Below are 72,089 nucleotides of genomic sequence, written 5' to 3' on the forward strand. Positions count from 1 at the left end.
CTGCACTTCTATCTTTCAGCCCCAGCAGCACAGAGAAAATGTAATAGAGAAGAACAAACCTGACTCCATATCAGATCTATTCCTTTAGCTCTAACCCTTGCGCTCTGCTGCCTGTGCTGAGTAGTGCAGGCTCTGCACCTTTTGCAAAAGAATGTTGCCTGTAGCCTGAAATATACAGGATAGTCCATTCTATCCTAATGACCTAATGTTCCAAGAGAGACAGCACCTGTCTCTGACCTTTAAAGGTAAAACACCTTTGCATTCATACAGAGGTAAAAAGTTGCAGAAGAGACAGTTGTCCTGTTGGAGATTTACTGGAACATCGTGGCTTGACCTGTGGACAGCTGCAAAAACAAAGGATTCCGGCACCAAGAAGTTTGCAACAAGCAGCCACACCCCTTCCCCTTTTAGTATAAAACAAGCCTGAATTCTAACTCAGGTGATTTTGGGACACTAGTCCACCATCTCTCAGTCTGCTAGCTTTCTGGATAAGGTTGCTATTCCTTCCCCAACAACTTGTCTCTCGATTTATTGGCCTGTTGTGTGGTGAGCAGTATGCTTTTGGACTTGGTAACAAAAACACACATCTGACCAGTTAGTGCAATGATGCAAGTCTTTCACCAACTGAAAGATCCTTCTGCAGCCCATGGCCTGGACCCGGGAAGGTGAGCAGAGGGGGTCCCAGGCTTTGCTGCCGTCACGGCCTCGCCTTTCGGATGCTACCATACCAGGGTGCGCTCAGACTCCCTGGGGCTACTGACCATTCTCAGCAAAGAAAATTTTCTGTTTAACATTTTCTACTTCCCAGAGACTTAAATATTTTTAAGGGACCTGGGTAAGAAGAGCCCAGATAAAATGATGCTCTAGTGATAAGGTGTCAGGTCCCGAGAACACAGCTGGGAGGGAGATTTTAAGCCAAGGAGCCCTCTGACCGCTCATGCTGTACCTGGCACTCTCCACAGTGGGCGCTTTGTGCTGGATACCTCTTTGCTTCTGGGGGGAGGATGTTGTGATCACCTCCTGGTCACCCCTGGTAGAGGCGGGACCCCTGCCCTGAACGGTATAGGATGGTTGAACTCACAACACCCAACCTGACAGATGAGCTCAATACCAGTTTATTAGTCACACCCACAGCTGGGGAGGGGAAGACACCCCCCCCTCCAAATTGGGAGCAGGGTGAACTGTCAGGGGTTTCACAGTGACGAGAGGGTAGGTAACCCCTGCTCCTGGGGGAGGATGGGATTGGTTATTTTTGAATGATTTCACAGCTGGCAGAGTTTGAGGACCAGGCGGGTGCAGTTGGTCTGGCAGGTGGGATACTTTCCTGCTGGGTGGGGGGCATATCAGGCAAGAGCAAGGGCATCGAGGTTAGGCCTTGGGGGCCCTGTGAGGCTCAGAGCGGTCAAGGCCAAACATGAAACTTTAGGTCTCACATCACAGGGTGGCTGTTCATTGCAGGATGCTTACCAGACTCCTGGCCCCTACCCACCAGGTTCCAGCAACATCTCCCTTCCCTGCCCCTTGTCCAGTTATGGCGACCAATAAAGTCTCCAGATATCGCCAAATGACCCCAGGGGAGGAGGGGGCAAAATTGCCCTCAGTTGAGAATCATGAGTATATGTTGACTGTTTTCTGAGTTGATCTTAGTTATAGGGCACTTAAAGTTTTTTAAATTTTATTTTATGTTTCTTTTATATTTTAAGGTAAAGTTTACATGCAGTGAAATGCACAAAGCCTAGTACCATTCAGCAACTTTCGACAAATGCAAACATCCATTGAACCCACACCCCTATCAAAATATAAACTATGTCCATCACCCCAGAATATCTCCTCATGTTCATGCCCAGTGCATTCTGATCCCAACACCAACCGCTGGAGGACACTTTCAGTGGCTCTCGGCTTCCTGCAGGAGGAAATAAAAGCTCCTTCCCAACTTCATCCCCCATGAACCTTGCATGTGTCTTGGCCTCACCCAACGATCTGTTATGGTATTAAACACATCACAGCTTTTCTGGTTTCAGACCCCTTGCTTCTGTCAGCCCTCCTATCCATCTCCATCCCCATCTCTCCCAGTTCTACCCTTCCCCAAGGTCCTGGTGACCTTCATGGGGGCTGGCTGACCCCCACCAACCCCATGATAACCCCTCCCCACTTTGAATTCACAGAGCTTGCTGTCCCTTTAGCCATAGGACATTCTGTCTTAGTGGAAATCTCCTGTACACCTGCAGGGTCCTCAGAGACCTCATTATGGGGTTACCATTCATTCCACAAATGTTTATGGAGCCCCATGGACCGTCAAACCTTGTCTTAGACACCAGAGTCATGGAGTGTTATAATGACTGTTTACTGTCTCTGTCAGCGGACAGGCCACCAAGTGCTGGAATTCAGGGGCCTGGGCATTTTAATCTCTGTATTCCCAGGGCTGTAGTAGTTGCCCAATAAATACTAATTGAATGAGTTTTCAACCAAGAAAATAATGCGGAGGGGTGCAAAGAAGAAAAGAGTTTATGGGGGTCTCAAGAATTGCAGTTCGGGAGACACAGAGTCAAGTAACCCCAAAGGAGCATTCCAAGGAAGAGAAAGAGTCAGAGGTTTAAGAAAACAAAAAGGCATGACTGACTCCAGTCATAGAATATTTGTCCTCAAGGAATCATGCACTGTCTCAGGGTGTGGGTCTGACAAGTAGATAAACTGTCACGAGTTTCTGGCGTATGTTCTGGATGACTGCATGAGGTCAACAAGTCAGACTCCATCCCTGCTGAGCCCCTTCCTTAGTGGCTGCCTTTGGGAGTGTTCGCTTAGCAATACTGGCCTCATTTTGATTTTCTGTTCGCAGAGTGAATGGTCCACCTTCTGCAGACCTTGGTTGTGTGTCCCCAGACCTCTTGGCCTTCCTCTGGCTGTCCTTCTGGTCTGAAGAGCCCTTTGAAAGTCTCACCTTCTTCCGAAGCCCATCACAGATGCCATGTTTACTGTGGTATTTTTGAACACCGCGGTGCTGCCTTTACTGTAGATAATTGCACAAGTGACTTTTCCCTGCTGAGCTGAAAACTCCTCCTGGGGAGTGCGACCCTGCACATCTTTTCACTCCTGCAGTGTAGAGCCTCCGGCCAGCCGGGCCAGCTGAGGTGGCTGCAGGCTGTCCTGGCTTAGCTGCTCTCTGGTCCTGGGGCCTCATCAGGCCCCCGCCCACTACTGACCCTCACTCTCCCTTCTCTGTTCAGCATCAGGGGGACAGCTTGGGCTCTGAAGTCTCCTGAATTGGGTCCTGCTGCACGAAGGTCTTTAGGGAACCTGTTCTGTTATCACACAGCCCTTCCTGTGGATTTTGGTGTCACATTGACTATTTTTAAGGCAAGATCCCACTGGGGTTGGGGTGGCCTGGGTGCGTTCCCAAGTGGATTTCTGCCTGACCCTTTTGGAGGCGGTAGCTTTCCATGAGCTTCCTGGCCACACTGTAATTGCCTTGGGGCAGCCCTGCCATGCACGCCTATAAACGCAGCTAAGTTGCCTTTTAGGCTGACTGCAGATACCGCATCTGAGCCACGAATCTTCCATTGACTATTCTCGGTTATGGCAATGCAGGGCTCTCCTTCTTGTTTTCTCCCCGTGATTAAGGAGGAGAGTTGCAGGGAACTAAAGGAAGATTTAGTGCTTGTTCCCTAAATCAGTATTGTTGCTTCATATAAAACCAAAGGGGGAAAAAACCCAGTCCTGTAAACACTTTTATTTGCCAAGTTAAGCCGCCCCCTACCCACCAGGGACACAGGCATCCCAGCACTTAGAAGTCGGGCTCTCTCTCAAACTTGTTTGCAAGAAGTTTCTGGGGAAAACTTTTTAATTAAGGGCTCGCCAAACAAGACCCATTCAATTTTATCCAATTATACATGGAAAGTAACTTTTGCTCACTCTGTAGTTTTCTTCTTTGCCTCGGGTCTTTTGAGGGCTGGATTTAAATCCAAGCCTGTACAAGGCAGAAGAAAAGCTTTGTGATCTCCTTGCTGAGGGTGGCTTACAACAAATTAGAAAGAAATGCAATATTCCCACAATAGTCAAGTGCCTTTATTGGGTCTTCCACATTAACAATTATATTTTTATATTTCATATTGCAGGGGTGGGTGAACCGTCTTCCAGAGCTGAATCATAGGTTTAGTTTGTTTACTTTTGATGGAGATTCGAGTTGCGATCTGATGCAGGTCTTAGAAAAAGCCGGAACCAGCTCCTAGTCCTGTAACTACTAGCAGCGGGATAAGGACCAGACAAGGCAAACGAGGCAGCTTGGGGGCAGAATTTAAGGAGATGCTTTTCTCCGGTCTGAGCCGGTGGCAGCCCTGCACATACTCAGCCCTTGGAAAGAAGGCCTCTAGACAGTGTGGTGCCTCCTGCCTCACCCCATCCCGCCCTGACATCAGTCTGACTGATTGACAACTCAAATATGTACTCATCTTATTCTTGGAATGTATTCCTGGGGAGTTTGATTGACTCATTAATTCAAGCCAATAGCTGATTCGATTTTCCTTAACCCCATGCAAATCACTTGGAATGTGGGGAGACAAAGGGCTTTCTCCTAATGGATTGTGTAGAGCCTGGGGTGAGATTGAAAACAACTCCTCCACCTGTGTTATAGGTTGAATCGTGTCCCTCCCAAATTGGTTTGTTGAAGGCCTAACCCCCAGGACCACAGATGTGACATTGTTACTGAACTGAGCTTGGGTCTGTTCACCCAGTGCAATGCAAAGCCAATCTACTGACCCCAGGTGTGGTGAAGGAAAGTGCAACACTTATTGCAAGGCGCCCATCATGGGGCCAAGCAAGAACGGGCAGCTCAAGCTCAAAACACACAAATTCCTCCTCCATGGCTTTCAGGGAAAGGTTTTTAAAGGCAGGGTGAGGGAGAGGGTCTCAGCGTACATGATCAGCTCCTGGACCTTCTTCTGATTGGTTGGTGGTGAGGTAATCAGAAATCAACATCATCCACCTTCTGGTTCCAACACGTCTGAGATCTTCGTGCTGGTGGTCAGCATACAGTTAACTTCTTCTACCCAGTGGAGGTTTCAGTATCTGCAAAGCAGCTCAAAGGACACGGCTCAGAATATGATCTATAGCCCTTGAGGAGAAACTAAAAGTCCTTGACTTTGTTGAGTGGCTAAACCATTATTATTTTGTCTTGCTTGACTGTTTTCCTTTCTTTCCATATTTTCTCACTTCTCGGATTAAATTTGTTCTTTAGAACTCGGAGAAAGCCTCGGTGGTTAAAGCTTTTCTACAAACAGGAAGCAGGGGACGCCGCAGGGTTCTGCTTACTTTCAATCTTATTTGGAAATAGGGAGGTCATACTGGAGAAGGATGAGCCGTAATGACTGGTGTCCTTATCAGTAGGGGAAATTTTGGACACAGACAGACAGACAAACAGACACACAGACACACACACACACACAAGGCAAAGTCAGGATTGGGATGATGCTGTCACAAGCCAGGAAATTACCAGAAGCTAGGAGAGAGGCCTGGGACAGCTCCCTAGCAGCTTCAGAAGGAGCGTGGCAGGCTGCTCCCTGCTGACACCTTGATTCTGTACTTCCAGCCTCCGGAACTGAGAGACAATGAATTTCTGGTGTTTAAATCACCCCATTTGTGTCCCTTTGTTACGGCAGCCCTGGCGAACGAACACAACCTATTAATCCAGAGGTATCTCTGTGCTCCTACCCTGTAGATTCTGCTGCAGTGTCTCTTTTTAATGGGTTACCTGTGTGCAATTTTATTTACTCTCTTTTGATTGCACCTGCTTTAGCGTCTTTGAGGTGTCAGATTCAAGCCTGTCCTTTTAAGATGAGTAATTCCAGCAGTGAGTCTCTGCTGCTTGGCTTGGGGTAGGGAAGGAGGTCCAGTTGGAAAACATTACATCAAGGCCCGTTTGCAGCTGTTCCGGTCTGAGTCCACAGGTCATGCCTGGCCGGTTCTCCTTCAGAGGTAAAGGAGTTTAATCTTCTCGGCCAATTGCTGGATATTTTTCTCCCAGTGGTTGTTTGGAAATGCCACATCGAAGGCAAGGCACTGCACAGAGGGAGCCGTAGCCTTGTGCTAATTAAAAGCTAGCGTGTTTACAGGGAGCCCGTGTTGGGGAGAATTCTCTAAGCCCGTGGTGGCGTTTACGGTGCTCAGAAAGCATAATGAGAACACTCAGCAGTGGAAATACCGTCCATTTGCATATTTCTCGGGATGCGATCACATAATGCAGGAAACCTAGTTGCTGATGAATGCCATTTAAAGTTCATGCCTGCGTTTGTCGCTCTGTCATACTTTAAATTGAAAACGGTGCGTGGATACAAGGGTTGGGGTTCAGAGTCCATAGAAACTGCTTTGTGTTCTGGTCGGCTTCACTTAAGGAGCTTAAGCTTCACTTAAGGAGCTCGCGATACTACACAGACTGTTTTCTGTGCTGTTACTCCAGACCCTTGAGCCATGACGAGGACTCAGCAGCTGAGCACCTGCCCCTCCACGTGACAAAGACCCACACCCCGGGTCTGTGTCTCTGGATCTGGTTAAATCACACCTGACGTGTTCATGTGAAGATGCCAGAGGCCCTTCTGTGCTGAGAACATCACGCTCAGGTCTCACACTGGAAGTGACCTCAGGATGCCTTGCAGTGTTTCAAATTCTTTTTTTTAATTTTTATTTTATATTGGAGTGTAGTTTATTTTATACTGGAGTGTAGTTGTGTTAGTTTCAGGTGTACCGCAAAGTGAATGTTATACATAGACATCTATCTCTTCTTTTTCAGATTCTTTTCCCTTATAAGTTATTACAGAATATTGATGCATCCCCAATCCTCCATCGGCACAGGGCGTTCTCCCTGTGTGTCTCTGCATTCATGTGTCTGTCTTCCTATAAGGACACCAGTCATGTGGGATTATGGCCCATCTGACTCCAGTATGACTGCATCTTAACTAATTCCATCTGCAATGACCCTATTTCCACCTAAGGTAATATCCTGAAGCCCTGAAGGCGAGGACTCAGTACATCTTTTTGGGGGGACGCGATCCTACCTGTAACAGACACCTTGGGCAAGTTACTCAACCTCTCTGGGCCCCCATTTGCTCCTGTAAAATGGAAATATAGTGGCAGCACCTGCATCAGGGCTGTTTTGAGGACAAAAATAGTAGATCGATGCACATCTTAGGTAGTGAGTGCTATGTAGGGGTTCACTGTTACCAGACATGCCACACCTGGAGTCCCGGGACCCTCAGCATCAAGGACAGTGAGAATGGAGGCTGTGCTAGGTGCACTTCTCGCTTGTGAAAAGGGCAGAGACCATGTGGATGCAGGATGGTAACCCGGTCTCAGGCTGATCAGGGGCCTTGCTTATCCATCCACACCACTGGTGAGCAAAACGTGGAGAAATGTGCTGATAGTTTCAATATGTACAATTTTTTTTTTTGGTGGATTATCTTTCAACACCTGGAGTCAGTGGAGGAGAATAAAAGATGCAAATTTCCTGAGAGCTTAAAGGGTTGGGAATTCTGCCTCAGAGGCTCCTGTACTGAGTTCCAAATTTAGCGATCCTACAAACTACCCGGATGGGTTGTGGACAGATGTCCTCCAAGGAGAGCCGGGGCCCAGCTGCCGTCCTTGTCTGCATAACCATGTGACAGTCCTAAAGATGAATTGGGTGTAAGGTGGCTCCAACTTCACCCACACATAGGACTCATCAAGGTGCCTTTGAGAGGGATGCCCAAGGATTTGTTTATTTTGCAGGTAACAAAGGACACAGACTACTGGTTTTTTTCAGGATACTCCAATGTGTTAGTAAAAAATATTAAAGTCCCCTTTCTATCTCCATGATGCCTAGAAAAGAGCCTTAGTTTTATTTTCCTAATTCATTGGTGTTATTGCTCCGGAAGAAACCAAGCAGGTGCCCGACCTGTGATTTGAGCCTCCCATCCAAGTCAGGCCCTCGAGAATGAGCCTGCTGGGCATTTGTACCGTTCACCACATTCTGCTTCTCTTCTATTTCCTCCCGTGTGGGGAGATTTCACTTCCTGGCCTCTGTAGTTTAGGGGTGGCCGTGTGACTTGCTCTGGCCAAGGAAATGTGAGTGGAAGTGATGCTTGGGGAGAAGCACTTAATTGCTGGCTCCTAACGCTCCAGCCCCCACTGCCCACCGTGGCAATCTGCAAAGCATCTCTGGACATGGATATTGCCGTGCCAATCTGGGAGGATGGCAGCCCTGGAGAGGCGCAGATGACTTTGCAGGAGTGAGAAATGAATGTGTGTTACATCAGTGACATTTTGGGTGGTGGTTATTGCAGATATCCTAGCTTATCTGAATGAATGCACTGGTTTTATATATTTTCCAGAAAAGGCATATAAGCGAAGAGGCACAGAAGAATTTAGGAAACCTGAAGTCTAGTTCTGATTTCAGGAGGTGAGGGTAGCCACCTAACCTTCTGTGGTGGGCTGAATAATGACCTTGCTCTCCCAAAGATGTCCCTGTCCTAATCTCTGGAACCTGTGGATATGCGACCATGGTAAAAGGGACTTTGCAGATGGGATTAAGTTAAGGATCTCGGGATGAGGGGATTATACTGGATTATTGGGGTGGTCCAATACCATCACAGGGGTGCCTGTAGGAGGGAAGCAAGAGGGTCAGAGTCAGAGGAGATGTGACAGCAGAAGCAGACTTTGGACGGATACATTTTGAAGATGGAGGCGTGGCCACAAGCCAAGGAGTGCAGGCGGCCTCTAGAATCTAGAAGAGGCAACGGAAGGGATCCTCTCCTGAGATCTCCAGAAGGAACGCAGCCCTGCAGACACTTTGGTTTCATCCCTGTAAGACCCATTTCAGACTTCCGATTTCCAGAATCGTCAGATAATTCATGTGTGCTGTGTTAAGCCACTCAGATGGCGGTAATTTGTTTCAGCAGTGATAAGAAATGAATATGACCTGCCTGTCCTTGTTCTCAAGACTTGGACAGTGAGATGAACCCAACGAGGTCAGAGTCAATGCATTCCAATGTGCAGATGTATCTTCTGGGAAGCGGGGGAGAGTGGAACCATGGCTGAGACCTCTCGAAAATGAAAGTTCAGCTAATTGAGCACTTTCACATATTAGCACATTCAGTCTGCTGATGAACAAAGCCGAGTGGCCACAAAATCATGCTGAGATTATTTCCCGGAGGTTATGGGCCCTGGGGGGGTTTGAAATATAATATATATGTATATATATATTGGGGGAGACTATATGTAGTGACTAATTTGGGAATTAATCCGGTGGCACATAATCACCAGGGTACCTAGTGTCAAAGACTGCTTTAGAATTAGACATCATTTGAATGCTTTTCTCCCGTAATGAACACTGGTGGTGCCACCAGGAGCAGAGACCTCAGTTCTAATAATGACCGCCAAGAGGGCCGGGTCAGAAAACACTCCAGGGAGTGTTTTTAATTTCAACTCTGCCATCCATCCATCCACAGAGCCCCCTCCTCCGACTGTCCTTGCCATGACATTCTGTGTCTTCAGCCCCCTACACACGGAAACATAAAGGACAACCCTGAGAACTGAGGGCAGAAACGCCTTGAGGTTGGGAGTTAGGGATGAAGGTGAGCAGGCCCCTGGAGGATGGGGCCAGGGCGGGGGAATCACGGTGTCACCATCAGGGCTTCTGCACAGCTCACGGTTCTGTGGGGCCTGTAGGATTATCGAGGCTGCCGGGTAGCTGCTGCCCTGAATTTTGGCATCTTTGTCCCTAGTTGTGTAATTGCAAGTTGCAAGTGTAGCAATAAAGTGTGTGCACAGATACACTCTCTGGGATTACTTGGTGGGTATTAAACTGGACTCACGGGGAGGTGATGAGATGCCCCAGGTGGGTAAGCAGAGGGGAGTGGTGGCCAATGGACGTCAGGGCCACCGGAAGGCCGGTGAGGATACCGTGTAGGGAGAAAGAGGGCTCAACTGGTAAATCTGCCACTTGCTTCAGAAAGCGGGGTCTTCAGGGTCCAGCCCAGCCTTCCTCACTGCACGTGAGACCCCCTGAGCGTTCATGCTGATCAACGACAGTGCTTCGCTGACGACCAAGATGACAGGCGAACGGTGCTGGCCCCGCTGGTCTCTCCTGGCCAAGTTGCCCCCAGGGATCGTGCTGGGAGATGGGTCTGCAGCAGTGCTAACAGATGCAAGATGTAACTCGATACAGAATTTTAGGTCCTTCCATTGAATTCCCGTGAAACAGAGGCACTTGTTACTGACAACTGACAAATAAGAAAGACACGCAGGGTCTCAGCCCCTGGCCAGAGTTGGTCTGAGACATCGATCACCAGACTGGGCCCTCACTCCCTGCCATTTTAAGAAAATTTTCAAGGGCTTATTCAGTCCAGCTACTTATTTTTTTAAAAAATTAAAGTACAGTTGATTTACAATGTTTCAGGTGTACAGCAAAGTGATTCAGTCATACAGCGTTGGCCAAAACATTCGTTCAGTGTCCTCCGTAAGATGGCTCTAGTAGCGCTTAGCTGTCTTTAACCTCATTCAGAACAATTTTGTTAGACTGTATTGTGGCAGCTGTCATATCAGCATGCATTTAAAAAAAAACTTATCAAAATTGGTGAATTTTTGTGTAGCAATTTTAATACTGAAGAGGGAAGAAAAAATTAACATTTTTGGCATACTATGCTTTATTATTTCAAGAAAGGTAAAAATGCAACTGAAACGCAAAAAAAAGATTTGTGCAGTGTATGGAGAAGGTGCTGTGACTGATCGAATGTGTCAAAAGTGGTTTGCGAGGTTTAGTGCTGGAGATTTCTCGCTAGACGATGCTACACTGTCTGGTAGACCAGTTGAAGTTGATAATGATTAAATCGAGACTTTAACTGAGAACAATCAACGTTATACCACACGGGAGATAGCCGACATACTCAAAATATCCAAATCAGTGTTGAAAATCATTTGCACCAGTTTGGTTATGTTAATCGCTTTGATGTTTGGGTTCCACATAAGTTAAGCTAAAAAAAACCTTCTTGACCGTATTTCCACATGCGATTCTCTACTTAATTGTAATGAAAACGTTCCATTTTTAAAACAAATTGTGTCGGGCAATGAAAAGTGGATACTGTACAATAATATGGAATGGAAGAGATTGTGGGGCAAGCAAAATGAACAACCACTGACCACACCAAAGGCAGGTCTTCGTCCAAAGAAGGTGATGTTGTGTATATGGTGGGATTGGAAGGGAGTCCTCTATTATGAGCTCCTTCTGGAAAACCAAATGATTAATTCCAACAAATACTGCTCCCAATTAGACCAACTGAAAGCAGCACTCAACGAATAGCTTCCGAAATTAGTCAACAGAAAATGCATAATCCTCCATCAGAATAACGCAAGACTGCATGTTTCTTTGATGACAAGGCAAAAACTGTTACATCTTGGCTGGGAAGTTCTGATTCATCTGCCATATTCACCAGACATTGCACCTTCAGATTTCCATTTATTTAGGTCTTTACAAAATTCTCTTAATGGAAAAAATTTCAGTTCCCTGGAAGACTGTAAAAGGCACCTGTAACAGTTCTTTGCTCAAAAAGATTAAAAGTTTTGGGAAGATGGAATTATGAAGTTGCCTGGAAAATGGCAGAAGGTAGTGTAACAAAACAGTGAATACGTTGTTCAATAACGATCTTGGTGAAAATGAAAAATGTGTCTTTTATTTTTACTTAAAAACCAAAGGAACTTTTTGGTCAACCTTATATATATTCTTTTTCAGATTCCTCTCTATTATAGGTTATTATAAGATATTCAATATAGTTCCCTGTGCTATATAGTAGGGCCTTGTTGTTTATCTATTTTGTGTATAGTAGTTTATATGTGTTAATCCCAAATTCCTAATTTATCCCTCCCCCCACTGCCTTGGTGACCATAAGTTTGTTTGCTATGTCTGTGAGTCTGTTTCTGTTTTGTAAATAAGTCCATTTGTATCATTTTTTTAGATTCCACATATAAGCAATATCATATGATATTTGTCTTTCTCTGTCTGACTTACTTCACTTAGTATGACAATCTCTGGGTCCATCCATGTTGCTGCAAATGGAATGATTTCATTCTTTTTTTATGGCTGAGTAATATTCCATTGTACATACGTACCACATCTTCTTTATCCATTCATTTGTCAATGGACATTTAGGTTGTTTCCATGTCTTAGCTATTGTGAATATGCTGCTATGAACATAGGGGTGCATGCATCTTTTTGAATTAGAGTTTTCTCTGGATATATGCCCAGGAGTGGGATTGCTAGATCATCTGGTAGCTCTATTTTTAGTTTTTTAAGGAACCTCCATAGTGCTCTCCATAGTGGCTGCACAGATTTACATTCCCACCAACAGTATAGGAGGGCATGTTAACCATTCTTTTTTTAAAAAATTTTATTGAAGTATAGTTGATTTGCAATGTTGTGTTAATTTCTGCTGTACAGCAGAGTCACTCAGCTATACATATATATATTCTTTTTTGGTTAACCACTCTTAAGCGTACAGTGCAGTGGCAGTGATTACCTTCACATTGTTGTGCAACTGTCACCACCAACCATCCCCGGAACCCATTTCTCCTGCAAAACTGAAACTCTGTCCCCCACTATAAAATATCTTAAACACACATATGAGTGTAGAGAACAGATTTTAACATCCAGCTGCAGGATTTAGCAGGCTGGACCTATGCTTACCAACTGATTATCGTACTTTCTAATTTTGCATACATTAAATATAAATGATTTTTGGGTGTCTTAATATTTAACAAAATGATATCATTTATCACCCTAAAACTTAATTTTTAATCTCAACATTAGGTTTTTAAAGATTTGTTCCATGTTGATACATCTCAGGTTTTGTTCATTTGTATCAGCTACAACAAAACACATCGTTTTATAAAAATTTCACAATTTATTTATAATTTTTGCTAATCTGAGGAGTGAGAGAAATTACAATTTTGTGTTAAGGTGTTTTCCTGATTATCAGTGAGGTTGAGTGTGTACCTCAACTGAGATGCTCATATGTTCTTTCTTCTTTACTTGTCAATATTATTGGAATTAAGGGATTTTTGGATGTTGAAACATTCTTACCTTCCAGGGACATCCTCTTTTGTCATGAAATACAATCTTTTTACAACGATACAGCACTACACTCTATTAGCTAATGTATTTTAAAATATTTTACATGTATCCTTATAGTTAAAATTGATGTATTGTTTTATCATTTTTGGAAGTTTTGTCACCAATATTACACTACTTTTATACAGTGAATTGGGTAGTTTTCCCTTCTCTTACAGTCTCTGAAAATTTTTATTATTATTTTTCAAATCAGCATAATTCATTCTTTGGTTTATTAAAAATTGCCTACAAACCATCTCTTCTTTGTGCCTTTCGAGGGAGGAAGAGAGGTTTCTGATAATTGGTTTGTTTCTTTAATGGAGATGGACTTACCCAGATTTTTATCACTCTCTAGTCAGTTTTCTTAATTTTTCTATTGAAATTATCTAGTTTTTCAAATTTATTGGAAAATCAATGAAACTTTTAGAAGACAATAAGAGAAAATATTTTTATGACTTCAGGGTAGGGAAGAATTTCTTAAACAAGGTTTAAAAATTAAAAGTAGCTATAAAGGAGAATATTGATAAATGTGGCTACATTAAAATTCAGAATGCCTGTTTAACAGAGAATGCCAAAATGTGAAAATCAAGACACAGGAAGTGTCTGTGCCTGGAGGAAAATACTTGTAATGCAAAAAGGGACAAATAAATCCCACTCCTGAGCATCTATCTGGAGAAAACTCTAATTCAAAATGATACATGCATTCTAATATTCATAGCTGCAATATTTACAGTAGCCAAGACATGGAAGCAACCCAAATGTCCATCAACAGATGAATGGATAAAGAAGATGTGGTACATACACACAATTGAATACTATTCAACCATAAAAAAGAATGAAATAATGCCATTTGCAGCAATATGGATGGACCCAGAGATTATCATACTAAGTGAGGTAAGCCAGACAGGGAAAGACAAATATCATATGATATCGCTTATATGTGGAATCTAAAAAATATGATACAAATGAACTTATCTACAAAACAGAAACAGACTCACAGACATGGAAAACAAACTTATGGTTACCAAAGGAGAAAGGGAGGGGGAGGGATAAATTAGGAGTTTGGGATTAGCAGATACAAAGTACTATACATAAAATAGACAAACAACAAGGTCCTACTGTATAGTACAGGGAACTCTACTTAAGATCTTGTATAAACTATAATGGGGAAAAAAAAGAATGTATGAAGAGCTCCTGAAGACCTGAGCTGGAATTTTCTAGAAGAGGACTACACAGTCCACTCATCTGAACAGGCACCCCGTCTCACTGGGGGTTAGGAAAATGCAAATTCAGACGTGGGAGAGATGCCTTCCTCCCTGGCAAAGCTTCATGCTTTGGACCACAGCATAGATTGGTGTAGAGCAAAAGACCCTTGGATAAATTGCTCATAAGAGAGTTATTGCTACAAAAGCTTTGGAAACCCACCTGGAACCTTCTGGTGAGTGAGAAGACAAGCCGCTCATATCCTGGGGCCCGTATCTCCCTGGAAATATGCCAGGAGACAGGAGAAGTGTCTCGTCCACACCAGGGAACAGCACTGTCCACCCTCAACGGTCCCCCAGTGGGAGAGGGCGTGGGTCAGTTGTGGCACCTGCACATGGAGAAAAGTTGATGCAAGAATCAAGACCATCACGTCCGCGGTGGGGGTCCACTGCATCCACCACCCTCTCACGCTTCCCTGTGGGTGTCGGCCACTGTGATTGGGCAGGAGAAGTAGGAGTTGCAGAAGAAGTAAAGGGAGTAGAATGATCTCAATTATCAGACATGGTGATAGTCTCTCCAGAACACTGTAGAGAACTGTGATAGAGGTAAGTCAGAACCATGGAAGATCTCAGGAAGTGTACTCTTAAGTTTCCTTGGGCTGCCGTAATGAGTACCACAGTCTGGGCCACTTAAACAAGAAAAATTTAACCTCACATAGTTCTGGAAGCTGGAAGTCCAAGATCAAGGTGTCAGCAGAGCTGGTGCCTTCTGAGGCCACGAGGGAAAGTCTGTTCCACAATCTTCCTTAGATTCTGGTGGTTTGCTTCAATATTTGGCAAAGATTCCATGACTTTTAAGCAAGCATCACCCTGACATCTGACTTCATGTCCACGTGGAGCCTCCATGTGCTTGGGTCTGTGTCCAAGTTTCCCCTTTTTATAAGGATCACAGTCATTTTGAATGGGCCACCTTTCTCCAGTGTGAGCTCATCTTAACTGCAAAGACCCTATTTCCCAAAAGGGTCATATTTTGAGGTCTTGGGAGTTAGAACTTCCACATACAAATTTGGGATGGACACAATTCAACCCATAACAGGAAGGCAGCAGGACATAAAATTAACAAGCAAAAATCAACAAAGATGATCACCAGCCCTAAGATGATCACCACCCCGCCATCACAAAAAGAAGCAACTGAACCCAAGTGTATTTCAACTGAGTAATATAACCAGGTTGAAGGGAAAAAGACTAAAATCAAAAACTACCTACAGGACTTTGACGATATACCTTCAGTGCAGGGGAAGAACAGCAGACCAACCTAGACCTCGTTTCGGGAGGTTTGGTTTTGGGTGGGAAGGGTGTAGCGATGTTGGAACTATTTTATGTGGACCATAGGACTGAGCGGGTGATAATATATATCAAGAGTCTGGGAGGCAGGGCTCTCTCTGCAAATGAAGGAAAAAAGAAGCAGAGTGAGGAAGGCAGGGAAACCCTGAAGGGGTGGACTGGAATTGGAGCTTTCTGTATGAACTCCTGGGATATATACGAAAAAAATGATGGGGCATGTTGAAAGGACATGGGGATTCCCATTTGCCAAATCTGGGATAATAAGATCATCAAAGGCAATCAGAACGGCAGTGGACTATAAGTCCATGCTGATAATAAACAGGCAAACAAATAGTTCAGGAAATACGTAGGTCAAGGAGGAAGAAGGAGGGGACTTCCTCATGCTAGAATGCTGGCTGATAAATACGGAAGGTGTTGGAGAACACAGCCACGATTTCACATCAATCGTGGTCGAGATTGGCTTGGGGGAGAGTCATCAATGGATGCTAAATAGGGATGGAGGTGCTGGTGAGGGTCAGGGCATGTGTGTCGTCTCAAAGTGCTCCACAGATTGGAGAAACAGTCTCCACGCAGTTGAGAAGGCAGACAACACCTGGGAAATAATCCAAGCTGGCATCACCTGGAGGGAGGCAGGTAGATACCACACACCTCCGGAAGTGAAGTTGGAGAGGGTCACAGCGTCATGTGGGTGAGATCCTGGCCAGCCTGAATAACCTGAATCTGAGCACGGGGAAACACCAGACAAACCCAATGTGGTCCGTCCATTGGGATCTCTGGCTCATCTTCTTAAACACTGTAAGTGTCATGAAAAACCAAGTAAGACCCAGCGGCTGTTCCAGAGACGGAGACTAAGGAGGCCCAGACCCGGACCATGTACTGGGAAGGGGGCAGGAAGTGCTATAAAGCACATCACTGGGAAAACCGGCAGAACTGGAATAGAGACTGTAGGTTTGATAAAAGTATTGTACCCATATTAAATTCTCTGGACTGTGGTTATGTAAGAGAATATCCTTTTCTGTAGGAAATGCACCTCGAAGTATTAAAGGGCAGAGGGGCATGATGTGTGCAACTTACTTTCAAATAATTCAGAAAAAATGAATATATATACATATGGAGGATGAGAAAAAGTGATGGTGGCAACATGTTAAAAATTGGGGCAACTGGGTAAATTGCCTATGGGAGTTATCTGTACTGCTCTTGCAACTATTCTGTGAGTTTGCAACTATTTCAAAATAAAAAGTTTAGAAGATCATCATGTTCAACAAAAAAAGGACAAATTACAGAATATGATGAGTCCATTACATAAGGGGCTTCCCTGGTGGCTCAGTGGTTAAGAATCCGCCTGCCAATGCAGGGGACACGGGTTCGAGCCCTGGTCCAGGAAGATCCCACATGCTGCAGGGCAACTAAGGCCGAGCGCCACAACCACTGAGTCTGCGTGCCACAACTATTGAAGCCCAAGCGCCCTAGAGCCCGTGCACCACAACAAAGAGTAGCCCCTGCTCGCCACAACTAGAGAAAGCCTGTGCACAGCAACAAAGAACCAATGCAGCCAAAAATAAATTAAAAAATTAAAAAAAAAGAGTCTGTTACATAAGATTCAAAAACCTGCAAAGCTAAAATTGCTTAGGGATTCATACATATGTATTAGAGTATAAAGAAAAGACAGTCCAGGAGGCGCACGGAATTCAGGGAGGTGTGGGCTTCAGGGGGTACAGAGGTGACAGAAGACGGCAGGGCCACACTGTTATACATGATGCTCCTTCAGGTGGGTGGTGAGTAGACAGTGCTTATGGTATTACCGTTCTTTAAGCTCTGTAGATATGTTATATGTACTCTTTTGGATGTACGATATTTCATAATACATTTTTAAAAACCAAGAATGAAAGTAAAGCTATTATTACCCACTCTCCCATTTTTTGTTTAACAGATGAGGAAAACAAAGCTCAGTGACGTTTAGAGATTTGGCAGGGCTGGGATTTGAACCCAAGCCCGTGCTGTCTCCTCTGCCTGAAGAAAGAACACTAGTTAAGACAGAGGAAAGGAAGGGAATGAAACCCATTGGGCTGTTTGGAAAGGTATGGCACTCTTTCCTCTTCTACCACGTCTTCCCTGGTGGGATGGCAATGCCTGTGGCCAGGCCTCTTTGATGGATTAGGGGGAGAGTGGTACCTAATCCTGTGTTCTCTGGCACCTTTCCCAAACCAACAAAAGGGATTTTAGAATCAATTTCCCTCCAAATTAATTTAAATTAAAACGTAGCCACTGTCGAGAAGGGTGAAGTTAGAAGATCTGGCCAACACTGCCGGCTGTTTATAATGTCTGTGCTGGACTTTGCCAACTGATTCGTCCAATGATGCTGGAATGAGCCCTAAAGAAGCACCATGTTCACCTGGAAAGAGGGAATCATTGTGGTTCCCCTGTTGGGACTTTCAGTCAGATGGCCAGATGGACCCACAGTTGTCATTATTTGCCCTGTGTCCTCTTGTCCTCTCAGCAACGTAGGTCAGCTGACGATCACCAATGTCTTCCCACTTTTCTGGACCTGCATTGAGTCCCCACGTTTCTGCAGTCTTTCTCCTGTTGACAATCAAATTTTGATCTGATAATTAGTTTCTAATTGGTATTTGCTTTCCGTGTTTGGTGTGGTGGGCAACTGTCAAACAATTTGATTCAAGTTCCCTGCAAGTCAGCTCTGCCTGATGTGTTTTCCTCTGTTCCCTTCTTCCCCAGCAAAAACATATATGCATTTAAAAATAAACACAGGTGTTGAAGGAGATGTTTTGAAATGTTCTCTTGTACCTGACAGCTGTGCTTTCCATGGAAATTGTAGCAATTGTTTTCACTGTAATGGCACAGGTTTTCCTTGAAGCTTCCAAAATATTAGCACTTGAGTGTATTATTATAGAAACTTAGCACGGAGGGAATGTATTATGGACTTACGGAACTGTAATAGTATTACAAGGGCTTATGGAATTGTGTAATAGTATTCTTGAAAGTCTCCTGGAATAAAAACAGATGATCTTTCTCATCAAAATGTTATCCTTGTTGGGTTGAGCAACTTGGTGAAAAATGCTCATCTCTAAGATACTCAGACATCTTCACACCAGCCTCCTACACCAGGGAGTGAATTAAATCCTTCTGTCCAGTCCTGGTGTCACGGACCAGACTGTGTACCGGGTGGGTCAGACACACGATAGGTTTCAGCTACTTCAGAATTTTTGTTTGTTTTGTTTGAGAACAGCCACAGGAAAGGAAGATGCTGTTTTCCCGTTCAGCTGCATTCACTGGCAGGAAGAGAGAAAACGTAAGTCAGAAGCTGGGGGGGGAGGTCTGAGAGTAACAGCAGAGTTCAGACCAGCCCAGCCCCTGTCACGGTGTCCCCTTGGGCCTGTCTCCTGGAGACTAAAAGCGTTTCTCTGGCTGTATTTTCAAAACGTGGGGGCCTTGGAGAAGTGCCTTTGGCTCTTGAGCAGAAAGATAAAATAGAAATCTAATAACAGTGCACAAGCCTGGACCCCTCATGTGGAACCAGCAGCCAGGAGCTGCCACCAGGGTCCATGGCTTCCAGATAAATGGGTTTAAAAAAAAATTGTTCTGTTTTGTTTTATGCATACAATTCAAGTGCAAGTCATCTGAAGGGCATGCAGAGCAGGGTCCGTCTTCCCTCTGGGTCCCAGGAGCCCTGCAATTCTCTTCCCAGGTTTTTGGGTGTGAACTTCAGGAAGTTGGGGTGGCCAGGCATGCAGCTATACCGACTTTGAATCTCTCTCTTTCACACAGCTCATATACACCATGCCTTCTGTCCCACCTTGCTCTTCATTCACCGTGGTCTTGGAGATCTTTCAGAAAGACAAATACCATATCACTTATATGTGGAACTTAAAAAAAATGATATAAATGAACTTATTTAGAAAACAGAAGTAGACTCACAGACATAGAAAACAAACTTATGGTTACCAAAGGGGATAGTGGATGGGGGGGGGGGTGGAGAGATTAATTAGGAGTTTGGGATCAACATATACACACTAGTATATATAAAATAGATAAACAACAAGGACCTACTATATAGCACAGGGACCTATACTCAATATCTTGTAATAACCTATAATGGAAAAGAATCTGAAAAAGAATATATGTATATGTATAGCTGAATCACTTTGCTGTACATCTGAAACTAACATAACATTGTAAATTAACTACACTTCAATTTAAAAAATGGTTAAAAAATAATTTTTGTGTATATGAAACCTTTGGATGTCCACTGTACTCTAAGTTTTTTGAAATCAATCAATCAAATCAATCAATGTGTCTGAATTCCTCTATCACAGAGCCTGGTACATAGCAGAAACTCAATAAATATCTGTTAAATGTGTGACAGAGACTATGTAGCAGTTGAATGAGACTGGAGATTAAATATACACAGGAAAAAAAAAAAAAAAGAAAGAACCGCTTGTGCTGCCTTGTCCATGAATGGTCATTTCTTATTCTTGCCCATTTCTCTGGGCAGTTGGTTGTTCTGTTACAGATTTTTAGGTGCTCTTCATACATTAAAGAAATTAGCTTTAATCTGTAATATGAAGTATGTCTTTTTCCTTCCTTCTTTCCTTCCTCCCTTCCTTCCTTTTTCTCCCTCCTTCCTTTATTTCTTTTGTAATATTGATATTTGCTGTTGACATTTGTCTTTTTTGATTGTGTTTTTGGTGCTTTTTTTGCCTGCAGAAAATTTTTATTTTTATATAACCAAATATGAATGTTTTCTTTTGTAGCTTTGGGTTTTATAATATACCTGGTAAAATCTTTCCTGCCAGAAGATTATACAAACAGTTATTATTTCCTGTTTTGATTTTTTATATTTACGTTTTTGATTCATCTGAAATTACTTTAGTGAAATATATGAGGTAGAGATAGAATTTTTTTTTCTCCAAACGGCTGTCCACTTGTCTCCAGCCCCCATTTTCTCTAGCACTTGAGTTGGGACCAGTGACTGAGTGGTCAGTGGTCTGTGGGCAGAGCCTGGCACTTGAGAACTTTCTGCCCACTTCCTCACCCCTCTCTTTGCTCAGGCAACCCCGCAGACCACGTGTCCCAGATAACATAGCTACAAGACATAGTAGGGCTGCCTGACCCACATGGAACACGGGATGGGGTGAGGGAGCTGGAACTCCTATGCAGTGGAGACAGATCACCTTTTCCAGAGTACCTGTCCAATCCCCATCCCAGCAGAAGTGAATCGGAGTTGTAGGTGCTCCACCCACAGTCAGTATGTTCTATTCTATTTCATTTTATTTTATGTTAGTCATTCTGGTAGACAAGTAGTAGTATCTCAGTGTAGTTTTAATTTGGATTTCCCTGATGACGAATCAGTTTGAGCACCTTTAATATATTTATTGCCACATGTGCATCCCTCATTCTGAAGTGCTTGTTCAAAGCTTTTGTCCATTTTTCTATGGGTTTGCCTTTTTCTTATTCATTTGTGAGAGTTCTTTATATATTCTGGAAATGAGTCCTTGTTGGATGCGTGTGTAGAAAATATTTTCCTCCTACTCTGTGATTTGGATTTTCAATCTCTGATGGTCTTTTGATAACAGAAGTTCTTAATGATGTCTAATTTATCTTTTTTTTTCTTTTTAGTTACCATATTTGTTTTAAGAAATCTTTATCTGTCTTAAGGTCTTGAATTTGTTCTCCTATGTTTTCTTATTTTTGTTTGTTTTTTGATAATAAATTAATATTTATTTGAATAGATTTACCTTAATCATAAATATTTCTCTGCTTTGAATAGCGAACATCTGAGGCTTTTAGTCATCCTTGTATTAGATAAAAATATAATGTTTTCTTTTAGATGCTTTATTGTTTTACCTTTAATATTTAGAGCTATAATACATATGGAGTTGATTATTGTATCTGGTGTGAGGTAAGTGTCAAGATATTTGTTTTCCTAAATGGACAGTCAGTTGACTCAATACCATTTGCTGGCTACACCATTATTCTCTGAAGCACTGTCACCTTTGTCCTAAATCAAAGAGGGTGTGTGGGGGTCACTTCTGGACTTTCTAGTCTGTTCTATTGGCCCATTTGTCTATCCTTGACCCTGCACCCATTGTTTTAATTACTGTAGCTTTAGAATAAACATTGATATCTGGTGGAGAAGTATTCCAGTTTTATTTTTCTTCAAGTTTATCCTGGTTAGTCTTGCCCAATTTCATACAAATTTTAGAATCAGGTTGTTAATTTTCACAAATATTTCTGGTATTTTGATTACTATTACAGTAAATTTACAGGTCATTTGAGAATTATCATCTTTACAATATTTAGTGTTCTTAATCATAGACTTGGTTTGTCTCTATTTATTTAGACCCTCAAACCACAATAAAAATGCCACCACGTGTTTACATTTCTTTCAGTAATGTTCTGTAGATTTTATTATAGAGATCTTTGCACATCATTTGTTAGGTTAATTTCTAGTATTTTTTTATTCCATTATAAATTATGTCATTTAAATATTTATTTTCTGTTTGTTTCTTGCTCTTGTATAGCCATCCTTTGGATTTTTTTTTATTTTGGCTTTCTATACAGGAACTTGCTAAATTCACTTTTAATTCCACTAGGTTGTATACTCGTTTGGATTTGTTACATACCCATTTATACCATATATGAATAATGGGATAATATTTTGAATATTAATAAAAATGATAATAATGTTAATAAAGGAATAATGTTTCTACCTTTCCAATCTTTTGACCTTTTATTTAATTTTCCTGCCTGATTACAGTGGTGTGGACATTTAGTACAAAGTTGAATAGAAATGGTATTGGCCATTGTACTGGGTAGTGCCTCATTTCTAATATCAAGGGGAAAATTTTGAATATTTCACCATTAAATATGAAGTTTGCTATAGTACTTTTTTCTTGTGCATAGTCTTTATCAGATCAAAGAAGTTTTTTGTTTTATTTCTAATTTTCTAAGAGTTTGAATTTTATTAAATGCTTTTTTTTTGCATCCATTGAAATAATCCTGCATTTAAAAAAATTCCCTTAAAGTGGAGAAGCAGGCTTCCCTGGTGGCGCAGTGGTTAAAAATCCACCTGCCAATGCAGGGGACACGGGTTCGAGCCCTGGTCCAGGAAGATCCCACATGTCTCAGAGCAACTAAGCCTGTGTGCCACAACTACGGAGCCTGCACTCAGATCCCGTGAGCCACAACTACTGAGCCCACATGCCTAGAGCCGTGTTCTGAAACAAGAGAAGCCACCACAATGGGAAGCCCGCACACCACAGTGAAGAGTAACCCCCACTCGCCACAACTAGAGAAAAGCCCACGAGCAGCAGCGAAGACCCAATGCAGCCAAAAATAAATAAATTAAATAAATAAATTAAAAAAAAAACCAGGAAAAAAAATAGTAGAGACTCACACTGAATGATTTTTGAACGTTAGTACATTTTTGCTTTCTTGGGATAGATTCCACTTGGTCATGGTGAATTACCTTTTTTATATATTTCTGATTTCAATTTGCTAATATTATGGTTAGGATTTTTATATCTTAGCCCTTGAGAGACCTTGACTGATAATTTTCTTTCTCGCACGCTCCATGTGGGCTATCAAGCTCATGCTAGCCTTAAAAAATAAGTTGGGAAGTTTTTCTTCCTAAATTCTTCTCGTTTCTGCAAGAGTTGTGCAAAACTGGTATTATTCCTTCCTTAAATACTGGAATTATTTATCAGTGAAGCTGCTTGAATATTATTTGTGAAGAATTTTATTTTTTAATATTATGTTGAAATATAATACATGTACAATAAAATTAACTCAGTTTATATGTACACTTAGGTAATTTTGACAAATGTATACACACAGATAACCACAATGAAGATATAGAACATTTCTTTATGCCCATGGAGTCAGTCGACTGCCTCTAGGCTCGGGCAACATTGATATGCTTCTGTCAGGAGAGATTAGTTTTGCATCTTCTGACATATTGCATAAATGGACTCACACAATGTAATTTTTAGTGTCTAGCTATTTTTCCTTTACCCAGTACCGCATTTTAAGGTTCATCTGTGTTGTTGAGTTTATTAATAGTTTGTTCCATTTTACTGCAGAGTTGTATCCCACTGTATAACTATTACCGTGTATATATTTACTCACTGACCTGTTGGTAGATATTTGGGTTGTTTTCAGTTCTTGGCCGTTGTGAACAAGGATGTTGTAAACATTCATGTCAAATCATTTTGTGGGCATTGACTTTTATTTCTCTTGGGTAAATACCTAGGAGTAGAATTTTGGGTTATACTGTAAGTGTATAGTCAAATTTTCAAGAACCTAGTGAGCACTGTACAAATGTGCTTGTATCATTTCACATTCGTGTTAGCTTGGATATCTGTCTGAGTTGCTACACGTTCTTGCCAATACTTGGTATTGAAACTCTTTTTACGTTTAGCCATTGTAAATATGTGGTGGCGTTTTTGTTGTGGTTTTAATTTGCATTTTCTTGATGACTAACAAAGTTGATCTTTTTATGTACTTATATGACACCTGTGTATATATTTTTAAAGTGTCTGTTCAAATTTTAGCCCAATTTTTTAAAAGTTGGTTGTCTTATATTAAGTTGTAAAAATTTGTAAAAATATATAGATTCTGGATTCAAATCCTTTTCTAGATAAAAGTACTGTGATCCCCCCTCCACCAAAATACAGTTGTGTTTTCATGCTCTTAATAGTATTTTTTGAAGAGCATAAGTCTGAATTGGAAGAAATCCAGTGTATCATTTTTATCATCTATGGTTTGTTTTTGCATCTTATGTAAGAAATTTTTGCCTATCCTAAGTTGATGAAGATTTTCTCCTATGATGTCTTGTCCTATAACTTTTATAATTTCAGCTAATACTGAGTTTTGGACCCCTATGAAATTAATACACACCCTCTTCAGCATTTGGTGTTGTCAGTTTTTCAGATTTTAGCCATTCTAGTAAGTGTGTAATGACATCTCATTGTTGTTTTAATCCACAATTCCTTAATGGCATGTAATGTGAAGCATCTTTTCATATGTTTATTTTCCATCTGTATATCTTCTTTGGTAAGGTACTTGTTCAAATCTTTTGCCCAATTTAAAATTGGGTTATTTTCTTATTTTTGAGTTTTTAAGAGTATTTTGTATATTTTGGATAGCATTCCGTATCAGGTAAGTCTTTTGCTAATGTTTTTTTCCTCTTGTGGCTTGTCTTTTCATTTTCAACAGTATCTTTGGCAGAGGATAAGATTTTAATTTTAATGAATTCCAACTTATCAAAAAATTTTTTTCATGGATTGTTTTTTTTGCTGTTGGATCTGAAACTCACCTCAAATCTTACGTGAGTTTTGATAGATAGTTTTTCCAGGAATTGGCTCATTTTTTTTTTTTTTGCAGTGTTTTCTTCTTAATTCCATCCAGTGAATTTTCCAAGCATTTTATGCATTACATTTTCAACCCTAGATTTTTCTTTTTATTTTACATCTTCCTATTCTCTCCTCATTATGTTCATATTTTCCTTTAAGTCCTCCCACATATTAATAATAGCTGTTTGAAAGTACGTGACAGATAAATTCAAAATCTCTATCATTCCTGGGTCTGTTTCTAATGACTAATTTTTTTTCTTGGTTATGACTCAGAGTTTTGTTGTTGTTGTTGTTCTTGGTCTAACTAGTGATTTTGGATTAGTTGTTGAACTCTGTGAATTTTACATAGTTGAGTGCTGGATTTTGTTGTATATTTAAAAAAGAGCATTGTATTTTGTTCTGGAAGCCTGTTAAGGAACTTTAAGATGAGCTCTATCCTTTCAAGGCTTATTTTTAGATTTTTAAAAGGAAAGGTCTAGATTAGCATTTACTTTGGGTCTTTACTAATTTATCCCTACCTCTAGGGTGTGGTCCTTCTGCATTTTCTGCTGAATGACCTGGGTGTTCAAAACAAGGACTCTTCACATTGGCTCATTGGAAGCAAAATTTCCCAGTTTTGTATGAGCTTATAGTTGTCCAGTTTTTCTTTGTCTGACCTCATGGAATTTCATCCTGTGCATGTGAGGCTCTGTCTCCAGCCAAAGACTCAAAGGGATTCCTGTGCAGATTTTGGGAACTCCATTTTGGTATAACACCTTTGGTCCACACATTCAATCTGCCTCAGCCTCCCCATCTTCTGAGTACTCTGCTCAACTCATGATTCTGTTGTGCTCTGCTTTCATTCACTCTCCTTACACAGCAGTCTGGGAGGTACCTCCAATCAGAAAGCCAGGATATTGTTGATCCTGCCTCACTTGTCTCTTTTCCCACAGTCATGTCATTGTCTAATGCCTGGAAACAGTTGCATCCTTGCATCTTATATTTTGTCCAGGTTCTCATAGTTTCAATGAATGGACAAGTCTGGTTCTGAATATTCCGTCATCCATCTTTCTACTTTTAGCCTATCTGTGATCTCTCTCTTTTTTTTTTTCTGGTTTCTTTGGCTTTAATCATATATATAGATGTACATATATATTTACAACTTTAAAATTTACAGTATTAGTGCATATTCATTGAAGAAAAAAAGCAGAAAATATGAAATCAGTCCTAAACCCATAATCTAGTGATAACCACACTTTATTTTTTGGTTTATATTCTCCTAGACTTTCTCTTAAAATGTGTGTAAGATTTTTGTTTTGTTTTGTTTTGTTTTTTAAAAGAATTTTATTTTATTTTTAAAATTTATTAATTTATTTTTGGCTGTGTTGGGTCTTCGTTTCTGTGCGAGGGCTTTCTCCAGTTGCGGCAAGCAGGGGCCACTCTTCATCGCGGTGCGCGGGCCTCTTATTATCGCGGCCTCTCTTGTTGCAGAGCACAGGCTCCAGACGCGCAGGCTCAGTAGTTGTGGCTCACGGGCCTAGTTGCTCCGCGGCATGTGGGATCTTCCCAGACCAGGGCTCGAACCCATGTCCCCTGCATTGGCAGGCAGATTCTCAACCACTGCGCCACCAGGGAAGCCCAAGATTTTTGTTTTTTTTTTGTTTTTTTACAAAAATGGGGTCATACAAGACACACTACTTGTACTTAATCTTATGGTACATCCTTCCAGATCCGACCATGCAATTTTCCTTCTACAAGTCCTCTAAAACTTCAGTATTTGCTGCTGGACATGAAGACCAGACCCCTTGTCATAGTATAGTTCCCCTTTCTTGTGCTCTCCCAGCATCCAATACCTCCCTCTGTCACTGCACCTTTTCTATTCTGAATGGTAATCATTGACCTCCCCCCTCACCTGTATTAGGCTGAAGCATCTTGAGGGCAGGAGCCATGACTGACTGTCTCCAAGACCTTCGCATTGTTCTTAACACTAAGAAGGCTTAATACTTAGCTTGCAAATCAATTATTACATTGATTAATGAAGGAATAACTTTGTGGCTATTTTAGGTAACATTTATTGGGCATGCATCTGTGATAGGCACTGTTGAAAGTTCTTTTCATGTGTTATCTCATTTAATCCTCAAAACATCCTAGTGAGGTAGATACTATTTATGGAAGATTAGTAACTCAATCATGTCTTTGCCATCCTAAGTGGTGAAGGATTCTATTTCGGGCAGTCTGACACTAAAATCTGTGCTTGTAAGCTGTACTCCACACTTTATTCTTGTCTTGATTATTGCCATTCCCCAAACTCATAACCATATAATAAAATCCTACATCACATTTTCCTGTTCATTCTTCTAGTGTCAGAGGATCAAACCCTCGAAACTAGCCCACAGAGATCACAGAGGAAGCTGCTGGAGCCCCAAAGAGCTGCAGACAGCAGTTTACCCATTTAATTTTTCCGGGGTGAGAATTGTCCTGGTGATTCATTCTGTGCTCTCATTAGAGCAATTATCCAGTTAATTGCTCTGATCTGGATTTGGCCCAGGCAGTGACTGCAGCTGGGGAGCTCTGGAGGACAAACAGATGGACTGCAAGGAGAGTTCTGAAGGAGGCCTGGGCAGGGAGGCTGGTCTCTGTGCCCCAAACATGCTGTTCAACACCAGTCACCCTTCGTTTATTGATGGGACTTGCTCCTTTTCTCTACTGCAGTCAGCAAATAAGGACTACTGCAAGTTCCCATAAAGGTGACCCTAGAAACTTAGAAACAGTGGAAATGAGGCTATTACTTGAGAGGACATCTATCCAAACTTCAAGTCCTGGATAATGGCAGAGATGTGCAAAGTCACCGAGGTGATAGAATTGTTCCCAGGCCAGCAAGTGTCGACTGTCACACAACCACATTGTTAAAGTAGCTAAAAATAGGATGTTTCAATCAGAGATAGGGTGGAGGTTGGTGAATGTTGCAACTGTGTGGTTCTATTGTTTCCTCACTCACTTATAAGAGTTGTCCCTAAGAACACCCCCCAGTAATACCCTTTACTTGGCTCATGTGCTTACTTGGTTGTCATTTCCCTGACTCCCCTGCTTACGATTGGAGTCAACATATTTGGGATGGTTAAATCCCCAATTTGCTCCATAGCCTTTGGGGTAAGAACAATTATAGTGAGGAAGCCTTGGAACACCAGCTGTCTCTGGGTAAGAATCAAAAACAGAAATAATGAGTCAGAAACAGTACCATATCCTGGAGGGATGACAGACACCCTTAAAGATGTAACAGATACAGGGATGGCCTCCATGAGATCCCCATCTTATTCACCAATCTGGTGCACAAATGCCAGATGGATCCTGGAGGGACAGCTGCAAACTCAACCGAGTAATGGGCTGTAGCTGCTGTGCTGGGTTTTGCATCTTCGCTAGAAGAGGTCGACACAGTCCCAGGTGGCTGGGTGCAGTCCTTGACCTGCAAAAAGGGGTCTTTTATTCCTTATCAGGAAGAATGAGAAGCAGTTTGCCTGCATGTAGGTGGACCTCAGCACACATCTCTGCTCTTGTCTCAGGCCCCACATCCTCTGCCCCGACACCATAAAGCCCAAAGGGCTGTGGGCCATCTGTACTTCCTGCAAACATCACATTAGCCCGTCCTATCAATGACATCATGTTACGTGAACTGAATGAGCAATTAGTGGCAAGTATGCTGGTGGCCTTGGTGAAATGAACACACTCCGGAAGGTGGTGAGAGAAAAACCCTACAAAGTGTCAGGGGTTCACCTCATCAGTGATGTCTTAGGGTCCGGCGGTCTGAGTCATGCCAATTGTCCCTGGAAAATACAGGACAAACACGTGCATCTCACCCTTCCCACCAGTAGGAGGGAGTGCAAAGCTTGGGATGCCCATTGAGTTTAGGAGGTGGCATATTCCCCACTCAGGATGCTCCCTTTTGGAGAGTGAGGTGGAGGGTGGCCAGCTTTGAGTGGGACCTGGAGCAAGAAAGGCTCCGGAGCGGCTCCAGATGTGGTGCCAGCAGCTTGCCACGTGGGCCACATGACCCGGCAGACCCTGTGACAGCAGAGGTATCCATGGTGGGAAAACACACTTAGGGGCTTTACATTGGCCCCAATAGAAGAGTCTCAGCTTCCAGAGCAAGGACGTGCCCTCTGCAGCATGAACGCTATGACACGGACTGTTGCTGGTCTTGTCCACTTGGGGTCTCCCAGGGCTCCATCAGTGTCAGTGGACTTGTGAATCCAGGCAGTGAAAGTCCCTGCGAAGGCTGAAGCTCCCATGCTCAGCCTCTACCCAGCTCTTGGTCTTATTACTTATTCGATCTTATTTCTTACCCCCCCTCGGGGCTCCTGCACCTCAGCGCCACCGTCCCCTTGCTGTGTCTCAATGTCCCACCTCCCTGCTGCCTCCCACCTCGGGGTCCCTCTGCCCAGGACACGGTCTGGATGTCCCACAGCCCTGCCCTCCCTTCACTCAGGCTCTGCTCCCCCGAGTGCGTCCACACACCCGGCTGAAGGGAAGGTCCAGCAGTCCTCGCCCTCCTTGACTTTTCTAAAGCGAGCATCACTGCTGACTGCATGTCTCCCTCTTAGAAAACAGGTCCTGGGGGTGGGAGGTGGGGCAGGAATTTGCTTTCTTCACCGCGGCTCCTCCAGGTCCTACGACAGTGCCTGGCGCACAGTCAGCACTCAACAAATATTTGCTGGATGCATGAAGTTTAAGGAGGTCTGCGTGTAACAAAGTTGAACCAGACTCTTTGCTGCGAGATTGCTCAGAGCCTTCAGCATGCAGTGTGCATGTGGGTTTCTGAGAGGGAGAGGCAGCGGGATGAAGAATTTCCAAAACTTGTTTCACTGTGGAATCATCTTTGACGACTCTCAGGGCAGCAAACTGCGGGAAACTCTGTACTAAGGTACTTCCGGTCCACGAGAGGGATGCTGGTAGGGAAAAGAGGGATGCTGGCAGGGAAGGGAGGGATGCTGGCAGGGAAGAGAGGGATGCTGGTAGGGAAGGGAGGGATGCTGGTAGGGAAGGGAGGGATGCTGGCAGGGAAGGGAGGGATGCTGGCAGGGAAGGGAGGGATGCTGGCAGGGAAGGGAGGGATGCTGGTAGGGAAGGGAGGGATGCTGGCAGGGAAGGGAGGGATGCTGGCAGGGAAGGGAGGGATGCTGGCAGGGAAGGGAGGGATGCTGGCAGGGAAGGGAGGGATGCTGGCAGGGAAGAGAGGGATGCTGGTAGGGAAGGGAGGGATGCTGGCAGGGAAGGGAGGGATGCTGGCAGGGAAGGGAGGGATGCTGGCAGGGAAGGGAGGGATGCTGGCAGGGAAGGGAGGGATGCTGGTAGGGAAGGGAGGGATGCTGGTAAGGAAGGGAGGGATGCTGGTAGGGAAGGGAGGGATGCTGGTAGGGAAGGGAGGGATGCTGGTAGGGAAGGGAGGGATGCTGGTAGGGAAGGGAGGGATGCTGGTAAGGAAGGGAGGGATGCTGGTAGGGAAGGGAGGGATGCTGGTAGGGAAGGGAGGGATGCTGGTAGGGAAGGGAGGGATGCTGGTAGGGAAGGGAGGGATGCTGGTAGGGAAGGGAGGGATGCTGGTAGGGAAGGGAGGGATGCTGGCAAGGAAGGGAGGGATGCTGGTAGGGAAGGGAGGGATGCTGGCAGGGAAGGGAGGGATGCTGGTAGGGAAGGGAGGGATGCTGGTAGGGAAGGGAGGGATGCTGGCAGGGAAGGGAGGGATGCTGGCAGGGAAGAGAGGGATGCTGGCAGGGAAGAGAGGGATGCTGGTAGGGAAGGGAGGGATGCTGGTAGGGAAGGGAGGGATGCTGGTAGGGAAGGGAGGGATGCTGGTAGGGAAGGGAGGGATGCTGGTAGGGAAGGGAGGGATGCTGGTAGGGAAGGGAGGGATGCTGGTAGGGAAGGGAGGGATGCTGGCAGGGAAGGGAGGGATGCTGGCAGGGAAGAGAGGGATGCTGGTAGGGAAGGGAGGGATGCTGGCAAGGAAGGGAGGGATGCTGGCAGGGAAGGGAGGGATGCTGGCAGGGAAGGGAGGGATGCTGGCAGGGAAGGGAGGGATGCTGGCAGGGAAGAGAGGGATGCTGGTAGGGAAGGGAGGGATGCTGGCAAGGAAGGGAGGGATGCTGGCAGGGAAGGGAGGGATGCTGGCAGGGAAGGGAGGGATGCTGGCAGGGAAGGGAGGGATGCTGGCAGGGAAGAGAGGGATGCTGGTAGGGAAGGGAGGGATGCTGGCAGGGAAGGGAGGGATGCTGGTAGGGAAGGGAGGGATGCTGGCAGGGACGAGAGGGATGATGGTAGGGAAGGGAGGGATGCTGGCAGGGAAGGGAGGGATGCTGGCAGGGAAGGGAGGGATGCTGGCAAGGAAGGGAGGGATGCTGGCAGGGAAGGGAGGGATGCTGGCAGGGAAGGGAGGGATGCTGGTAGGGAAAGGAGGGATGCTGGCAGGGAAGAGCTGGCTGGTCCCTCTGTGCTTTCAACTCTAAGACTCTTCCCCACCTGCTCTTCCAAAACTGACTCCACATTAGGGACCATTGTCTTCCCTGGTCATTGTTCAAGGGACCTTGGCATTCTTCTCTATCATCACGAATTGACCTTGACGCTAAGAAAGAAAGTGGGCCCACGAACCTACCAGTACTTCCACGTTGCTGCCTTACCTGTGTGTCACTATCTACCAAGTTTGTATGTCTAAATTCCTGCTTAGACACCAGGCTGGTTGATGGCGGGAAGCAGGTGTGCTTTCATTACAGGACTGAACCAATGGCTGTGGGACGAATGAACAGAAAGTATTACCCTAGAGTCAGCCCCCATGGCTAAACTTCCACTCTTTTTAGAAATCCTTTGGGCCTCCCTATGAGCTCTTGGGTTATCAGGGAGAGGAGATTGCATAGGATGAGTTGTGTTCAAGCCCAAATGGGGGTTCTGGCTGGGAGAGTGGTTGGTGGGGAGCAGCCCTGGGAATGGGGGTGCGATTGGAAGAGGTTTCCCTGTGGTGGCCTGAAGCAGAAGCAGCCATACCTGGGGGCCAAGGAAAGTACAAATAAGTGACATCACATCCAGAGCATTCTCAGCTCAGAAACTGGAGGGACAGCCATGGGTCCAGGAATGGATTCTGAAGATGGGGAAGCACAGAGCAGGGGCAGGGAGGCTCAGGGGTCCAGGAAGGTGGGCCCACGGGGGTCTCGGGGCTCAGCACTCACTGCAGCTGGAGGCCAGGTGCAAGGGATGGGGCTGAGTACGTTTTGAGGGAAAACGTGTAAACAAACTGATTTCAGCAGTGGCACAGAAGGAGGTGCTTGTCAGGATAGAGCTCAGACCAGATTTCTGAAGATTGCATTCCGATTAAGACCCACAGTGACTCTCTCCTGGTTACGTTTTCAGCAGAGAGAATGGCTGGCCCTACATCCCTGGAATGACACTTGTGATTCCCATTATAGATGACCCTGGTCGGGATACACCTCAGGGCAAGGCTGTCTGGGCATTTCTTGCAGCTGGAAATGCCTTGGTTGGTAATAGACTTTATGATTTAAATCCCAGCGTTTGCTGTCACACAGGGCTGGGTTTAAGTTGTGTTCACTTGGACAAGTGATTTAATGTGTTAATCCTCTGTTTACTCCTAGGATTGGTGTGGGATTGAATGATACGTGATTATAATGTGAATACTATCATCATCATCATCATCATCATCACTACTGTTTACTGAACTTTAACAATGAGTGTGAGTCGAGCAAATAAAATGAATTTTCAATGTTATGGAATAGAAAAAACAGGGTGGAGGGGGATACAGTTTCTTTAAAAAGGCAGGATTGGGACTTCCCTGATGGTACAGTGGTTAAGAATCTACTTACAAATGCAGGGGACACGGGCTCGATCCCTGGTTTGGGAAGATCCCATATGCCGCAGAGCAACTAAGCCCATGCGCCACAACTACCGAGCCCGCATGCCATAACTGCTGAGTCCCACGTGCCTAGAGCCCATGGTCTGCAACAAGAGAAGCCACTGTAATGAGAAGCCCATGCACCGCAACGAAGAGTAGCCCCCGCTAGCCACAACTAGAGAAAGCCCGCGCACAGCAACAAAGACCCAATGCAGCCAAAAATATATAAATAAATTTATTAAAAAAAAAAAAGGCAGGATTGCCAGAGGTGAAAACTAGGGTTGGGAAGAGCTGGCAGCTGGTGAATGCAGTAAACTGAGTTAAAAAAAAAAAAAATCTAACAGAAGAGCTTCTGCGTCTCAGACATTCCTGCCAAGGTCGTTTTGCTAATCCCTGTACTATATGCTTTAGATATTCCTTTACTGAGAGTCTTTTCATGGTAAAACTTCTCAATGTTTTTTTTGTGTGTGTTGTTTCATTTTGTTTAGAAGCTTCTTTACATCATCGAGTTCTCCTTAATGGACAGGTATTTCCTCTCTGCAACTTGATGCTGTTAGTTCGGCTGCCTCCTGGCTTCTGTCAGCATGATTGTTCCTTTTAGGGAAGTTGTCTTTTCTCTCTGACTGTTTTCAAGATCTTTGTCTTTGATCTTTTACAGTTTGGAGAGGATTAAACCACCCCTTCATTGGTTTGTATCTAGCCACATGATTTCTAGTCATCTATTTATTCCACAAATATTTGTAATATTTGATGGGTTCCTTCTCTGGGCATATGGGATCCAGCATAGAATAAAACAGAGACCCCAGCCCTCTGGTGCTGACATTCTAGCAGGGGATATAAATAAGAAATATAATAAATAAGCAAATTATATATAAAAGTAAAGGAAGACATGGAAGTTAAGTGCCACAGGGCTGGGATGAACACAGTGTTAAGAGGGGACAGGTGTCATGAGAAGGTGACATGTGAACAAAGACTATAGTTAACTGTACTTCATCATGACATTCAGGCTCTGACACCCGATATCTAAAGTCTGAAGTGAATCAGTCTCTCTTCTCTGCCCGCACATCATGAGGGGAGGCCTGCACTGTCTTTGGCTGCCCCTTCTTGCCTCTCATGCTGTTACTCTCTGGTATTTCTGTTCTTCTTGGTCTCACGCTGCCCCCAGGATACTCATTATGGAGGTCTCTGAGGGGCTCCCAATGTGTAGCCTTTTCCACTCAGGCTCTGGACAGTTTCTAAAATAAACTAATATAAGGATTGAAGTGAAAATGTCACCTTCATTCTTGTTGGAGGTCAACCCAGAAGATGTAGCTTAGTGGGGGAGCCAAATGGATGTACCCGGGGCTGCTGTAACAGGATACCTTAAACAACAGATGTTTATTGCTCAGAGTTCTGGAGCTGGAAGTCCAAGATCAAGGTGTTGGCAGATTTGGTGTCAAATGAGGACCTTCTTCCTGATTTGTAGATGGCCATGTCCTTGCTGTGTCCTCACATGGCCTTTTCTTGGTATGGATGCAGAGAGAGGGAGAGAGAGAGAGAGAGAGAGAGAGAGAGAGAGAGAGAGAGGGTGCTACTTCTGGTCTCTTTATCTGCATATAAGGGCACTAATCCCATCCTGGGAACCCCACCCTCATGGCCTCACCTAACCCTAATCACCTCCCAAAGGTCCCACCTCCAAATACCACCTCTCTGGAGGTTAGAGCTTCAGTATATGAATTTTGGAGGAACACAAACACTTAGTCCATAACAGCATGTAACTCAAATCCCAGAACTAGGCACCTGGTCTCAGGCAGCACTGGACCCTGGGAGATTCTCATGTAGGCACCTGCCCAGGTAAGACTTAGGGCCCCATGGAGCAGAGGAGAGCTCAGGTTCCTGGTTGGGTAGCAGGCTTGCTCCAAGAAGGGGATGCGCTTCTTGGGCTATAATTCTTCCCGAATTGACTGACCATACAGGTCAGGCAGAGAAAGCATTGGAGAGGCCTGAAGTTACACTAATTAAACCCCTGTCACTGACAGGAGCATCAGGTGAAGTCAGAGGCAGGCCTCGTTTGCAGCCAGTATTATTGTTTCATATAATCGACGCTTGCTTACAGCACCCTCGTCTTGCCTGTGTCTTGCTTGTCTTCTCTTTGGCATCTGACACCTCCTTTTGGATTCAGTTTCTTACTTTTGGACAAGCCTGTTTGATCATCTAAAGGCAGGGCTGGTTTCTCCCGGATTCTGTTGTTATGCTGAGAGGCGGCTGTAAGTCTAAACATGGCTCCTTTTCCAGGAGGTCTGTCTTCTCTCTACCGTTGATTGTAATGGTGTCTTTTTGTCTTTGGTATTCTGCAGTTTCATTATAGTGCATCTGGACAGGTTTTATATTTATTTATACTTCTTGGGATCCAAGCTCCCTAAATCCGAGGAGTTAACACTTCCACCAATTCTGGAAAATTCTCTGCCATTACTTTCTCTAATATTCCCTCCCCCTCAGTCTCCCTCCGCTCCTTTTCTGGACAACGTAGACATCTGTTGAGCCTTCTTCACTCTATTCCCGTGTCTCTTAATGACTCCTTCATAAAGTTTTACTTTTAAATCTCCCGGTGCTGTGTGAGTTCATTCCTAGGTCTCCCTCCAGCTGCCCATTTCTTCCTTGGGCTTCTGAACCCATTTGCTGAATTTTATTTCAGTGGCTATATTTGGTTCATGTTGAAGTATGTCTGTCACTTTAAGTGGGACCTTATGGTCCCCCAGGGTTCCTGTGTCACTGCCTTCTCGCCCTCATCCCAGTTCTGCCCTAAATGCCCTCGTTGCTCCTCCCTCCATGCACTTTGCCCGCTGGCCAGATGTCGTCATGGGGGGCTTTCCTTTCTCACCTTCTCCACCAGCATCACCCCCAGGTGGTTTCCTGTCCCCACCCTTCTTAGTATTTTCTCAGCGTCTCACACCACCGATGTGCTCCTTACACACACCTGCCTACCTCCCCAGAGTAGAAGCTCTGTGAGCAGGCGCTTGGCTTTATTCACTGTGGTGGCTCCAGAATTTGGTAAATATCTGATGAGGCAGCTGAATGAGCGAGTCTAAAAGATGCTTATCCATCACCCCTTTCAGCAGGCCTATGGCTTGTGCTGCTGTTTAACAAAACTCCTCATTATTGAGGCAGATATCTCTCTGATTGATTGATTGATTGATTCACATAGTGCAAACTCATGAATCTTAATTTAATTTGTCATTTTTTAATCAAATTCTGGTGCTCACATTGGCCCAGATTTGGCTAAAGGGAGCCTCTTCAAGCTAGCTGCCATATTCTTTAAACAAACAAACAAACAAACAAAAAAACCTTTAACTTCTGAAATAATTTTAGATGTATAGAAAAGTTGCAAAGATGGTCCAGAGAGCTCACATATACTCCTCAGCCAGTTTCCCCCACTGTTACTATTTTACATCACTTGGTACATTTTTCAAAACTAAGAAACCAACAGTTACACATGACTCTTAAGTAAACTTGACGGGGACACCACAAATGGCCCCTGCTTTTTTCTGGGGATGCCCTTACATCCGTGAGAGCTCAGCTGTGCCTCTGGTGTTATCATGTGCATCTCAGAGGCCTCTCATGGGGTCCTAGGGAGAAGGATTTAGCTTCATCTTCATCTTCAGTAGGTGTTGGCCAAAATGATCCCCAAAGGGATTATATCAATTTATAAACCCAATTTGAGCTCCCTTCTTTCAAAAAAGTTGGTGTGGGAAGAAAGAAATGGGAATGTTTGGAGAATTCCACCCCGCCCCCCAAGTCACCTGTACAGGGCTCTGGACCTGGGAAACCGAGGGCAGGTGGGGCTGGGTGCACTGCATGGTGAGAGCTGGTGGCCATTGTGGACCCTCTTCTCTGATGCATGGGCTGCTGCTCGGGGACCTGGGAATCGTCACTTTATTCTCTTGGTCTTGTTGACATTGTGAACGAGACAACCCTTTGTCCTGGGGGCCACCCTGGGCATTGTGGGAAGTGCAGTAGCATCCCTGGTCTCCACCCATCTGATGCCAGTATCAACCAAAAATGTCTCCAGACATTGTCTCCCTCTGAAAACCACCATCTGGTCTGGACCAACCAGGTTCCCAAAGATGAGGATGCTGCTGATCTACAGAGGATGAACCACCCCTGGGCAGCCCTGTGTACACGTCCCTTTACTGGGAGGGGCAAACCGATGGTGTCCTGGAACCACAGGTCTCAGAGCATCCTGGCGTCTGCTGTCCTTATAAAATCACAGTGTGCACCCCCAACTACACAAATCATCATCTGTTGGAAAAAACAAACATGGTAATCATGGCTTAATAGAAATGATTACCTTGCCATCCGGGCAAAAAGTACAACTTCTGACACGTGCCCAGACTGCCTTTAGGAGCTGACCACCGAATCGGTGGCCGTAATATTTTAATATGAATTATTTGTACACAGCTTGAAGATTTTATCCAACACAAACTCTCAAACTGGGAAGACTTAAACACTGAATCTTTTTGCATAATTAACCAGCCAAGGGGACACACTCTGAAATAAGATGTTGGAAACACTTACTCTGGGCAGCTGAGGGCAGAGCAGGCTGCAAGGCAATCAGTGGGGAACCGTCCAGCCCCCTGGCCTCAGTTTGGGGACAGTTAAATGATTCTTTTCTTTGGCATTAGCCTCCAGCTCAGCTGCTGAGGGCTTGAACCTTTACAGGAAGATCTGCAGATATATACACGGCACCTTCCCAGTATGCCTCTCCAAAGGGTGCCCGAGAACTCTGCACGTGGTACTTTTGGACCAATTCCAGGTCCCCTGGTCTGTCTGCCTCTGAGGCTTCCAGTTGAGAAGGGACAGGGGTGCTGGACTGCCTGCCTGGGACCCCCTGCGTTGACGAGCTGCCTTCTTCATACAAGGTGATGCTTCTCTCACTTTCTCTCATGATTTTCAGAAAGAACATGAAGCAAAAAGGCTCAGAAGAGCTGGTTCCTGGCAAATGAGTAGCTGCACATTTGTTACCTGCTCGGGAGACGCTGGCTGTCCTTCCTGAGGGGCAGGTGGCCCTGAGTGAGGGATCCGTCAGGGAGTTAGGGGTGAGCGCTCCAGCTCTGCCTTTTCTGTGACTCACACGTCTCTCTGAGCCGCAGTGTTGTCACCTGTAAGGGGAAGGAATTACAGCTTCTACCCCCAGCTCCCACCCTCCAGAGACCTCCTGGCCCCTCTCATCGGCGAGCCCAGGGGGAGCGAGAAGCACAGGAGGCTGGGAGCCGTGGCCTTCAGGGCCAGCCTGCGGGACACAGAGGAAACAGCTAAATAAGGAGCCCACTCCCGGCGGGGTGACCGAGGTGACCAAGTGGGGTGAGGTGCCTGGCACAGGGGACCCACAACCAGGGCTAGCTACGCAGCATCCATGCTCCGCCCAGAAATTCAGGAGGATTTTGCCCTCTGACTGCCTCCACGCCTCAACTGGGAAAGAGGAAAAAGTTTCCTTAGTTGCTTTGACTTGTGGAGCTGTGGCCAGGATCAGGGACCATCCTCGGGGTTAAGGATACTGGGATCCCCTTCTTCTACCTTCCAGCCCTGAGCATGAATCGTCACCTCCGGGGCTCAGTGGGGACCTCAGGCATGAATTGGGGGGTCTCTTGCACTGGGGGGCAGGATCCCTTCTGGGAAATGAGGGTGCAGATGGGCCCAGAGGAGCTGAACTTCCAGCTCATGGAGCCACCGGGTAGAGCACATCGTCGGGGGGCTGGATTTGGCCCCAGCCTCCTAGGGGGAGCCCTGCTCACAAACACCAGTTCCTGGCATGCAGATGATTGGAAGCGAATGTCTCACTTTGTCAAGTAGCATTCAGCACCGTGAACCCCAAATGATGTAAGAGACAGACGCCTAAAGCTCATCCTCAGTCCCTGAAGGGCTCCCAGTCCTGTTGGGTGACAAGGCACGGCCAGCTGGCCAAGCCCCAGGAGCAGAGAGCCAGGCCGGAGAGTCACACCAGGTGGTCACGGTATGGGAGGCCACTGGGGTGGGGGTGAGGGGGCTGCTGGAAAACAGCCTGCATCCCAGAGGGACAAACAGAGTCACTGGAGCAGAGAGAAGGTTCTAGAAACTCACCCTCCAGCCTAGCCCTCCCTGCCAGCCACATGGCCCCAGCGCTGACTCTCCCACAGGAGATGCTCTCATCCAACCTCATCCCTTTCTCCCGTCTGTGTTTATCTGATCTGCTTCTCTCTCCTCGAGAACAGGATTCAAGAACAGAATCAATGTAGCAAAATTCCATCACGGAAGCTTTGAAGCCATAATTCTCCCAAATGCCACTCCGAGAAGGACAGGGGAAGCCGTGGGACCGGCTTTGGCTTTGTCACCCAGCTGGTCTCTGCTTGGGAGTGTCCGGTCATCCTTCTGCCCGGGACGCACAGCCACAGCAGCATCTGCCTGACTTTGAATCTTCATTTACGAATGCCGTCTGACGGAGCCAAGATGTGCTTTCCCTTTATTTATTCTCCCGCCTTAAATTTTTCCAAGAGAAGGGGGAAAAGGCTAAAAGGAAAACAGCAACAGCCGAAGGAATGAATAAATAAAAGCAGAGGCAGGGATGCATTCCCAGGCCTCAGCCACATCTGTCAAGAAACGTTTTGGTGGATGAACCTCGGGTCTCCCCTAATTCACCATCTGGGATTCAAGGTTATTTGCTCCGTCACTGCTGGACTGGGCCTCCACTGCACATTTTCTTCGATTAAAAGTGTTCTTTCCAGGATTCTGAGAGCTGTGCTCTGTCTATGGTGCCTCCATATTGATTGTGTGGAAATTGGCTGTGGGTTCAACCATTTGGTGGTTGATTCATTATTTTCAATCAAGCGGCTTGTCGGGCTGTTAAGGTCGTCAGAGTCTCCAGGGCCTGGGCCTGATTCCGTTATTTCCATTATTGAGACACAACCCAAATTAACTGAACCATAAATGTTTTCTTTTAGTGGCCAGCTGGGGAGCAAATGCATGAAAACCTATCATGAGTTTTATTTTCCATGGAAACGTAACGGGGTAAATGAGAAACCTCCTAGTCCTCTGAGAGAAACCCGTGAAACTGGGGGTGGGGTCTTTTAGGGCCCCCCTGCCCAGCTTCCCAGTGTCTCAAGAAGCTGATGTGTGTGATGTGACAGAGACGTGACTCCCCCATGACCTGTGTGATCCCTAATGGGTTTTTCCCAGTGCCACCCAAGCATGCATTCCTGTTCTGAGACAAGCTTCACTTAAGGCTCTTTTTCAGGGCCCACTGCAGAAAACCCAACTCCTCACTTCCTCTGGCTTAAAGAATCAAGGCGGTTCCAGCTGGGAAGAGCAGGACAGCCAAGGACAGCTCCCGCTTCTGGCCAGGTTGGGTCCGGCTCACTGTTGTGGCCGGTGCTCACCTTCCCTCTGCCCTCGGCGTTGGCCTCATTCTCAGGCAGCCCTTGGGTTTGTATCTTTCCCATCTCGTGTCCGTGAGAATGACACCAAACCTATTCTTCCAATGTCTCCTGCAGAAGCCAGAGTCTTTCCCTTCCCAGTAAGTAACCTTCAGACATGCCCCTTGGATGTCACCAGTAGGATGGATCTCATGACCATCCCTGAATCAGTCACTGTTGCCATGGGGATGGACCTATGATTGGCTTACACTGGTCCTGGTGGAACTTTGGAGCCAGGATCGATGCCCTCCAATGGCACGGCTGAGTGTGGAGGGGGTTTCTCCTCTGGGGCCATCTGAGCACTAGTGGGGAGGGAATCGTGCCCACCATGCAGTCCTCAGACCCTCTGCAGGTATCCAAGGCCAACAACGCCCAGGGGGAGGAAAACTGACTCCTCTTTTCAGCATTCTTCCAGTCTTGACCACAGAAGAGCCTGCAGGGCTCCGTTTCCGGGTGGAAAGACTGAAAGCTTTCCCAAGTGTCCATCAGCTCCTGGGGACCTCCCACAGCCCAGCCTCCCTCTCTGGGATGGTGACAGTGCTCTGCGGTTGACCCCTTACCGCATGCTCCTTAACTTGGGCTCTGGGTGAGGATGGTCCCCAAACCAGGGTCAGACCTGGGTGTCTCCACATCCGTGAACATTTCTTAATTTTTTTTTTTTTTTTAAATTTTTGGCTGTGTTGGGTCTTCGTTGCTGCATGCGGACTTTCTCTATTTGCGGCGAGCGGGGGTCACTCTTAGTTGCGATGTGCGGGCTTCTCATTGCGGTGGCTTCTCTTGTTGTGGAGCACGGGCTCTAGAGCACAGGCTCAGTAGTTGTGGCACACGGGCTTAGTTGCTCCGCAGCATGTGGGATCTTCCCAGACCAGGGAACGAACCTGTGTCCCCTGCATTGTCAGGCAGACTCCTATCCACTGCGCCACCAGGGAAGCCCCTGTGAACATTTCTTGACTGCCCGGCAGGACGGTCAGCCCAGGACCATGGGAATCACTGCTGCCTTGACTTCTCTTCATCAGCTCCTCTCTCACAAATTAACCTAAACATTAAAAAGAAATTTATGACAGTCTTAGGTCCTGTCATACAGCGTGAAGTAAGTCAGAAAGAGAAAAACAAATATTGTATATTAACGCATATATGTGGAATCTGAAAAAAAATTGGTATAGGCGATCTTATTTACAAAGCAGAAATAGAGACACAGATGTAGAGAACAAATGTATGGATACCAAGGGAAAAAGGGGGTGTGTGGGATGAATTGGGAGATTGGGATTGACATATATACACTATTGATACTACGTATAAAATGGATGACTAATGCAAACCTACTGTATAGCACAGGGAACTGTACTCAGTACTCTCTAGTGACCTAAATGGGAAAGAAATCCAAAAAAGAGGGGATATATGTATATGTATAGCTGATTCACTTTGCTGTACAGTAGAAACTAACACAAAATTGTAAAGCAACTATACCACAATAAACATTTTTAAAAAAGACTTTAACAATCACATAAATCCATTTGTGTCAAAAACTCCAATGACAGAAATGTGACCACCTTGCCCCTCCCGATCCTGATCCCCCTTCTTCAGAGGCAACCATGGCTGAGTCAAGTGTGGATCCTTCCAGACCTTTCCAGGAATTTTTTTTTTTTACATCTTTATTGGATTATAATTGCTTTTCAATGTTGTGTTAGTTTATGCTGTACAACAAAGTGAATCAGCTATATGCATACATATATCCCCTCTCTCTTGAGCCTCTGTCCCACCCTCCCCATCCCACCCTTCTAGGTGGTCACGAAGCACCGAGCTGATCTCCCTATGCTATGCAGCTTCTTCCCACTAGCTATCTATTTTACACATGATAGTGTATATATGTCAGTGCTACTCTCTCAGTTCGTCCCACCCTCCCCTCCCCCCCCCCCATGTCCACAAGTCCGTTCTCTACGTCTGCGTCTCTATTCCTGCCCTGCCACTAGGTCCATCAGTACAATTTTTCTAGATTCCATATATATGTGTTAATATACGGTATTTGTTTTTCTCTTTCTGACTTACTTCACTCTGTATGACAGACTCTAGGTCCATCCAGCTCACTACAAATGACTCAATTTTGTTCCTTTTTTGTGGCTGAGTAATATTCCATTTTATATATGTGCCACATCTTCTTTATCCATACCTGTCGATGGACATTTAGTTTGCTTCCATGTCCTGGCAATTGTAAGTAGAGCTACAGTGAACATTGGAGTGCATGTATCTTTTTGAATTATGGTTTTCTCAGGGTATATGCCCAGGAGTGGGATTGCTTTCCAGGCATTTCTAAATGACATCTTTATTCTGTATTTCTTCTTGGGGGTATCAAGATTGTGTTTTTAATGTCTGCTCTGCAAAGCGTTGCTTTCTGTAATTTACTTGACAGCTCTCAGATCAAGCCCTGAAGCCCGGTTCCAGGCTATTTGGATCTGATTGATGAGACAGGTCAACTGTTCACACCCCAAACTCACCCTGGTATCCCAGATGGGCAACATGTGGTAAAGCATCTCTGTGTTTCTGGACTTTCACTTTTGGCCGCTGGACCCTGCCAAGGATGACTCCCCTCCCCTGGTCGGACTGCACTCTGCGAGGTGGGGAGAGGGCCTTGCTGCAGAGCAGCTGTGGTCAGGAGCTGATGGGCGGTGCCCGGGGCAGCAGCCATCAGGAGGCCAGGAATTAAGCCGTCTTGGTGCCAAGGATGGGGAGCAGCTGGGTGGGGGCAGGGAGGGGCTGATGGTGGCACAGGGCATGCAGATGGGAGGGACCCAGACCTCAGAGCAGCAGGGCCTGGAAAGTTTGGGGCCGTGGGCACAGAAAGGGAGAGGGCAGGTTCCTTCCTGGGTCAGTCGCTGTGGTCCTCTTGCCACGGTCTCAACTGGAGTGTCCTCTTCCAAGTGTGATTTCCCAATATTTTGATCCTTCCCTCCCCTTTCATCCTTCCCTCCTTCCTTCTTTCCTTCCTATGTTATTTAAGGCTCTGCTCCACCCCAGGGTGCTGGTGTATTTGGGGGTTTGGTGACTGAGGAGATGGTTTATTTGTCCTAATTGTTTACTCCTAGGCAATCACCCCAGCAGTTCAGCGTAATTGCAAAGAGTGGCAGGGTCTGCTGGGGAGGGGGCAGCAAATCAGCTTCTTCTCTGTGGTTTGCAAAACCTGGGAGGGTGGTGTTGGGAAGGTCCTCTGGCCACACCCCTGGGGACAAGTTGCTCCTTTGCATAGTGCCGCGGGCCCTCAGGGCAGGGTGGCTTCAAAGGCAAGTCTGGAGACCCTCCCAGATGGGGCTGCATTTTCACAGAGGCTGTTCACAGTCAGCACCACACTCACTATGGATGCAGGGCTGGTGTCCCCCATGTCCCATCCTCTCTGCTCCAAGGTACAGTGGGAAGGTGAGCTCCACCCAGGAGGGCAGGGGGTTCTGTCTTTTCTTCTTTGCTGCTAGAGCTCTGGCATCCAGAGGAGTGCCTCCCCTAGCAAGTACCTATTGAATGAATGACTCTGGTGTAGCCCCTCCTCCCAGCCCTCAGCCTCTACCCCAGGATTCATCCCTTCCCACTTGGGTCATTCCAATAGCCTAGGGAGTGGGCTCTGGCCTCTGGACTCTCCCACTCACCCAGGAATATTAAGAAAAAACAAACAAACAAACAAACAAGCCAACAGGATCTGCTTACATCCAACACGTTATGGAAGCTTCATCTCAATATACTTGGAGATCTTTCCAGCCTCTGAAAGGGTGGGGATTCCCACTGTCTGAATTCTAGGAAGAGATGGAATTTGTCTTTGTTCTGGGGGGGCTGCTCTGGAAAGCCCCTAATTTAATCTTGCTGGTGTGGGGTCAGTATTACCCTCCTTCTTGCAGGGAAGCTGAGCCAGTGCCATAAAACACAAGCATGGATCTTCCAGCCCCAGGTGTTAGGGGTTCTGTTGAGTCAGGGAGATTGGGTGCATCTCTACATACAAATATAAAGAAGTGCCTTTGTCCTTTTAATGTGGACCAGCCTGAAAAGCATTATTCTTGTTTATTATTACACCAGCCACTTGCTCACAGGAAACAGGAGTATGGCGGGGAGATGCACACATTTTTCATTTGCTCCAGTGGGAGGGGAGCCCTTGAGATCCCTTCACTGGGATGTATTTAGTGCCGCGTCTACAAGTCCCAGGGAAACACAGCCTAGGCCATTTTAATTGCCTCTCTCGACAAAATTTCCCTGAAGGAAATGGCTCTTTGATCACCCCATGCCTGAGCCAAGGGCATGTGCAGTGAACAGGTGAAGGTCAGGGATCACCTCACAGAGCTGTGGAACTGTGGAGACCTGGAGTAGGGTGTAGATGTCGGTAAACTGTCACCATGATGATTCCTTTAGACTTTGAGAGTCCCTGAAGCCCTTGGGGAGAAGTATATGGTGGAAAACAGGAGTTCCTGTACCCAAGGGATGGAGCCGCAGTCATTAGTATTTGAGCATTTACGGCAATTCTTCCCCCAAGGCTGGAGGGATTGGGAATGAGACCTTGTCTCTCCCCCAGCCTCTCCCCCAGCCCCAAACAGCTTTGATGATTTCTCTCACCGGCACATCAAAACAGGATCCTTTAGCAAGGCGCGCCTGGCCCCTCACAGGCTTGCTCTCTTGTCTGTTTTCTGTTTCATCGATTTCTGCTTTTACCTCTGTTATGCCCTTTCTTCTCCCTATTTTGGATTTACTCTGCTGCTCTTTCTCTAGCTTCTTAAGGTGAACTGTAGGTGGATTATTTTAGCTCTTTCTTCATTACAGTATAAGAATTTAAAATGATAAATTTCTGCCCTAAGCCTTGGTTAGCTGGATAACTCAAATTTTGACATGCTATATTTTCACTATCATTAAATTTGAAATATTAAAAAAATTTCCCTTCGGTTTTCTTCTTTGACCCCTGGATTATTTAGAAATGCCTTGTTTAACTTCCAAATATTTAGGCCTACCCTAGATTTCTTGTTGAATTTATTTCTAATTCAATTCTTTTGTGGTCAGAGAACCACAATTCTTTTGTGATCAGTCTCTCAATTATTTTAGTCTTTTTAAATTTATCAAGACCTCTTTTGTGACCAAGCATTAAGTCTATTTTAGTAAACATTTTTTAAAAGGATATATATTCTGTAGTTGTTGGGAGTAGTGTTCTATAAATATAATTAAGTGACAACAGTTGATAGAGCTGTTCTGATTATTTTTATCTTTACTTTTTTTTTTTGTTCCAGTTGTTCTATCAATTGATGAGGAATGGGCATTATAATCTTCTAGTTTTATTACATAATTGCCCGTTTCCTCATTTAATTTCTTTAATTTGTGCCTTGTGAATTTTGGAGCTTTGATATTAGGTGCATGAACATTTATGATCACTACGTCTTCTTGATGAATTGATCATTTTATCATTATGAAATGTCCTTCTCTATCTTGACAATACTTTTTGTCTTGAAGCCTATTTGCTCTGATATTAATACAGCTGCTCCAGCCTTTTTATGCATACTAATTGTATAATATACCTTTTTTCTATCCATTTATTTTTAACTTATCTTTGCCTCTCTTTATAATGTACAGGTTTTTTAGATAATATCTAGTTGAGTCTTGTGTTTTTAACTCATTCTGAAATTCACTGCCTTGTAAATGTTGGGTTTAGCCCATTTGCATTTAATGTAATTATTGACCTGGTTGAATTTAGGTTTACCCATCTATTATTTATTTATGTTTGTCCCCTTTTCTTTTGGTCCACCTTTTCTGTCTTCTTTATTTGACTACTTCTAGAATTTCATTTTAATATATCTAATGACTTTTTATATATTATTTCTTGAATTAAAAAAAAAAGTTGCTGCTTTAGGTGTTAGAACATACACCCTTAGATTTTACAGTCTACTTAAATTTAGTATTGTATGACTTCACATGTGATGTGGAAACCTTGTGATTTTGTAGATGCATTTAACATTCCTGACCACCTTTATGCTGTAATAATCATGGGCATACGTCTACATACATTAGAATGTATGAACTGAGTTTATAACTCCACAAGACAATGTTATGATTTTTGCCTAGTCATATGTATTTTAACAAAATATAGAGGAAGAAATAGTCTTTTATATTTATCCAAATATTTACCATTTATAATCCTCTTTATTCCTTTTTGAAGATTTAAGATTTTCTCTGGCATCATTTTCCTTTCCCTCAGTTTGATGACTTTCTTTAATATTTTTTTAGTGCAGGTATGCTGACAATAAATTCTGTTTGTTTTCATTTATTTAAAATGTCTTTATTTCCCCTGCATTTTTGAAATTTATTCTCTCTGTGTATAGAATTCTCTGTTGATAGTGTCTTTTTTGTTTATGTTTTTTGTGGAGACAAGGATTTATTAATAATTTTACATGATTTTGAGAGTAATAATATAAAGTTGATAAAAGTTATACAATATAAGTTTTGAAGGATGTGCAGTGTGGCAGAGTGAGAGAAAAGATGGTTAACGTGAGCCAAACATCGTTGGGGACAATTGAAGTTAAGAATATTAGCATAAATCTATAATGAATGAAATATGGAATTCTATGAAAACAAGCTCCCAGGTGGTAGATTATGGATGGGTTGGCTCAAGGTGGGAGATTAAGGCTGTTTGGAAGTTCTGTGGAGTTTTTTCAGAATCTTCCTTCCCAGATTAAGTGCTATCGATTTTTTTTTAACATCTTTATTGGAGTATATTTGCTTTACAGTGGTGTGTTAGTTTCTGCTTTATAACAAAGTGAATCAGCTATACATATACATAAATCCCCATATCTCCTCCCTCTTGCATCTCCCTCCCACACTTCCTATCCCACCCCTCTAGCTGGTCACAAAACACCAAGCTGATCTCCCTGTGCTATGCAGCTGCTTCCCACTAGCTATCTGTTTTACATTTGGTAGCGTATATATGTCCATGCCACTCTCTCACTTCGTCCCAGCTTAACCTTCCCCCTCCCCATGTCCTCAAGTCCATTCTCTACGTCTGTGTCTTTAATCCTGTCCTGCCCCTAGGTTCTTCATAGCCTTTTTTATTTTTTAGATTACAAATATATGTGTTAGCATACAGTATTTGTTTTTCTCTTTCTGACTTACTTCACTCTGTATGATGGACTCTAGGTCCACCCACCTCACTACAAATAATTCAATTTCGTTTCTTTTTATGGCTGAGTAATATTCCATTGTATATATGTGTCACATCTTCTTTATCCATTCATCTGTCGATGGACACTTAGGTTGCTTCCATGTCCTGGCTATTGTAAATAGAGCTGCAGTGAACATTGTGGTACATGACTCTTTTTGAATTATCGTTTTCTCAGGGTATATGCCCAGTAGTGGGATTGCTGGGTCATATGGTAGTTCTATTTTTAGTTTTTTAAGGAACCTCCATACTGTTCTCCATAGTGGCTGTATCATTTTACATTCCCACCAACAGTGCAAGAGGGTTCCCTTTCCTCCACACCCTCTCCAGAATTTACTGTTTGTAGATTTTTTGATGATGGCCACTCTGAGTGGTGTGAGGTGATATCTCGTTGTAGTTTTGATTTGCATTTCTCTAATGATTAGTGATGTTCAGCAACCTTTCATGTGTTTGTTGGCAATCTGTATATCTTCTTTAGAGAAATGTCTATTTAGGTCTTCTGCCCATTTTTGGATTGGGTTGTTTGTTTCTTTATTATTGAGCTGCATGACCTTCTCATAAATTTTGGAGATTAATTCTTTGTCCATTGCTTCATTTGCAAATATTTTCTCCCATTCTGAGGGTTGTCTTTTTTTTTTTTTTTAAAGAAATTCACATTCTTTTATTTATTTATTTATTTATTTATGACTGTGTTGAGTCTTCGTTTCTGTGCGAGGGCTTTCTCTAGCTGCGGCAAGTGGGGACCACTCTTCATCGCGGTGTGCGGGCCTCTCACCATCGCGGCCTCTCTTGTTGTGGAGCACAGGCTCCAGACGCGCAGGCTCAGTAATTGTGGCTCACGGGCCCAGTTGCTCCGTGGCACGTGGGATCTTCCCAGACCAGGGCTCGAACCCGTGTCCCCTGCATTGGCAGGCAGACTCCCAACCACTGCGCCACCAGGGAAGCCCCTGAGGGTTGTCTTTTTGTCTTGTTTGTGGTTTCCTTTGCTGTGCAAAAGCTTTTAAGTTTCATTAGGTCCCATTTGTTTATTTTTGTTTTTATTTCCATTTCTCTAGGAGGTGGGTCAAAAAGGATCTTGCTGTAACTTATGTCATAGAGTGTTCTGCCTATGTTTTCCTCTAAGAGTTTTATAGTGTCTGGCCTTACATTTAGGTGTTTAATCTATTTTGAGTTTATTTTTGTGTATGGTGTTAGGGAGTGTTCTAATTTCATTCTTTTACATGTAGCTGTCCAGTTTTCCCAGCACCAATTATTGAAGAGGCTGTCTTTTCTCTATTGTATATTCTTGCCTCCTTTATCAAAAATAAGGTGACCATATGTGCATGGGTTTATCTCTGGGCTTTCTATCCTGTTCCATTGATCTATATTTCTGTTTTGTGCCAGTACCATACTGTCTTGATTACTGTAGCTTTGTAGTATAGTCTGAAGTCAGGGAGCCTGATTTCTCCAGCTCCGTTTTACTTTCTCAAAATTGCTTTGGCTATTCGGGGTCTTTTCTGTTTCCTTACAAATTGTGAATTTTTTTGTTCTAGTTCTGTGAAAAATGCCATTGGTAGTTTGATAGGGATTGCATTGAATCTGTAGATTGCTTTGGTTAGTAGAGTCATTTTCACAATGTTGATTCTTCCAATTCAAGAACATGGTATATCTCTCCATCTGTTTGTATCAACTTTAATTTCTTTCATCAGTGTCTTATAGTTTTCTGCATACAGGTCTTTTATCTCCTTAGGTAGGTTTATTCCTAGGTTTTTTATTCTTTTTGTTGCAATGGTAAATGGAGTGTTTACTTAACTTCTCTTTCAGATTTTTCATCATTAGTGTATAGGAATGTAAGAGATTTCTGTGCATTAATGTTGTATCCTGCTACTTTACCAAATTCATTGATTAGCTGTAGTAGTTTTCTGGTAGCCTCTTTAGTATTCTCTATGTATAGCATCATGTCATCTGTAAACAGTGACAGCTTTACTTCTTCTTTTCTGATTTGGATTCCTTTTATTTATTTTTCTTCTCTGATTGCTGTGGCTAAAACTTCCAAAAATATGTTGAATAATAGTGGTGAGAGTGGGCAACATTGTCTAGTTCCTGTTCTTAGTGGGTTTCAGTTTTTCACCATTGAGAATGATGTTGGCTGTGGGTTTGTCATATATGGCCTTAATATACTGAGGTAAGTTCCCTCTATGCTTACTTTCTGGAGGGTTTTTATCATAAATGGGTGTTGAATTTTGTGGAAAGTTTTTCTGCATCTATTGAGATGATCATATGGTTTTTATCTTTCAATTTGTTAATATGGTGTATCACATTGATTGATTTGCATACACTGAAGAATCCTTCCATTTCTGGGATAAACCCCACTTGACCATGGTGTATGATCCTTTTAATGTGCTGTTGGATTCTGTTTGCTAGTATTTTGTTGAGGATTTTTGCATCTATGTTCATCAGTGATATTGGCCTGTAGTTTTCTTTCTTTGTTACATCTTTGTCTGGTTTTGGTATCAGGGTGATAATGGCCTCATAAAATGAGTTTGGGAGTGTTCCTCCCTCTGGTATATTTTGGAATAGTTTGAGAAGGATAGGTGTTAGCTCTTCTCTAAATGTTTGATAGAATTCACCTGTGAAGCCATCTGGTCCTGGGCTTTTGTTTGTTGGAAGATTTTTAATCACAGTTTCAATTTCAGTGCTTGTGATTGGTCTGTTTATATTTTCTATTTCTTCCTGGTTCAGTCTCGGAAGGTTGTGCTTTTCTAAGAACTTGTCCATTTCTTCCAGGTTGTCCATTTTATTGATGTATAGTTGATTGTAGTAAGCTCTCATGATCCTTTGTATTTCTGCAGTGTCAGTTGTTACTTCTCCTTTTTCATTTCTAATTCTATTGATCTGAGTCTTCTCCCTTTTTTTCCTGATGAGTCTTGCTAATGTTTATCAATTTTGTTTATCTTCTCAAAGAACCAGCTTTTAGTTTTATTGATCTTTGTTATTGTTTCCTTCATTTCTTTTTCATTTATTTCTGATCTGATCTTTATGATTTCTTTCCTTCTGCTAACTTTGGGGATTCTTTGTTCTTTTTCTCTAATTGCTTTAGGTGTAAGGTTAGGTTGTTTATTTGAGGTGTTTCTTGTTTCTTGGGGTAGGATTGTATTGCTATAAACTTCCCTCTTAGAACTGCTTTTGCTGCATCCCATAGGTTTTGGGTCGTCGTGTTTTCATTGTCATTTGTTTCTAGGTATTTTTTAATTTCCTCTTTGATTTCTTCAGTGATCTCTTGTTTATTAAGTAGTGTATTGTTTAGCCTCCATTTGTTTGTATTTTTTACAGATTTTTTCCTGTATTTGATATCTAGTCTCATAGTGTTGTGGTCAGAAAAGATACTTGATACAATTTCAATTTTCTTAAATTTACCAAAAGTTGATTTGTGATCGAAGATATGATCTATCCTGGAGAATGTTCCATGAGCACTTGAAAAGAAAGTGTATTCTGTTGGTTTTGAGTGGAATGTACTATAAATATCAATTAAGTCCATCTTGTTTAATGTATCATTTAAAGTTTGTGTTTCCTTTTTTATTTTCATTTTGGTTGATCTGTCCATTGGTGAAAGTGGGGTGTTAAAGTCCCCTACTATGATTGTATCACTGTTGATTTCCCCTTTTATGGCTGTTAGCATTTGCCTTATGTACTGAGGTGCTCCTATGTGGGTGCATAAATATTTACAATTGTTATATCTTCTTCTTGGATTGATCCCTTGATCATTATTTAGTGTCCTTCTTTGTCTCTTGTAATAGTCTTTATTTTAAAGTCTATTTTGTCTGATATGAGAACTGCTACTCCAGCTTTCTTTTGATTTCCATTTGCATGGAATATCTTTTTCCATCCTCTCACTTTCAGTCAGTATGTGTCCCTAGGTATGAAGTGGGTCTCTTATAGACAGCATATATACGGGTCTTGTTTTTGTGTACATTCAGCCAGTCTATGTCTTTTGGTTGGAGCATTTAATCCATTTACACTTAAGGTAATTATTGATTTGTATGTTCCTATTACCATTTTCTTAATTGTTTTGGGTTTGTTATTGTAGACCTTTTCCTTCTCTTGTGTTTCCTGCCTAGAGAAGTTCCATTAGCATTTGTTGTAAAGCTGGTTTGGCAGTGCTGAATTCTCTTAGCTTTTGCTTGTCTGTAAAGGTTTTAATTTCTCTGTCGAATCTGAATGAGATCTTCGCTGGGTAGAGTAATCTTGGTTGTAGCTTTTTCCCTTTCATCATTTTAAATATGTCCTGCCACTCCCTTCTGGCTTGCAGAGTTTCTGCTGAAAGATCAGCTGTTAACCTTATGGGGATTCCCTTTTATGTTATTTGTTGTTTTTCCCTTGCTGCTTTTAATATTTTTTCTTTGTATTTAATTTTTGATAGTTTAATTTATATGTGTCTTGGCATGTTTCTCCTTGGATTTATCCTGTATTGGACTCTGCTTTTCCTGGACTTGATCAACTATTTCCTTTCCCATATTAGGGAAGTTTTCAACTATAATCTCTTCAAATATTTTCTCAGTTCCTTTCTTTTTCTCTTCTTCTTCTGGGACCCCTATAATTTGAATGTTAGTGCATTTAATGTTGTCCCAGAAGTCTCTGAGACTGTCCTCAATTCTTTTCATTCTTTTTTCTTTATTCTGCTCTGCAGTAGTTATTTCCACTATTTTATCTTCCAGGTCACTTATCTGTTCTTCTGCTTCTGTTATTCTGCTATTGATTCCTTCTAGAGAATTTTAAATTTCATTTATTTTGTTGTTTATCATTGTTTGTTTGCTCTTTAGTTCTTCTAGGTCCTTGTTAAAAGTTTCTTGTAAAGGGAACACTGTTGCACTGTTGGTGGGAATGTAAATTGGTACAGCCACTATGGAGAACAGTATGGAGGTTCCTTAAAAAACTAAAAATAGAACTACCATACCACCCAGGAATCCCACTACTGGGCATATACCCTGAGAAAACCATAATTCGAAAAGAGTCATGTACCACAATGTTCATTGCAGCTCTATTTACAATAGCCAGGACATGGAAGCAACCTAAGTGTCCATCATTGGATGAATGGATAAAGAAGATGTGGCACATATATACAATGGAATATCACTCAGCCATAAAAAGAAACGAAATGGAGGTATTTGTAGTGAGGTGGATGGAGTTAGAATCTGTCATAGAAAGTGAAGTAAGTCAGAAAGAGAAAAACAAATACCGTATGCTAACACATATATATGGAATCTAAGGAAAAAAAAAAAAAGGTCATGAAGAACCTAGTGGCAAGACGGGAATAAAGACACAGACCTACTAGAGAATGGACTTGAGGATATGGGGAGGGGGAGGGGTAAGATGTGACAGGGTGAGAGAGTGGCATGGGCATATATACATTACCAAATGTGAAATAGATAGCTAGTGGGAAGCAGCCGCACAGCACAGGGAGATCAGCTCGGTGCTTTGTGACCACCTAGAGGTGTGGGATAGGGAGGGTGGGAGGGAGGGAGATGCAAGAGGGAAGAGATATGGGAACATATGTATACGTATAACTGATTCACTTTGTTATAAAGTAGAAACTAACACACCATTGTAAAGCAATTATACTCCAATAAAGATGATAAAAAAAATGTTTCTTGTATTTTCTCCATTCTGTTTCCAAGATTTTAGATCATCTTTACTATCATTACTCTGAATTCTTTTTCTAGTAGACTGCCTATTTCCTCTTCTTTTGTTTGGTCTGGTGGGTTTTTACCTTGCTCCTTCATCTGCTGTGTGTTTCTCTGTCTTCTTGTTTTCCTTAACTTACTGTGTTTGGGGTCTCCTTTTCGCAGGCTGCAGGTTTGTAGTTCCCATTGTGTTTGGTGTCTGCTCCCAGTGGCTAAGGTTGTTTCAGTGGGTTGTGTAGACTTCCTGGTGGAGGGGACTGGTGCCTGTGATTTGGTGGATGAGTCTGGATCTTGTCTTTCTGGTGGGCAGGACCGCGTCTGGTGGTGTGTTTTGGGGTGTCTGTGACATTATGATTTTAGGCAGCCTCTCTACTAATGGGTGGGGTTGTGTTCCTGTCTTGCTAGTTGTTTGGCATGTGGTGTCCAGCACTGTAGCTTGCTGGTCATTGAGTGGAGCTGGGTCTTAGTGTTGAGATGGAGATCTCTGGGAGAGCTTTTGCTGTTTGATATTATGTGGAGCTGGGAGGTCTCTGGTGGACCATGTCCTGAATTCTGCTCTCCCACCTCAGAGGCACAGGCCTGACACCTGGCCGGAGCACCAAGACCCTGTCAGTGACATGGCTCAGAAGAAAAGGGAGAAAAAAAGAAAGAAAGAAAGAAAGAAAGAAAGAAAGAAAGGAAGGAAGAAAATAAAGTTATTAAAATAAAAAATAATTATTAAAAATAAAAAAATTAAAAAGTAATAAAAAAAGAAAAAAAAAAAGAAAGAAAGAAAGAAGGAAGAGAGCAACCAAACCAAAAAACAAATCCACCAATGATAAGTGCTAAAAACTATACTTAAAAAAAAAAAAAAAAAAAAAACGGACAGGCAGAACCCTAGGACAAATTGTAAAAGCAAAGCTATACAGACAAAATCACACAAAGAAGCATACACATACACACTCACAAAAAGAGAAAAAGGAAAAAAAAATATATCGTTGCTCCCAAAGTCCACCGCCTAAATTTTGGGTTGATTTGTTGTCTATTCAGGTGTACCACAGATGCAGGTACATCAAGTTGATTGTGGAGATTTAATCCGCTGCTCCTGAGGCTGCTGGGAGAGATTTCCCTTTCTCTTCTTTGTTCGCACAGCTCCCGGGGTTCAGCTTTGGATGTGGCCCCGCCTCTGCATGTAGGTTGCCTGAGGGCGTCTGTTCTTCGCTCAGACGGGATGGGGTTAAAGGAGCAGCTGATTGGGGGCTCTGGCTCACTCAGGCCGGGGGAGGGAGGGTGGGGTACGGATGCGGGGAGAGCCTGTGGCGGCAGAGGCCGGCGTGACGTTGCACCAGCCTGAGGCGTGCCATGTGTTCTCCCAGGGAAGTTGTCCCTGGATCACGGGACCCTGGCCGTGGCGGGCTGCACCGGCTCCGGGGAAGAGAGGTGTGGAGAGTGACCTGGGCTCGCACACAGGCGTCTTGGTGGCGGCAGCAGCAGACTTAGCGTCTCATGCCCGTCTCTGGGCGGCTCACGCCCGTCTCTGGAGCTCGTTTAGGCGGCGCTCTTAATCCCCTCTCCTCGCGCACCAGGAAACAAAGAGGCAAGAAAAAGTCTCTTACCTCTTCGGCAGCTGCAGACTTTTTCCCGGACTCCCTCCCGGCTAGCCGTGGCGCACTAGCCCCCTTCAGGCTGTGTTCACGCTGCCAACCCCAGTCCTCTCCCTGCGATCCGACCGAAGCCCGAGCCTCAGCTCCCAGCCCCCGCCCGCCCCAGCGGCTGAGCAGACAAGCCCCTCGGGCTGGTGAGTGCTGGTCGGCACCGATCCTCTGTGCGGGAATCTCTCCACTTTGCCCTCCGCACCCCTGTGGCTGCGCTCTCCTCCGTGGCTCCGAAGCTTCCCCCCTCCGCCACCCACAGTCTCCGCCCGTAAAGGGGCTTCCTAGTGTGTGGAAACCTTTCCTCCTTCACAGCTCCCTCCCACTGGTGCAGGTCCCGTCCCTATTCTTTTGTTTTTTTTTTTTTTTAAAACACTTCCTTTTTTAAAAAAATTTTTTAAATTAATTAATTAATTAATTTATTTTTGGCTGTGTTGGGTCTTTGTTTCTGTGCGAGGGCTTTCTCTAGTTGCGGCAAGCGGGGGCCACTCTTCATCACGGTGCAGGGGCCTCTCACTATCGCAGCCTCGCTTGTTGCGGAGCACAGGCTCCAGACGCGCAGGCTCAGTAGTTGTGGCTCATGGGCTTAGTCGTTCCGCGGTATGTGGGATCTTCCCAGACCAAAGCTCGAACCCGTGTCCCCTGCATTGGCAGGCAGATTCTCAACCACTGCGCCACTAGGGAAGCCCCCTATTCTTTTGTCTCTGTTTTTTCTTTTTCCTTTTACCCTACCCAGGTACGTGGGGAGTTTCTTGCCTTTTGGGAAGTCTGAGGTCTTCTGCCAGCGTTCAGAAGGTGTTCTTTAGGAGTTGTTCCACATGTAGATGTATTTCTGATGTATTTGTGGGGAGGAAGGTGATCTCCACGTCTTACTCTTCCACCATCTTGAAGGTCTCCTGATAGTGTTTTTTTCCTTTAAGGATTTTAAAGATGTTGTTCCACAGTCAAATGGCCAAATATTTTCTGGTGAGAAGTCTTGAGTTATTCAAATTATTTTTTCTGTGTATGTGACATCATTTGTCTGATTGCTTTTAAGATTTCTGTTTCATATTTGTTTTTTAGAAGGTTTTTTCATGAGCCTAGCCACATTTTTTTTTTTTTTTGTATTATACTATTTTTGGTTTGCTGAACTTCTTGAAATTATACATTCATGTCTTTCACCAAATTTGGGAAGTTGTTGGCCATTATTTCTTTAAATATTTTTCTACTCATTCTTTCTCTTTTCTCCTATCACTTATATTTTAAAGCCAGTCCCCGAGGTTCCATTAATTTCTTTTCTAATGTTTTTCTCTTTATTCTTCAGATTGGTTAATTTCTATTGATCTATTTTCAGGTTCACTGACTTTTTAATTGATTATTTCCATTCTGCTGTTAAACCCATTAGTTAAACCCATAATTTCAGATATTCTAATTTTTAGTCCCAAAGTTTCCATTTGATTTGTTTTAACATTTTTCATTTCTCTTCTGAGAGTTCCTATCTTTTCACTTGTTATCAGAACATTTTCCATTACCTCCTAGATTATGGTTAGAATGGCTGCGTTGTAGTCCTTGTCTGTTAATTTCAACATCTTGGTCATGATGGTTGTTGATTCTTTTTTTACATGATAGTGAGTCCCACTTTCCTGGTTTCTGGTACCTTGAGTAATTTTGGATAGCATGCTGGACATTGTGAATACTGTATGTGGTGACTGTGGTTGCTGTTATGTTTCTCCATGGAGTATTATTGCTTTGTTTTAGCAGAAAAGTAATTCAGATAAAATCAGACCACAAAATCTCTCTCACCTACAGGTGGTGACAGCTCTGATCTCAACTCACTTCTTTGTGGGTTTTGTTATTGCTCTTTTCTTCTTTAACTGGGTTGGTTGCCGTCTACAGCATGCATGGAGAGTTTCAAAGTCATTCAGACACTTGGGTAGAGTTTACATGAAGAACCTGGGGCTCCCCTCTCTTGCTCTATACTTTATGAGTTTCCCTTCTCACTCACCAGCATCACTGACCATGTGAATCTTTCTTTTCCTGGGCAGCGAGATGGTGGGTTTTCTATCAGAGCTTCAGCTGCACGATACCCTGATGGAAGCAACACAAAGATAGGGGACCCATCACATGCTGGTTCCTTCTTCCTAGTTTAGGCTTCCTTCCAAATTCTTCCCACCTTTGTTTACTTCCTAGAGACTTCAAGTAGGTTTTGTTTTGTTTGTTTGTTTTGTATTTGTTTTTGTTTTGGCTAGAGTTTGTTGTGGTTTTCTGTGGAAGGGTTAGTGTACTAGGAACTTATCTACCATAAGCATTTATGTTTGCTTAATTTTTAAATTAGTCATGTCTTTGAACTGCTGTGGGATGGGGTAATATGCTTCCAGTTCTGCCAGGTATAGAATGAGGCTAGGAAGGGGAAGGGTTGGGAGGGACATTATGAGACAGTGGAAAGTGCTGGCAATTTATTGCCTGAATCTCTGCTTCCATCACAGCAAATTGGAATTTTCTGTTATTTTACATATGGACATCTCAAGTAAGATTTATTGTAAAATTGTTATTGGCTAAAGTGTATTTGAAAACCACTTATTTAAATATTCTCCAAGTTCTGAAGCTCTGAGAAACTCTACTGACTTCAAGGGGCTTTAGCAATGCTATTTACAACCCCAATTCTTGAGCCAGACTGACCTGTATTTGAATCCCAGTTTGTCACTTACCAGCTGTGGGGCCTGGGGCTAGTTCCTTACTACCAGTATCCTCCATTTATTCATCTTCAAGATGGAGAGAACCATACTGTCTTGTAGGATGGTGTGAGAATCCAGGGAGATGATGAATATTTAGTCTTTGGCAGAGACATGACATATGGTAAGTGTGTTTTATGGATTGAATGTTTGTATCCCCTCGATTTCATATGTTGAATCCTTAATTCCAAAATATGATGTTATTTGGAGATAGGTCTTTGATGGTGGGGGGTGGAGCTCATGATGGTATTAGTGCCCTTGTAAGAAGAGACACCAGATAGCGTTCTCTGTCTCTGTCTCTCTCTCTCCCATATGAGCACATAGCAAGAAAGGGCTTTCTACAAGATAGGATGTGGGTCCTCACCAGCACCTAACCATGCTGGTACCCTGATCTTGGACTTATAGCCTCTAGAACTGTGAGAAAATAAATGTGTGCTATGGCTCCAGTGCATGGTATTTTGTTATGGCAGACTGAGCAGACTAAGACATTATGTGTGCCACTGATCAGTATTCATCATCAAGTGTATATGGACGTTTCTGTAAGTTAAAGTGAAGGTGTTGGAGAGTTTGGTGTGTTTCCAGAGAGAGCAAAGGTAGGGCTCCTTCACCAGCTCCACAGAGGCAATTGTATCTGTGAGATGCTGATGAAACTTTTGCCAGGAACTCAGAGGACAAAGCTTCTCACTCATTATCGGAGACATGATAGCTGCCACTTGGTCACTTTAGAATTGACAATCACAGGTCCCATTAGTGACAGCTCCGTTTCTCAGGATGGACTTGCCAGGGAGATCGTCTCTTCAATGAATGACCTCCTGGATGCAGCATATAGAAAATCTGGATTTAGAAAAAACACAGTGGGATTCCGGGGTGTGAAGGGGCAACATCCATTGTACATTCCTCATGTCCCATCACAAATAGCTAACTTTCCTTTAGTGCCCTTAACACAGATTAATGTTAAGGGTTCGAGCATTTTAAGGAGCATGTCCAAACTGAAATCTGCTGCCCTGTTATTGGAGAGTGGGTGTTTTTGGAAGTGACAAAGGCACCACACTGCATCTGCTTCCTCGAGGAGACTCTGAGTGGAAAAGGAGCAGGAGGTGTTGTTGGGAGGCACTGGAGGAAAAAGATGTCAGGCTGACCAGCCTCTTCACAAGGTCATCATCAAATGTGATTTTCGAGTGCCACCTCGTTGCTGCTGGCACAAATGAGACCTGGAGATTATTGGAAATCTATATGAAAGTCTTGCCCTAAGTCAGGCTCCTGACTAAGCCCATTCCTTTCCCCTCCCCTGAGCAAAGGAAAACTAACCCAACAGAGAGCAGGAAAAATGTTTTGCTTTGGTTCAAACCTTTAAATTTTTTGTAGCTTGGAGGCTTGTCCTCATTTGCAAAGCAGGATTTAAACTTTGTGTGGGCAGTGGTGGGGGGCGGTGGGGAGGAGGGAAGTCAGTGTTTAAACTCAGCACAAAGAGACCTCCCCCAAATAGAATCTATCCCAGTGTGGTCCATACTCTCATTTATCCTGACAACGATCCTTCACCATCCAGCACTTCCTAATATGAAAAAGGATTTCTTCCCCAGAGTTAAAAGTGGAAATTTGCTTAATTTCAAATCTGAGTTAAACTTCTCTTTACCCACAAGGTTCCAGAGTCTGCAGCCTCATAGCAGAGCAGGCATAAAATCTGATGAGGGTTTTTCTGCATCAGCAAAGGTCTCTGATAAGTACTTTGGCTTCTTTGTTTTAACCAAAATCAGCCCATGTTTCTTGAAAATACCAAGTGATAGGAGATGCTCTTTGCAAACTTAGTGCTCTCCACTGGCCTCCCAGCGATCCAGGCCTGCATGACAGGGAGGGTGTGTGTGGCTCTCTTTTTTTGTCACTGCTCAAATTTACAACAGCAGAAACAGGACTTGGTGTCTGTGCCTTGTGGAGAGTCTTGCGAAGGGAGGTTCAGGGTCCAGATGGAGGCAAGATCTTACTCTGTTCCCTCAAGTTGAGAAGTCCCAGCTCCTGGGGCAAACCAGGGGCCTAAAGCAAGGGAAAAGGAAATGTAGCTGATGGGTGAGAAGTCACAGAATTCCATCTGGGACATCTCTCAGAGAAGTGGGGCCCTGAGGAAAGGCTACTGCATCACAGGCGCTCAGGAAGTGAATGATGAATGAATGAGTGGCTAATGAATGAATGAGTCAGGGGACTTTGCTACACTTATCTTTTCATCCCCTGGCACTGTGAGAGGAGCACCAGCTGGTCCAACACCATTGCACAGTGACCGGTCCCCAGGCTGGGACAGCTGGACAGGGTAGGAGACATCTGCACCTCATTGGCATTACCCACCTAATGATGTGACAGTTATTAATAACGACTCTCCATCCTATAGCCGAACTATAGCCAGACACCATGCTCAGGATCCTACTGGGATTTCTATATTAGCTTTCTATTGCCGCATAACCAGTGATCACAGATTTGGTCGCTTAAAGGATTACCCGTTTATTATCTCAGGGTTTCTGGGGTCAGGAGTCTAGACATGGCTTAGCTGGGTTCTCTGCTCAGGGTTTCACAAGGCTGCAGTCATGGTGTCAGCCAGGATGTGTTCTCATCAGGGGCTTGGTTGGGGAAGGCCCGGCTTCTAAATTTCCTAAGGTGGTTAGCAGAATTCATTTCCTTGCGGTTGTAGGGCTCACAGTGACTTTCTTCTTTGTGTTTGGCATTCTGACTTCAGGGAGGGCTCCCGTCTCTCCTTTAAAGGCTCACCCGATTTGACCAGGACTACCTAGGGTGATCTCCCTTTTGATGAACTCAAAGTCAACTGATTAGAGACCTTACTTACATCTGCAAAGTTCCTTCACCTTTGCTGTATTCTATTTATTAGAAACAGGTCACAAATCCCATCCACATTTAAGGGGAGGGGTTTACACAAAGGTATGGGTAGTGGGGAGCAGGAACCAATGAGGTCACTCTAGGGTGTATCCACCACAATTAGAAATACCTGCCAAAACCCTATGAGCTATGCCGTTCTCATCCCCATTCTATCAACAAGGAAACCGAGGTTTATAGAGATGAAGTGGCTTGTCTAAGGACACCCAGCTAGAAATTGGTTGAATTCAAACCCAGAATGCCTGATTCCAGAGCCACATACAGTAACAGCCTGTGTTCCCTGGTTAGAAAATAGTGAGGCGGGAAAGTCCTATAAGAAAGGTCGTGGTGGCTTTGTCATGTATAAGGTGTATCATAAAAATAATAGGTTGAATTTGCTCATTGACATAAGCAAGCACGGAATAAGTGTTAGCTACTACCCTGATGACTGTCATGTTTTTATTTTATTAACTGCAGAAGTAAAGTTCAACAGAATCTCTTCAGCTGGTAGAAATACACACAGTAGCTGGAGTGAGAAAGCATTAGGGGAGTCAAGGTTAACAAAAGCTTATAAAAAAGGCTAAAGGCGTCTCAACTCAAACTGTATTTCACTGTTGATCATGATAAGAGAGTCAGGACAGCCTACTCACGGAACAGCCCTGGGCCTTTTATACACACGATCTCAGATATTGTTCCAAGCATTCGTCTGAGCATTACTGTTATTCCCACGGGAAAGATGGGGAAATGGTGGGCTGGAGGGGTTGAGTGACTTCTGCAAGGTCTACCACAAGTAAGTGGCAGAGGTAAAGATGTGAACCCAAGTCCAGGGTTAGGCCCACTGTCCAGTTTTTGTGAGCTATTGGTAATTAAACTTCCAGGAGCTAAATTCACCAGTTACACATATTTTATAGGGAGCACAGTTTCCTTTGTCTTTCTTGCTTTCATTTTCTTTCTCTCCCTCTTCTTCTCTGTCAGAATTTTGTGCGCTTAAGAGAGAAAGACATAGACATAACAGAGAATTAACAGCATTTTGGGGGGTGACTTGTGTATCCAGTTTTACAAATGGCCCCCAAACAATCTTGCTTCCTTGCTTCTTGTTGTAGATGCTTCTCTAATGACCACCTCCATCAGCAGCTTCCCAAGCAGATGGCAGATCCTTTAGTGCTGAGAATTTCTGTCTTACCTTTCTTAGGAGCTGCTACTATTCCAGGTTAATGTCTGATGCACGAAGGGCTCCGTAAATATTTGTTGGTTGATTTAAAACTGACTCAGATGAAATAGGATTTCAGAAAAAGGAGCAATTGGTATTGGGTGAAATAGTCTAATATTTCAACTCCTTAATATAGTACAGCAATTTGCAAGATGTCCAAGCATCCTGTGAGGGAAATTTCTATGACTATAATATCACACACACACACACACACACACACACACACACAGAGTGCGTGCAGAGCGGTGATGTGGGAGGGGATATGATAGCATTAGCCTAGGTTAATATGTGGTACATCCCATGTAACATGAAGGGACACATGCTGCTCCTTGGTCCACCCAATGTCTTCCCTCTCCTTCCCCCGACTTCCTCAATCACAGACTCTGGGTTTGTTCCATGTGACATGTGCCCAATGGGAACTATAGCCATGCAACCCAGTTCTGACCAATGAAACCCAGATGAAAGCTACTGGGGAGAGTAGCTCTTCCCAAACACAAATGCAAAGCCTTGTTGGGAGAAGGCTCTTTGCCCTTCACCCCTTCAACCTTCCCTTTTATTCCTGCCTGGAAACTGGAAGTGATGGCTGGAGGCACAGCAGCCACCCTGGGGCAATGAGCATAAAAGCCACAGTAATGATGGTGGAGCAGAAGAAGGAAAAACCCGGGTCTCAGATGTCACCGTTGATAGTCTCACAAGTTCAGGACTGCCCACCCTGTTGCATATGTTAAGTTAAACCCCCTCACTGTTTCAGCCACTAGAGGAAGGTTTCCTGTTATTTGCAGCTGAATGCAGTCCCCAAGTGCTGCCACAGTTACTCTTCCTGTTAATCCCATCAGTTGGGTATTATTAATCATGTTTTGCAAACAAGAAAATCACAGCTCAGGGAGGTAGATAACAAGCCTAAGATCACAGAGCCTGTGAGTGGTGAATCTGGACGTTAATGTTTTATTCCAAAGCTTCTATTCTATATTTTCTCCCTGGGTATAAAGAAAGGGAGAGGGTCAGATCTATACAAGGGGTCCCTTCCTGCCTAGAGAATGGCATTGATCCATCAGGTCATTCAGACAACAAACACTACTTGAGCTCAGCCTATGGCTACGTTCTCATGATTAGCAGTCCTTTGCCTGGAGGATCCTCCAGTCTGAAGGTCTCCTCTTTCCGAACTCTTCTCTTTTTAGGGAATTTTGTACTTTGCTTTTTACTAAGGGAGAAGGCTCTGTCACAATATTCTGCTCCTCACTCTCTGCCCCAGGCTTTCTGTGTTCTCGGTGGAGTAGAAGCATCCCAGGGAAATGAGCAGTAGAGGGAAATCGGGACCAGCGAAAGTTGTATTCATTTGCTACTTACTGAATCATGGACACCGATTGTTAACTTGGTGTTTTCAATTAAAACAACAACAACAAACAACAACACTGGGGACCAGCATCTGAATGCTGATGTAGCTGCCAAGAAGAAAACAATATGAATCCAGTAGGTTGGGGGTGACTGCTGCTTTCATGTTTGGCTCAGAAGGAATCTAGGATGAAGTCTCCAACTGCATTTGCATGTTTTGGTCTTGGGGGGAATCTAAAGGTTAGCAATAGGAAAGTCATTCAAATGATTGGTTGCTGCAGAATTAAGGGACTTACAATCAAAAATAATCAAAGCAAACATTAAGTGCTTACTTGTCATTGGCTCTGTGCTAAGCACTTTAACAGTATTGTCTAACTTTTCCCCACGGCAATGGCAAGGGGTCATTTTTATTGTGATTGTCATTTTAGATGTGAGGAATAATGGGTGGGCTGGAGAGGCCAAATGACCAGCTCAAGGTCTCACAGTAACTTGGATCACAGATATCAGGCCCAGACCCCCTTCCCTTGTATCTGGGAAGGAAAGGCTGAAGCTTCTGCAGAAAAGGCAAATGTCCCAGTTTCCATTTAATGAGCATCCTTGTTAAATGTTTAGAATACAAAATTAGAAAAACCAGACCCTCCTTTCCAGGGAGCCTAGACTCGGGGGAGGAAGTGATGAATTCACCAAGAAAACAAATCAGATATTATGTGAGAAAAGATTTCCAAGCCTTCTGTGGGAATTGATGGACTCATCACTCCCAGCAGTGCTTGTAACAACACATTTCCCCAAAGTCAAGAACTCAATGACTTCTTGGGACCAATGATACATAAGACTTACTGACTACTTCCTATGAGCCCGATTTTATTTGGTTTACCTCATTTAATCCTCACAACGACCCTAGGAGGATTCTCTTTTTTAGGCTGTCCCCAGAAGCAGATCCTGAGCTGCTGATTCAAGTGCAAATTGTTTCTATGGGTGGGGTATAGGGAACTGATGCAGGGAAAGGAAGGCATTACCAAAGGTAAGTTATCAAACAGCCTCTACTATGGTGTCGGGAACTTAATCCTACAGGGAACATCTGGGAAATGATACAAAGCACATTTCTCTAATTTATCATGTAATTTACTATGATGATGATGGTGATAACGGTTATGGTGATAACAGTGATGGTGAGAATGAAGATGATGGTGAAGGTGATGGTGATGGGGGTGGTGGTGATGGTGGTGATGAAGATGATGGTGGTGATGACAGTGACGATGATGGTGATGGTGGTGATGATGGTGATGATGACAGTGATGATGATGGTGATAGTGATGGTGGTGATGATGGTGATGATGATGATGATGATGGTGATGGTGGTGATGATGGTGGTGATGATGGTGGCGATGGTGATGTTGATGGTGATGATGATGATGGTGATAGTGACGGTGGTGATGATGGTGATGATGGTGGCGATGGTGATGTTGATGGTGATGATGACAGTGATTATGAATGATGGTGGTGATAATGGTGATGAAAATGATGGTGATGATGATGGTGGTGTTGGTGATGGTGATGATGATGGTAGTGATAATGATAATGATTTCTTTTTTAAGTATTGAAGTATATTTTGTATTTTGGTGGGGCTTCTGTCTCCCTATAATAAATTTTTGGATATTAAAAGCCCCCAAGTAGAAGATTCAGTTAAAAAATTTTAAATTACATACTGTTTACATGATAAATAGATAAATTCATCCCAAGTATGCTTTGAAATCAAGAGAAATTCAGTCTGATCTTTTATTCCTCCCACAGCATGGCTATAGGATATTCATCCCAATGAAAGCAGAAGTTAATACTGCATTGACTCACCTAGCACAGGCTGACACATTGCAGCCCCCAGTAAAACTTTGCTGAGTGAAAGATGGGTGTAGACCAATGGAGTCAGTGATGACTCTGTGGGAGCGCAGAGGGTCTTTTGTATTAGGAACTGTTAAGTTTCAGGACAGGTTTTTGTTCTGTTTTGTTTGTAAATATTTGTATTAGAGTACAACATAAATATAGTGAATTGTGTAAATCCTAAGTGTACATCTTGAATTCTTCCAAAGTGAGTATATCCATGTCACCACCACCAAGATCAAGGTATGGGGCATTGCCTGAACCCCAGAAGCCTTCCTCATGCCAGTTCCCCATCATCATCCCCCAAAGTAACCCCATTCTTGACATCTTGCACCATTGCCTAATATAAAACATCATTTAAGTGCATCTTGCAATGTTACTCTTTTGTCTGGCTTCTTTTGTCAAAATTACGAACGTGAGATTCATTCGTGTTCTCGCATGTTGTGGTACTTCATTGCTATGTAGATTCCATCATATGAATACACTATGATTTATTTATCCATTCTTTTGTTGTTGGACATTTGAGTTATTTCCAGCTTTTTGTTATTATAATAAAGGTGTTACGAACATTCTGGTACATTTCCTTAGTAGATACAGATACTTATTTTTCTTAGGTGTTTATCGAGGCATGGCATCCCTCAGTCCCAGGGGAAGAGCATGTTTAGCTGGAATAGGTTCCGACACATAGTTTTCCAGAGTAGCCGTGCACGTGTGCACTTGGCTGGCAGTGAGTGTCCTGGGTCTGCAGTCAGTCATATGCAGGTTGACATCTTATTCTTGCTGCTTTTGTGTTGTGCGATATTAGACTTTTGTGAGGCTCAATAACTTGTCCTCTGACGGCTACGAAATGGGAATCATAATTTGTTTACTTTACGTGTGTAGAATGCATGTGTTTACATACATAGAAAAAGAACATAGTGCAGTCCTGGCTTTTAGTACATACTGAAAAAATGATGGCTGTGATTATTCCTACCAGTATTTATCTAGAATATTTAGTGACCACACTATCCTCTTCTGAAAAAATGCAAACTTGGTGTAATTATTTCATTTTCATGTTTTACAAGCATCAAGATGAAGGTTATGACCCAGGGCGGGTGTCGGGGGTCTGAACCCATGCAGGAGCCCACCCTCTTGGGGACTCCACAAATTGTTTCACACAGTGTAATTTTGTAGAACATGGATTTTCCATGAAAGCCCTATCAAGGGTAGAGTATTCTCCATGACAGAAAACATCAGTCAGCTAAAATTATCATTCTAGCCAAGCATGTAACTAGGATTAGCTAAATACACAATCATGAAAAATGCCTGAGGTTGAAGGTTTTTCTCCTCTTTCACACACCTGTTGGTTGGGGCCACAAGTAAGTGACTGTCCTGCCAGCTCCAATTCCTGCCCGCCACCCCCCACCCCCACCCCCCATGCCCCCCACCCCCCGCCATCGCTGGGAAGTGCCCGGCTCTGCTGCATCTCAGGCTCTCCACAGGCACCGTCTGCCTTTCCTCTGCCTGGTGACTGTGTTTTCAGCCCAGCCCAGGGCTCAGACACCTGAGCAACACCCTTCCTCCTGCTGCCCCCTGAGCTGCAAAGGGGGTCAGCTCCCCGCCCTCACGCAGGTGTCTTGGCTCTGCCACCTGCTGGTTACCCTTGCCTCCCCTGTTGTTCTACAGCCATCTCAAAGCCAGGGGTTTTAAAGTTCACATTTGTCTCCCCCGACATCTCTGAGACCCCTCCTAACTCTAAACCTCTACCCTATTCCCGTTATGGCATTGAAGGTAATCTCATGGGTCACTGACTCTGTTTCAGATCCTTTAGGGAGATGGGAGAGCAACGGTCAAGCATGTGGGCTCCAGGTTCAGAGAGTTTGCTGGAATCTGCCTTTACAGCTTCTAAGCTGTGTGGCCTTGGTCAGGCTGCTTGGCCTCTCTGGGCCCCCGCTGCCCATCTACAATGGAGGGTGCCCTGGGGACTCAGCACACCCATGATGGGCGCCTGGCTTCCACAGACAGGGAGGCTGACAGTCTGCTCCAAGGCGCTGATGACGAGGCCCTTTGGGAATCAGGTTCCAGCAGAAGATGGTGACTTAATTGTCAGGAGAACCAAGGACATGGCCTCCAGACCCAGGGGTGTCTGGGTGAGAACCTTCCTGGGGACCCATGGGAGGCTATCATTGGGTCAACTGCAGAGACCTGTGTGGTCAAAGGACGAAAACGTAGAAATAAATCAAGAGTAGAAGAGAAAAATTTTACTTTTTGGTAAATGTCCAAACTCTCCCTCCTCTTCTTGCCCCAGTACCTGACATGCCTGAAAATTGTTGATTTTTCTTAAAGGCCAGAATCAGAAGGACGGAATGACATCACCTGGTTTCCCCCAGTGGAATTCAACCTCGGGTTCCTGAAGGTGTCCAAAGAGGGGCTGTGTGGGTAGAACTTTTAACTGTCCGTCATCTGGCCTGTTATCCCCAAGTGCTTGTGAAAACAATTCTCTAAACCTGACGTTTTGCTCCTTCTTTTCCCAGGCCTGAATTAATGAGATAATAGGAAAAATTAGCCAATATTGCCTGGCTGTCAGAAGCCATGTAATAATTGCAGACCTGAGGGAGTGCACTGAGGAGCGCGTCTAGCCCCCATTAGCAGGTTTCCACACAGTGGCGAAAAGCTGCAACCTCACGGGCTGGCTGGGGCCATCAGCCCTGGTCAGGTCCACCCTCCCAGACTCTGTAGTCCAGGGGAAACATTTCGGGTTTCACAAGAGATCAACAGCTTCAGAGAATACGAAGAGATACTCCCACAAATGACAGAAAGAAAACCACCACCAACAGCACAAGGGAAAACTGTGCAAAGCAACCTAGCTCAGCCTCCAGGGATTCAGGTGACAGACAGCAGGACATGGCTCATCACCACCCAGAGGAGCAGAGGACATCAGACACTATTCCAGGGGCAGGGGGCCCAGGCTCCTCCTCCAGGGAAGGTTTATGGTGACTCCCTTGCCAGCGTCTTTGAGACCTGGATGCCCTTCTATGTGGGGACCTGGCAGAGTGACTAAGTGTCCTGGTTTGCTCATCACTGAGGGGGATTCTGGGACATGGGACTTTGGGTTTTAAAATCGGGGCAGTCCCAGGCAAACTCTTGGCTGTGGGACTGTGGTGCTATAACCAGGAAAGTCCCAAGTAAAGAACAGGAGTTGGTGCCCTGGGTCTGGGTGAGGCAGGTGGATCGATTTTGCTCTGTGCCTGTCCCCTCCCTCCTGCCGGGCTGCCTCAGCCTCAGACCCCGTGTGTCTTGGCTCCTGGGCCAGCTTGAGGTCTCATGTCCTCACAGGTGCCCTCATCCTGCTCCTGCAGCCCTCGCTCCTGGATCCCCTGACTCAGGCTCTGACCAGCAGGGGTTGCCTTTGCCCTGAGGTCCACCTCACCCTGAGGCCGGGCCCTACCTTGGTGCTGCTGTTTACTGATTTCAAGGGAAGCTTCCAAATGAAGATGGGGATGGGAAGTGGCCCCTCCCTCCATGGCAACCTCCCACCCCTCCACCTCCATTTCATAACAAATCCTCTGATGGTGAAACCCCTCAGAGAAATCACCTGAGTTGTGTCCCTGGGACAGGGCCAGGGCATGAAAATTAAAGTCTACTGAACTCCTCTGTGGCTTAAATGCTTCATCAGTAATCCTGCCCTGAGACCCTGGGAATGTCATCTCACTCCTCTGATCCCCTCAAATGTAAAATGAACCCATGACAGTGCCCACTTTTTAAGGTGTTTGTAAAGACATGTGTGAAGCTCTGAGTCTGACCCCTGGTGCAAAGTAAGCACAAAGAAGAGTTAGTTCTTATTGCTTCCTCCCTTCCTCCATCCACCCATCCATCCACTCACTCATTCATCCATCCACCCATCCATCATCCATCCATCCAACCATCCATCCATCCATCCACTCACTCATTCATCCATCCACTTATCCACCCACCCACCCATCCATCCATCCATTCACCCAACCATCTATCCATCCACCTACTTATCCATCCATCCATCCATCCATCCACCCATCTCATGAATTCCCACCTAGAGACCCTCTTCTGGTAACTGTAGACTTGTTGTAAACAAGACAGACAGTGTCTCTGTCTCCACTGAGCCTATAATGTAAGTGGAAAGACCTAAAAATAAACAAGTAAACAGATAAAGTTCCTTCCAGTGTGGGAAATACCGGGAGGAAAGAAACACGGGGGGTGGTGGGGTGGGGACAGCCATTTTTAGGAGGGGAGGCATGGGAGGCTCTCTGAGGTACTGAGGCCAGAAGGAGCAGGAGCTGGTCAGGGAAAACGGTGGGTGGGGCCGTGCATTCCTACCTCCTCAGGCCCTGGGAGGACAGACGTCTGTGAGTGAAGGACGGACAGGGAGGTGAGACAAGGTCATTGCATGGGCTTGGGGGGTCACAAGGTGACATGCACAGGAAGTCTGCCAGGCCCTCAGGCCCTGTGCCTCCGGGGGACACTGAGGTCCAGCCCCCTGCAATGAGAGCTGCTGGAAATGCTAAGGAAGGAGGGAGAATGTGAGTGGCTCTAAGAAAATTCTGGGTGGAGAGTGGGTTGGAAGGTACAAGTAGAGAATTGGGGGTCCAAACAGGACTGTCTGGTGGTCGCCTGGGCACAAGGTGGTGATACCTGGAGGAAGGGGAGGCATGGAGACAGACAGAGGGGCAGGTCTGTGATAGTCTGCATGGATGGGGACTGGTGTGGACCACAGTGAGGCATCAGAGGTCACAGCCAAATTCCCGGCTGGACATCGGGGGATGCAGCTGCCACTGCCTGAAGTGGGGCCCTCAGGGTTGCGGGCGGGAAGAGCTTGGTTAGGGGGTAAACGGGCCAGGAACATACGCCCTTTCTGTGCTGCCAGGGACCCAGAGACCTCGCGTGGAGGCGTCAAGTTCTCGGTTGGAAATGTGAGTGGGGTCACACAGGGAGATCCTGGGAGATGTGAAGCCGAGTGGAGAGGCTGTGCTCAGGACGAGGACGTCGGAGACGGTGACACGAGAGGACAACCTGCTGGAACAGCAGCCTGGGAGAGGGGTGGGCTCTTGCTCCTGCCCTGCTGTGGTGGGTGGCACCTCAAGGGGCTGGTCCAGGGGGAGTGCGGGGTAGGGGACGGCCGAGCAAAGCAGAAGTCTGAGGGCGCAGCAGGGATGCGGCCGGGGTGCCCAGGAGTTGCAGTGGGGAAGGTGGGAGGAGGGGTTCCTGGAGGAATTCCCAGTTCAAAGCGGCCTCCGTGCCCTGGGGCATAAGGTGAGCCCCTCCTCTGGCCTGCAGGCGGCTGTCTTCCGATTCACCCAGAGGCCCCCTCCCAGGACGACTGCCCTGGACTGTCGCCCTGGGCTGTCTCCCTGGGCTGTTGCCCTGGGCTCTCAGATTCAGAACTTCAGGGACAGAGTCTCTGGGTCTGTGGCTGTCGTGGCCTCACTGGTGTGGCCTCGGGAAGGGGAGATGCTTCGACAGGAACTTTGTTTTGAGTTCTAAACAACTGACCCGACTCAGGGCGTTTCTGCTTCTCCCTGGGCAGTGAGGGACAGGAAAGTGGGTCAGGGGGTGGTCATAACTTTTTCATGACTGGGGGGTGGGGGAGAAAAAGGCAGGGGACGCCGCTCCCACATCTTCCTGGGACTGGGCCACCTAGTCCCCCCTATCCCCTAGAAAAGGACAGGGCTGGGGAGGGAGCCGCCTGCAACTTCTCCCAACTACACAGTATTTTCACTCAGGATCTGCCTCTACGTGGAGATAATTATGTTAATGAGCAAAAAATTTCCCCCACTAAAAGTAACGAATTTGCCCTACTGAGAGTTTTATAGGGGACATGAGCTAAAGGCAACATTCTAAGTGGTTGTCAGGGGGGAAAATATAAAACCCGTAGTTAGGTGTCTAAGTCTATTTCAAAACGCCAAATCAGACTCATCATTCCTGAAGACTTCTAGCCTCCAATTCAGACGGGCTGGGCCAGCAGAAACGAACCTCGCCTTCTTATCTCCGGGGAATTTGTTTCTACAGTGAAAGCTCCGAGTGATAAATACGTCCATTGATTTTTTAGCTCACGTGCTTTCCAGGTGATTGTCTTTTCAGAAGAGCAATGATAAAACAGGCTTGGATAATAATCCCGCTCAATTCCTCCAGTTGGAAGCAGTCTCTAAAAAAGCAGATCCTCTTCCCTCTTTGTGGCCCCGTAGGGTCAGGGTTGAGATGGGACTTCCCGCAGAAGAATGCCGAGAAGCGGGTTCTCCCCAGGTCACCAGCACGTCCCAGATCATCCTAGGTGCTCCGTCAAGCTTCCTCACCTGGTGAAGATCATCTGCCCCTTGGCTGGGGACTCAGCAAAGGCGGGAAGCCCCCTGGCCCAGTGCCTGACCCACGGGGGGCTGACCTGGCAAGGGAGTGAGGGCCACGCCTTGTCCCCCCATGAGCTGGGCTCCCAGACCCAATACTGGAGGCATTTCTCCCCCGCTTATGTTTTCCCTGCCTAACGGCCCAGGGGAATGTAAAGCAGGAAAAGGCAACACACATGTCAAGCCATTTTATTCTCTGATAAATCTTTTTGCTTGGGGCTTCATTTTTGAATTAGTGTCTTCTGGAGATTAAAAAAAATCAGGAGTCTGACACAAACAAACAGTCATAAACAAGTCATTACAGTTTTGCCATTATTCCGGCTGCCACTGAAGTTTATGTCTCAGCGACGGGTGGCGGAGGAGGGACTAGTGAGTGGAGAGGTGGGGGGAGGGTAGGGGAGACTCAGTCAGGGTCTAGCCGGGGCAAAACCTGGTCCCTGCTCCAGCCCCATCCCTGCCTCCCCCTGCATCCCAGAAAGAAGCCTTTCCCGTGGTTTATGTGCTCCACCCAGACTTTCCTGCAAGGTGTCTGCATCTGGGCCGGTGGGTGAGAAGTTTGGGGTGGATGTGTTATAAGGGAGCCTGGGGTTTGTTCTAGCCGGGTGTGGTAGGACACACATCAGGAAGGAAGAAGTTTATACTCACAGATCCAGAAACAGGAGGTGTGCCACAGAGGGCTACATGGAGAAGCACCAGGGCCAGCCAGGGGGCAGGGGCAGGGGGCAGGGTGGGGAACATGGGCAGAAGCCTCTACTGTGCTTTTTGCAAAAAGGAATGGGTGAGGCAGGGTAAAAAGATCCAAGACAGTCTAGGTTTTTTTTTTTTTCCATTATAGTTTGTTACAAGATATTAAATATAGTTCCCTGCGCTATACAGTAGGACCTTGTTGTTTATCTATTTCATGTATAGTAGTTTGTATCTGCTAATCCCAAATTCCTGATTTATCCTCCCTTCCTTTCCCCTTT

This window comes from Balaenoptera musculus, chromosome 1 (genome assembly GCF_009873245.2).
Source record: "Balaenoptera musculus isolate JJ_BM4_2016_0621 chromosome 1, mBalMus1.pri.v3, whole genome shotgun sequence".
Classification (NCBI taxonomy): Eukaryota; Metazoa; Chordata; class Mammalia; order Artiodactyla; family Balaenopteridae; genus Balaenoptera; species Balaenoptera musculus.